General features: G+C 37.0%; 3 protein-coding genes and 2 pseudogenes across 3 annotated transcripts; 2 read left to right on the top strand and 3 right to left on the bottom strand.

Moving 5' to 3' along the window:
- The first annotated feature begins 15,382 nt into the window (after positions 1-15,382).
- LOC106412855 lies at positions 15,383-28,751 on the top strand (annotated as a pseudogene).
- Positions 28,752-32,265: 3,514 nt separating this feature from the next.
- LOC106412854 (glutathione S-transferase T3-like) lies at positions 32,266-32,841 on the bottom strand. The gene has a single exon (XM_013853736.2). The coding sequence runs from the start codon at positions 32,839-32,841 to the stop codon at positions 32,266-32,268; it is 576 nt and encodes a 191-aa protein (XP_013709190.2).
- An 8,158-nt stretch (positions 32,842-40,999) lies between these two features.
- Positions 41,000-42,211, top strand: LOC106413765 (annotated as a pseudogene).
- An 8,946-nt stretch (positions 42,212-51,157) lies between these two features.
- LOC106414673 lies at positions 51,158-54,074 on the bottom strand. The gene has a single exon (XM_048766236.1). It carries the CDS (start codon positions 53,575-53,577, stop codon positions 52,879-52,881), a length of 699 nt encoding a protein of 232 aa, XP_048622193.1. The 5' UTR covers positions 53,578-54,074; the 3' UTR covers positions 51,158-52,878.
- An 11,468-nt stretch (positions 54,075-65,542) lies between these two features.
- On the bottom strand, positions 65,543-66,928 carry BNAC08G10520D (S-protein homolog 2). Its single transcript, XM_013855589.3, has one exon. The coding sequence runs from the start codon at positions 66,550-66,552 to the stop codon at positions 66,058-66,060; it is 495 nt and encodes a 164-aa protein (XP_013711043.1). The 5' UTR covers positions 66,553-66,928; the 3' UTR covers positions 65,543-66,057.
- Positions 66,929-72,089: the final 5,161 nt, after the last annotated feature.

Genomic DNA, 72,089 nt, shown 5'->3' on the forward strand with positions numbered 1-72,089 from the left:
TTCGGTTAGAAGTCCAACTAGAAGAATTGTATAGTTTTGTAGGCTCGAGAAGTAACGGCAATGCGGGTTAGTCTATGTTAATTCCATCTTCATGAGCTAGTTCTCCTCTAGTAAATAACGTTATTGGTTCCACGTATATCCCGGAATGCACAGTTTATGTTTGTGTAACGAAAACTTAGGTGACGATTGTTTCCATTAGTTTTTGGTTTTAGTTTTTGGTTTTTAGATTTTGGTTTTAGATTTTGGTTTTTGGTTTTTAACTTTTAGATTTTGGTTTTGATTTTCAGCTTTTTGGTTTTAGTTTTTAGTTTTTAGATTTTGGTTTTGTTGTATCCTTAGTTTTTTTAAATATAAAATAAGCAATATATTATTTAAAAATAATAAAAAATAGCAATAAATAAGCAATATATTGAAACTATTTACAATTTTATTACATAAAATATTTTTTTTTTGTTTTTTAGAACTTGAACGACTATTTTCAAATTAATATAATATATTTTATTAATAAAATATTTTAAGTTTTATAATTTAGTTGTTGTTTAGTGTGTATAATAATTATTAAAATTATTTAATAATTTAATTTATAGAAATCATTAACTAATTGGTTACGACTAATACTAAAATTATCTATATTTATTTACATATATGAAACACAAATAAATTATTTTACATTGATGTTTAAATGATAAAAAATTGTATGGGAATTTTATCTTTATGAAAATATTATTTCTTTTATTATTAATTAATTAAAATATAGTGTTTTATACAAAATTCGTTTTTATGAGGTTGATTATTTGTGGTTTTTGCTTTAGTTTTTGGTTTTTGCTTTTGTAAAAACCATTTTTCATCCAATCAAGTTTTTGGTTTTAGTTTTTGTTTTTATAAAAACCATTTGAGTTGCCAATCAAGATTTTCAATAAATAGATTCCCTAAAATTTAGTTTTTGTATCATTTATAATATTTATATAAGAAAAACTATTTCTATTCAAGTTTTAAAAATTTAAAATAATTTATATAAGAAAAATTTCTAAGTAGTTTCAAAATTTAATATTTTTATTTTTGTGTAATTTTATATATATTTTATGATTTATATTTTACTATAATATATTTTTTATAAAAATATAATAATTAAAATATGTTATTGTATTTTATTTTAAAATAATAATCACAGTATTTTGATAAATTTTAATCTAAATATTTATTTCTATTTTATTATATTATTTTAAAGTAATGTATTAGTTAATTTTTGAAATTTTTTAAAAAATACAGCAAATCCAAAAACCAAAATCTAAATCTAAAAACCAAAAATCCAAAAACCAAAAACCAAAAGCTGAAAACCAAAAACCAAAATCTAAAAACCAAAAGCTAAAATCTAAAAACCAAAAAATAAAACTAAAAACTACTGAAACAATCATCACCTATATTGAAAACCCACAAAAATTGGTTTTTGGCTTTTTTTTACAAATTGGTTGAAATTTTAAAAAACTAGTTTTTCTAAATTTTAGGAAATCTATTTCTTAAAAAACTTGATTGACAAGTGAAATGGTTTTTACAAAACAAAAACCAAAAACTAAAGCAAAAACCACAAACAATCAACCCAACCTCTTAATGTGTCAAGGTAGAAACCGGTTCTCTAATGGATGATTGTACTCGATTCAGAATCCGGGTTTCGGATTTTATTAATTTACTAATATATAATTTTTTTTTAAAAGAGTGCCCACTGCATGGTTAATGAGAAAGATCTGCAAATGGGAGTGAACGAAAAGAAAACGGTTTATAACTCTAGGCCCAGTGGGTGGGATTTTATCTATAGTTTGAAGTTAGTCTTTAGCATAAAAGATTCACGTTGGGAAGGAGAGCGGTGAAGAGTTCAAAGGTCAGAATCCGACACTTGTGGAGAAGCAGAAGACGTGTCAAGGGAGTGGCAAAGCTCTCTATGTTCTGTTCCAGAAACTTCTCTTTGCTTGCTGTGAAGAGAGAAGTATTGACAAGTTTCCTAAACTTCCGATTTAAAACCAACTAGATCTCGACCCGCGCAACCGTGCAAATTTTTGTTTTCATTTTTTTTATATAAACATTTTGTTTTCAATTCTAAATTGGTATACATTATAATATATATATGTGTCTATCAATTTTTAAAACATAATAAGTTTACGGTATATTTTCGTTCATTGAATAGATTGTTTCAAACTTTCACATGTATTTATATCTTCTTCTATATATATATTTTCGGATTATTATTTCATTATTAAAATCGTAACTATATATATAAAAATTAGTAAAATATTATTTTATTGTCATATTCAAAGATATTGTAACATTTCACAAATTTAGATTTTTTTTAAAAAATTAAACTTTTCGCTTCATAAATTTATATTATCAAGTAAACAATTAAAGATTTAGTTTTTGTTTAATTTTTAAAATGAACTATATAGTTTAAAATTTATTTAAGGTAGTAAAGATTAATCATTGTTAGATAATATGATTTTTGTTATTAAAAAAAAATCTTTATAATTTTAAAAGTTAACATCGACAAATATTTAAATAATTAACATATGGAGGTATATTATTACAACATTAAATTATATCTATTTAATTTATACTATCTAAATCCAATGAATCATTTATTTTTTAAATCTAATTATTAATAGCCCAATAAAAATTTCTTGTAGACCCAAAATTTAAATGATAAGATTAGAGACTAAATGTAACATGAATTTCTAGAAATATGTCCATTAGGTCAATTTTTAAAAAATTCACACATGAATCAAGGTTGTGACTTCTGTTTTAATATATAAGATTGACAATTAGTGGATTGGCCCAAGTCTCTTATATATTACTCAAGTCCCTTTCATATTTCCGATGTGGGATCTTCTCTCCAATACCCTCCCTCGAGATAATGGTGCGTATAACCATTAAACTCGCAGAATCCATCATACCTCCTCCGAAATCACGCTTTATCACTACAAGAAAACATAATCTTAACGAGAGCGGTTTTCCTCGTGAGTTCGTCGTAAAAGAGGCTTTACGACGAATTAGCGAGGAACCACGTTTGCTCGTTACTCATCTGTCGTAACACATATTTCCTCGCTAATTCGTCGTAACTTAGCGAGGAATATAATTCGTCGTAAAGACGAAGTAGATCATTTCGTCGTAAAGACCACTTCAATATTCCACGTAAGGAGGTCGCTATATTTCCTCGTAAATACCTCGAAACGAGTTCCTTGTAAACTACACGTAAATACCTTGAAAGTGTTTCCTCGCAAAATACACGTAATGACCACGAAAGAATTTCCTCGTAAAATACTCATTTATCTTTCCTCGTTATTTCCTCGTAAATGTTTTCTCGTAAAATACTCGTTTATTATTTCTCGTCATTTCCTCGTAAGGTTTCCACGTAAATAGGTCGTACATTAGCTACGAATTTACTTCGTTTTTATTATTTTACAGAATTTAAAAATATAATTAAAAAATAATTAAAATTATTTAATTTATTAATAAAATTAAAATTTAAAATAAAAATAAATCAATATGAAAATATTTTTTATATAAATAAGTTTTGAATTTATAATACAACAACCGGAAAAAAAACTAAGGGTCGTTCATCGCCTGGTAGAATTCATCACTCCTCCTCGTAACATCCGCCTCGTTATGTACGTCGGATGACTCGCCTCGAATGGGATGTTGTTGTCGCATGTTCCTCAACATGGACTCCCATTCCGGATTTGTGGCCGCTATAACGTCCAAGAAGCCCTCGACTCCACCCATACGAGATTTTGTCGCGAACAACTCGTTACGCAGCTGAGCGGACTCTCTACGCAGCTCAGTGACTTCATCATCCCGTCGCTGACCATAAGACGATGTCGCTCTCGGAACATCGTTGACGGAACCAATCTCCAACGTCCGTCCCTTTTTTTAGGGACAACCTTAAAAACAAAAATAAATATTGTTAATAAAAATTTAAAGTTATATTAAATGAATAATAAAAAAATATTTTTTTTTGAAAATTTACCTCCTCGTAAATCTTATCCACTTCAAGAGTGGATAAGGTGACGGGTAATCCGTCGGTAGACTGCTGGGTCAGCTGAGTCTGGCGGTCTTCAACCCGAGCAACCACGTCGTTGTAGATTTGCTCGGACTTGCCATCTACAAATACGCCCGCCTTGTTCTTGTGGGTCCTCTCGTAAAGTTCCATAAGAGACGGGAGATGTCCCGTCTCTTTGGCCTAAAAAACATTTAAGAAAGTTAGAATAAAATATATATATTAAAAAATTTATTTAATAAAATATTTAATTACCATTTCCAAACGGACACCGGCGTGGGGTTTTTGGCCCATAGTGTGAAGCATCGGCCCGTTTCCGTGCTCATCGACCGTGTTACGGGAGTTAGAGCAAGCCTGGGCGATTCTAATGGAATCAGGAAGGCGCCAATAACGGATGAGGCCATCCCACACATCCGTGGTGAGCTCAGCGGGTTTGCCACGCTCATACCCCTTCACGATCCAGTCACCCTTCCAGTTGGAGACCGTGTCCAACAAGCGAACTTTCGCCTTCGCGTTAAACTTCTTCCTCACCCTCTCAGTGATCCCCAAGGCCCAATTATATTTTTGCTGTTGGAAAAAATAAATTAACAATTAGTTTTTTAGAAAGTATATATATAAATCATGAAAAAATTAAAGTATATATAATTAATTAATAGAAACTTACATCGTAAATTTTGAACCACGTTTTTCTGACGTAGTGAGGCGTCTTACTCCAGTTCGGATGTGCCATGGAGAAGTAACCTTTGATCGTGTCGGTTACGTCCGATGCAAGACATCCATCAATCCCCCACCTGGAAAATACAAATTTAAAATATAAATTATTTTTTAATGTTATAAAAGAATTTTAAACGAATTAAAAAAAAATTAATGCAACATACCACAAAGTTCCGTCCGGTCGGTCGGGATCGATGACTGGTAAACCTTCTCTGCCTGGCAGACAGAGAATGTCCTCTACATTGTACTGCGAGTAAGGAGCACTCGGAGGCACTATCAAATCGGGATGAATATCGGAGGCCATCGGAGGAGGCACAGGAGGAGGCATCGTCGGATGAGCCATCGGGGAAGGCACATGAGGAGCCGATGGTGCACTAGAAGAAGTAAACCCAGAGACTCTCTGAGTGTACTGAGTCTCGGGGACAGTCTCCTGACCCGAAGAACCGGGGGCTGAAGAAGAGGCCGGGTCTAAACGACTACCCGGCTCACCGAAGATCTCTCTGTAATGGGCAGTAAGTCTTCCTTTTCGAACCTAAGAAAAAAAATTAAATTTTTAAAATTAACATCAACAGTATATTTCCCAACATTATCCACCTAATGAATACTAAATAACATAAAATCCGTAAACCTATCTAAATTCCCTATACTAACCACCTAATCTAATCCTAAACTAACCAAATTAGAGAGGAATCAGAGAGGCTTACCATTGCTACGAAATGGAGAGGAAGTGGAGAGGAAGTAGAGAGGAAGTAGAGAGGAAAGAAAGAGTGAGCGCTCGGGGGTATATATAAGATTACATATCGTCGCAAATTCGTCGTAAGGTTACGACGAAATAGCGAGCAGTTACAAAGGCCCGTGTTTTTCAATACGAGGAAATTGCGAGGAATCACAAAGGCCCGTGTTTTTATATACGAGGTATTAACGACGATTTTGCTTACGTGGAATTAACGAGCCTTGCTTTCCTATAAATATACCCACAACTCTCATTCTCAAACCACACACAAACTCCCAAATCACACCCTATCTCAAATCACATTCCTCAGCAAAATCCTATTCAAATTATAAATATTTGAAAAAAATAGGAAAAGGAGAAGATATTAGAATTCATGTGGGCGAGACTTACGTATTATAATTGCTGGAAGTCTTGTCACACGTTAATCTGGTATTTTTCTCCTTTTCCTTTTTTTTTTCTAGTTTTTACACTACGAGGTATTTACGACGATTTTTGCTTACGTGGTATTTACGACGATTTCATCCAACGTGGTCTTTACGACGATTTGGGGTTACGTGGAACTAAAGAGTGTTTTGTTTAAATCCTTTTTTGTGGTGTTTACGACGATTTATGATAACGTGGAATTAACGAGTATTATGTTTAAATCCCTAAAATCCAAAAACTCTAAACCCCAAACCCCAAACTCCAAACCCCAAACCCCAAACCTCTAAACCCCAAACCCCAACCCCGCGTTCTTTATTTTGATATTTCGTCTTACGAGTCCTTAACGACGATTTGTGCTTACGTGAAATTAACGAGTGTTATGTTTAAATCCCTAGAATCCGAAACCCCAAACTCCAAACCCCATATTCCTTATTTTCTACTTCATATATTTCAAACCCCATCTTTATTTCCATTCCAAACCACATTTCCCACATTTGCTTATTCATAAAACAAACTCCCACATTACCTTATTCATAAAACAAACCCCACATTATCTTATTCATAAAACAAACTCCCTCATCTTATTCATAAAACAAATACATCAATCGGATACATCGACATTCTCGTCATCACTAGAAACATCATCATTTTCATTAAACTCGTCTTCAACAGCTTCGTCTGTGGCATCATCGGTAAGATCTTCGTACTCGTGATTATGCGGATCAATGAGAAGGATGTCATCAATTTCTTGTTCAGGTTCCTCGACTTCATTTATCTGTTCTTCTTGCAATGGTGGTTCTTCTCCACTGATGATTCGTCCTCGAGGTGTAACTTTGATCACTGCTAACCAATTTATACCTGAATCTCTCATCCGAGGGTATGGAAGAATGCTAACTTGGTCTGCTTGTGAAGCTAAGATGAAAGGCTCGAATTTGTTGTACCTTCGTCCACCGTTGACATCAACTACACCGAATTTGTTAGACCGAACACCTCTGTTGACGACGGGGTCGAACCATTCACATTTGAAGAGGACGCATTTCAGCTTCAGTATCCCTGGAAATTCGACTTCAATAATCTCCGTCAAGATCCCGTAGAAATCTGTTTCCCCTTTCACACATATTCCATAGTTACTGGTCGCCCGCTGTCTACCATACTCATATGTATGAAAAGTATAGCCTCGTGTGAAATACATCTGTGATGTGGTGACCTTTACAAGTGGAGATTGAATTACTTCGTGTAACCACTTAGGATAATCTGCATCGTCGTCGTCATAATCAACATGCAAAAATAAAGAGAATGTTAATGAAATACAGATCATGTATGAAAAAAGAGTTTGAGTTAATACCTGATTCCGCAACCACTTAATGAAGTGTTGATCTTTCCTTTTGTCTACGTCACTTGTGGATATACCAGGAAATGTTTCTTCGACTTGAGAAACAAATGGCTGTAAAATCACATTTTATAGGAATGAATCTCTCGCAATTATACAATTAATTATACTTATATGTGTTTCGAAGTGTCAATATATGTTACCTTTCAAAATAACGCATCAATGGATCTTCGCAATTGAGTAGAATATAGGTGTGTGCACTATGAGCGTGTTGTTCACTCGACCACCAAACCTCTTTAGACTTCCCACCGAGTCGCCCAATCTGGCTAAAGATGTCTGGAACACCAGCAACTGCATATGTTGGCGCAACACCACCATCATCATATCTTCTTGGAGCTCTTCTCCGGGTACGTACTTTTCACGCAAAGTAGTACGATGTGAAGTGAGAAACTTCTTCCGTCAAACTTCCAGCAATTATAGAACCTTCAACTTTGGCGAGGTTCTTTGCTTTTCCCTTCAAATATTTCATGGCTCGCTCATACTGATACATCCATCCGTAATGTACAGGTTCACGAAGCAATGCCTCATATGGGAGGTGGACAGCTAGATGCTCCATGACGTCAAAAAATCCGGGAGGAAATATCTTCTCCAAGTTGCACAATAAGATGGGAATGTTCTCTTGAAGCTGTTCTACAACTTTTTCTTTAAGAGTGCGTGTGCTCAGATCCCTGAAAAATGCTCCAATGCCTTTTATATTCCAAAAAAATTAAACACATTGTTAGTCATATATTATTTTGTAAATTATTGTGATATAATACACTACGTACCTGCAAGTGCTTCATGTACGTTTGTTGGAAGTAGCTCCGCAAATGCATAGGGCAGTAGTCGTTGCATAAAGACATGACAATCATGACTCTTCATCCCGGAGAACTTTTGACCCTTTTCAACACATCTAGAGAGATTCGAAACATACCCATCAGGGAACTTCACTTCTGATGCCACCCAGTTGAACAACACCGACTTTGTTTCTAAAGATAATCTGAATATCGGAACGGGAACTTGTCCATTGCTTTTAATATGTAACTCGCTTCTTGAGAAAATATCCGGCAAGTCCAACCTCGATTTTATGTTATCTTTTGTCTTCCCTGGGACATTCAATATTGTATTCATGATGTTCTCAAAGAAATTCTTCTCTATATGCATCATATCGAGGTTGTGGCGCAGAAGAAGATCCTTCCAATATGGCAACTCCCAAAATATACTCATCTTGTGCCAGTTGTGATGAACACCGTAAGAATCAGGCATATTACGAGGGACATGCCAATTACCACCCCAACGAACTGTTTCGTTAGCTCCGTAGTAGTCGATTTGCGCTTCAATTTTTTCTCCAGTTAGATATGGAGAAGGAGTGTCTCTCACAACCCTTTTGTGCCTAAACAAATTCTTGTTTTTTCGGTAAGGATGGCCAATGGGAAGAAATCGACGGTGACAATCAAACCAACTTGTCTTCCTACCATTCTTCAGTTGAAATGCATCTGTCGTTCCATTACAATATGGACAAGCTAATCTCCCATGTGTAGTCCATCCAGACAACATCTCATAGGCAGGAAAATCACTTATGGTCCACAAAAGCATCACTCGCATTGTAAAATTCGTCTTCGTTGAACAGTCATACGTCCTCACCCCTGTTGACCACAAATCTTTCAACTCTTTTATCAGTGGTTGTAGGAAAACATCCATGGACGTTTTTGGATGGTTCGGACCAGGTATTAATATGGTCAAGAATAGCAACTCCCGTTGCATGCACATCTCCGGTGGCAGGTTGTATGGTGTAAGAAAGACTGGCCACAATGAATATTGTCTCCCTGACATTCCGAACGGACTAAATCCATCTGTGCATAGTCCGAGATACACATTCCGGATATTGCTAGCGAAATCCGGATGTACTTTGTTGAAATGTTTCCAGGCTCTTGCATCTGATGGATGAGTCATCTCACCATCCGTCTGAGTATGCTCGGCATGCCATCTCATCTTTCCAGCAGTCTGCTCTGATTGATACAATCTTTTCAATCTATCTGTAATTGGTAGGTACCACATCCTTTGGTACGGTACCCTATTACGTCCCCGTCCTTGCGGCTTGAATCGTGGCTTCTTGCAGAATCGACATTCTTCTAGCTTCTCATCATCTCCCCAATAGATCATGCAGTTGTCGATGCAAACATCTATCATCTCCGAAGGCAACCCAAGACTATAAACCAGTTTCTGAATCTCATAATAAGAATCAGCAGACACATTGTCTTCTGGCAAATACTCTTTAAACAAGTCCGCCCATTCGTTCATGCAACTTTCAGGTAGATTGTGATCAGTTTTAATATTCATCATTCTAGCAGCTAACGACAATTTAGAGAGACCTTCTCTACAACCACTGTAAAGTGGTTGATTCGCCGCGTTTAACATTTCGTAAAACTTTTTTGCATCTATATTAGGTTCTTCATCTTCATCATGAGTTACGAATGCATCAGCTACCATATCATGAACCCTATCATAATCTACCATCTCCTCCTGATGGTAACTATGTTCATTATGCAAATGATGATCAACCGGTTCTTTTTCCTGAAAATTGCTATTACTACTACTAGCTTCATTCTGATCATAATTAAAACCTTCTCCATGTTGAAACCATATATAGTAATTTGGCGTGAAACTTCTATTTATTAAATGCTTCCAAACATTTTCACGGTTTGCCAGTTTCGAATTGTTGCATTTCCGACAAGGACAGAACATCTTACCAGTTTCTTGGGCGAGCGGTGTTGAATCTGCTTGATGCATAAATGTCTCCAGACCCGCAAGGTATTCTTTCGTCACTCTCCCGTTAGCATCTCTATGCATATACATCCACTTCCGCAACTCGTAAATAGTCCCGGACCCAGCCATTTTTTTTTCTTTCACGTTTTTTGTTGTTGGTGTGTTTAAAATGATGTTCAAACATCCATATTTATAGGAAATTTCGAATCTGGTAGTTGTAATTTTCCTATGAATTTACGACGAAAATTAATTAGGTGGCAAAAAAAACGTGTAACACCTACAAAGTTGATGGATTCAAAATTTCCTCGCTAAATACACGTAAACTATTTCCTCGTAAATAACACGCAAAGTTTACGTCGTATTTACGAGGAAATAGTTTTTCCTCGTAAAATACTCGTCAAATTACATCCACTTTACGACGAAACACTTTTGTCGTTACATTACGAGGAAATAACGATGACTTTAGTTTTCCACGTAAGTTCCTCGTAAAATCGACGTAAATTTCCTCGTTAAACTTCCTCGTTAAGCATGTGTTTTCTTGTAGTGTATTTTCTAGTGATCTCGGCGGAACTGAGTCTTCTATGGGCCATCAGCTAATGGGATGATCGGGCCACTGTCCGGACCGGATTAATGGGTCAGAGGATTGGACCCGCTTTGATACCATGACAAGTTTCTTGTTGTAAAACCATACAAAACTCGTTGTAACATGAAAACCCAAAGATTTTTTTTTTATAAAAAAGTTAAGGAAATCATAAGTAGCAAATCAAAAAGAATGAAGACTAACATGAACCGAAGAAGTAAAACCATAGATGTAGTATTCACTAAGATTTTCTAGCACGTTATCTTCTACTTTTTTTTCAGAAATCATAATGAACAAAAAGATAAAATAAAAAGATAAATCGGCAGCAATAAGAAGCTGAGAATGGAACAAATCCTTTTGTATGTGGCTAATGCTCTGATACCATGACAAGTTTCATGGACTTCCAACTTAAAATCAATTGGTAATTAGTGGATTGGTCAAAGTATCCTATATATTACTCAAGTCTCTTTCATATTTCTGATGTGGGATTTTCTCTCCGGTAAGTATTAACAAATAAGCAAAGAAATATAAGTGATAGAGAGAAGAAACAAAAATGGACAAGAGTTCTTATTAATAGCTTAAGAAAAACTCTTCTCAATAACTTAAGCTCTCACAAAAAATCTCTCACAAATATATTGTTAAGCAACAAGTATGCATCTCCTTATATAGATCCTAAAACTTCCTAAACTCTCTTAACTTAACATATTTCATATTTCCTTTTTCTAAACTTAACTCTAGTAGGATTAGTATTGTTTGGTCTTCAAGTTATCTTCAAGTTTACTTCCAACAATCTCCCCTTTAAACTTGAAGTTCACTTCTTGTACTCCAATGAATTCTCTCATTTCCTTGAATTTGATTCTTCCAAGTGCCTTAGTCAATATGTCAGCCTTTTGTTCTGCTCCAGGTACATGTTGAACCTCCATTTGATCATTCTCGATACATTCTCTTATGAAGTGGTATCGCTTATGTATATGCTTGCTTCTTCCATGGAAAACAGGATTCTTTGTGAGTGCAATTGCCGACTTGTTATCTATGTAGACGGTCGTTTTCATGTATGGCGTCTGAGTAACTTCTTCAAGAAGTTCCTGTAACCATATCGCTTGCTTCGCGGCTTTGGTGGCTGCCATGAACTCCGCTTCGCAGGTGGAGAGAGCGACTGTCTCTTGCTTCATTGAACACCATGATATCGGGCAGTTGTTGTGATAGAAGATGTGGCCAGTGGTGCTTCTCCCATCGTCTTCATCAATGTTGTGCCCACTATCGACATAGCCTATTAGCTCCCTTTTCTCTGTTCTTTTAAACGTAAGTCCATATGAGCATGTCCCTCTTAGATACCGTAGAACTTGTTTGAGTGCCGCGGAATGAGAAACCTTTGGCTGATGCATATATCTACTTAGTACACCCACACAATATGATAAATCTGGTCGTGTGTGTATTAGGTATCGAAGACACCCGATCAGTCTCCTATATTCTGTCTCGTCGACAGTTTCTTCATCTGGTGCCATTGATAGTTTCAACCCTGAATCCATTGGTACATGGACCGCATTGCACTCGCTCATACCTGATTCATCCAGTATCTTCTTTGCATATCTCTTTTTAACAAGAGTTATACCTTCCTTGCTTTGAAGTCTAGTATCATGTCGCTACTAGAGCCAGTGATAAGGAGATCGTCTACGTAAACGGCTACCAATAGAACCTTCTCCTTCTCGTGCTTTCGAAACAAAGAGGGTTCCTTCGAACGCTTCACAAAGTTCAACTCTACAAGCGCTTTATTCAACTTTTCACTCCAGGCTCGTGGTGCTTGTTTCAATCAATACAAAGCCTTGTCGAATTTGTATACCTTGTGCTCACTCCCCTTGACTATGAAGCCTTCCGGTTGCTTCACATAAACATCCTCCTTCAAATCACCATTGAGAAAGGCTGTTTTGACATCTAAATGATGTATTTCCCATCCGTGTGAAGCAGCTAGAGAGATAATGAATCTTATTGTCTCAATGCGTGCTACTGGAGCAAAGACTTCCTCAAAGTCTATCCCATGCCTTTGAATATATCCTTTCGCAACAAATCTTGATTTGTGTTTGTTTATGGCTCCATCGGAGTTGCGTTTGATCTTAAATATCCACTTCAACCCTATTGCATTAGCTCCACTTGGTAAGTCAACGAGATGCCATGTTTTATTTTTTATAATGGAGGATATTTTTTTCTCACACGCATCTCGCCATACTTTGTCTTCTATGGCATCTTTGAAATCATATGGCTCGTCATTGGGTAAAAGCAACAAGCGTTCTCCTTCTACTTCAGCTAGGAATATGTAGTCGTCCAAGTAGCTCGGCGCTTTGATTACTCTCGTTGATCTTTGCAGTGGAACAGTCTCGTGATCGCTTTGATCAATGCCGACATAAGTTTCACCTTCTTCTTGCACAACAGTCTCACTATTGCCATCATGCTCTGTTTCTTCTGCATCATCATCATCTCTAACTCCTCTGTTACCATAGTCACCAAACGTGATCTTCAATGTACCAGTTATATCATCGCGTGTCTCTGAACTTGATGTAGTCAAATCCCAAGGCTTTGATTTGTCAAAGTGTACATCTCTGCTCACAACAATCCTTCGGTTAGAGGGGTCATATAACATATATGCCTTTGATCCTGGCTCGGTTCCTAGATGTATTAGAGCTCTGGATCTTTCATCGAGTTTCTTAGGGAATGGAGAAACGATTTTAGCATAACCAATGCATCCGAAGATACGCAAGTGTTCTAAGTTCGGTTTCCTTCCCTTGAAGACTTCTTATGGAGTCTTAAACTCTAATGCTCGTGATGCGACCCTGTTGATTAGATACGTAGCATGACGTACTTCCTCTCCCCAAAGGTGTTTTGGTAAGGACATATGCTTCAATAGACTTCTCGACATCTCCATAAGTGTCCGGTTTCTTCTCTCAACAACTCCGTTCTGCTGCGGAGAGTATGGCGCTGTCAAGTGTCTCATTATTCCACATCCCTCACAGAATTTATTAAACTCTGTTGATGTGAACTCACCACCCCTATCGGTTCTGAAACATTTAATCTTTGCCTTCGTCTCGAGCTCCACGATTGTCTTGAATTTTTTGAATTTCTCAAACGCTTGTCCTTTGTCTTTCAAAAGAATAGACCACATATATCGTGAGTGATCATCGATGATGACGAAAATATATCTATTTCTCGCGGTTGTAGGTGGTGTAATTGGGCCACAAAGGTCACCATGGACGAGCTCTAACACGTTTTCAGCTCGATACGCAGTGGCTTTTGGAAACGGAAGTCTTGCTTGCTTGCCAAGAAGACATGATGCGCATGTTTCTTTGTCGACTGATATCTTTGGTAACCCTATCACAAGCTCTTTCTTTACCATTATTTTCAATGATTCTGATCCAATATGGCCAAGGCGTGCATGCCATGTTGTTGCATCATCCAGACTACGAGTTTGGAGACATTCAGACTCGACGCACTCTATTATGACTTTGTATAACCGGTTCTTTGATCGTTTGGCCTTAGTAATCAGATTTCCATCCTTATCGTGAAGAGTAAGATAGTCCTCTCTCATCCTTACATCACAACCTGACTCCGTTGCTTGACCAAGACTTATTATGTTGCTCTTTAACTCAGGAATAAAATACACGTCGGTGAGTGTTCTTCGATCACCATTCTTGCAACAGAACACGATTGAACCTTTCCCTTTTATGTCTATGCGTGAGTCATCTCCGAATCTTACTTTGCCTGTGATTTTCTCATTAAGACTCTTGAAGTAGCTTCGATTTCCCGTCATATGGTTGCTTGCTCCATTATCTAAGTACCATATGTTGTCTGGATTTGTGCTCGTCTCAAAGTCTCTAGGTTTTACTTTCCCTTTGTTGAGATAGACTATCTCGTGCATCATTAATGTATCCGCCTCTCTTGTATCATCCTCCCTATTTTCATAGTTTTTTTGTAGTTTCAACAATCTATCCGGACAGCTTGATGCAAAGTGTCCCAGCTTATCACAACGAAAACATATCATCTTTGACATGTCTATGTCTCTATATGATCTACCACGTCCTCATCCTCCCCTGTTATAGGAACGTCCTCCTCGACCTCTGTTTCTATAATCTCCTTGATAATGTGTCGTCTCTCGGTTTGACTGTGGTTGTGGTGTTTCCGTGTTTGCATACATCAACTTGGTTTGGTTTCCTTGTCCTTCTTCTTCTTCTCCACTAACTCGCTCTTCATATGCTTTAAGGTCGCCCTATTATATCTTCGAAGGTGGTGGTCTTGAGATCCAAGACTTGTTCAAGTGAGGCAACTATATGGATGTACTTCTTTCGTGGTAGAGAAGAAAGAAACTTCTTAACCAGTTTAGTCTCATTGATGTTTTCTCTTAATGCGCTGGACTTTGACGCAATCTCCTATAGCTTGTCAACAAAGCTATCTATTGTGTCATCATCTTTCATCTTAAGACGATCAAACTCTGCCATTAGAGTCTGAAGTCTTGCTTCTTTTACTCTATCTGCTCCCATGTGCCTCGCTTTGATTGCTTCCCAAACCTTCTTCGCATCGTCTAGGTCTCCGACTTGAAGTATGAGGGCTTCAGGAATTGATTGAAAGAGCAAAGCGACTGCTATATCGTTTTTCTCTGTTTCATCGGTTCCTTGTTCAACTACTTTCCAAGCCTTATGTACTTTCAACAATGTTTTCATTCGGATAGCCCAGACTGTGTAGTTTGTATTGGTAAGCATCGGACAGTTGATGGATGAAGCTCCTCCTTGCTTTATCTTCATCATCGCACCGGACGCAGTAGCTGTAATCTCTCCCATTCTCGTTCTGGCTCTGATACCAAATATTGTTCAAACCTCAAGTATGAACTTAAAGATCTTTAATAAGAACAACTCAACTTCTTATTAATAGCTTAAGAAAAACTCTTCTCAATAACTTAAGCTCTCACAAAATATCTCTCACAAGTATATTGTTAAGCAACAAGTATGCATCTCCTTATATAGATCCTAAAACTTCCTAAACTCTCTTAACTTAACATATTTCATATTTCCTTTTTCTAAACTTAACTCTAGTAGAATTAGTATTGCTTGGTCTTCAAGTTATTTTCAAGTTTACTTCCAACAAGAGTGGAGGAAAAAAAGTAATGGATGAGATAAGGAGCTTTGAGAAGGCAAGTTTGTTCGATCTTGGCCATCCTCTTCTCAACCGCATCGCTGACTCTTTCGTCAAAGCCGCCGGTGTAAGTTATTTCATCTATGTGTAAATATATATAAATATAAGATGGCATATTTGTATTAACATAGCTTAAACTGGATTTAATTATGAAGGTCGGAGCTTTACAAGCTGTGTCTAGGGAAGCTTAGTTTACGGTGGTTGATGGTAAAATCTCCACATTAAAAATATATAAGTTAATAGAAACTTTATATTTTGATTATGAATACAGGGGCAGGATTTGACGCCAACATGGGTCCACCTTCTGAGAATGCTAGCAGCAAGAAACATAGGTTTCCTAATCTTAGAGGTTCGTTCACGATATTTGTAATGTTTGATTTGTTTAAAATTTGCCGTGTTTATAAACTATGATTACCGTTTGTTGGGGTCAAAACCGGTCACCATAAAATCAATGCCTGAACGTTCCCGGAAAACCGACTCTCGATCGATCCTTGAAAATTCTACATTCCTGGAAAACAGTTACTAAAATAAAAAACAGTTTTTCGCGGATGCGAACCGAGGAACGTCGAAAAGAGGATCAGTCTGGATGAGGTCTCAATCGTAAGCAAGGACCGACCACCTCGTCCTAGGGCGAGGACCGTCTCAACACGGGTCACCTTGCCCATGGACGAGGACGACCCACACCGAGATCACCTCGCCCATGGGCGAGGACGACCCGCGCCGAGGTCACCTCGCCCGTGGACGAGGACAACCCGCACCGAGGTCACCTCGCCCATGGGCGAGGACCGACCTCCTGTCCCGAAACCGTGCATCCTCGTCTAAGTTCCCGTAACACAATCCTCGGGCCCTTGGACACAATACCCATGTCTCGTCTCGCTTAGGATTATCAAAGAAAGACTTCGAAAAAAGTTATAAAAAACTTGGTTGTCGAAACGGATACCTACCTGCCGTATAAAACGGCTATGGTTAGCTTGAACACCAGTTGCCTTAACTATACGGGGAATTGGAATCCTTTCGGAAAAACCAACGGCTGTTTCTTAGGAAAAATCGTAAAAACGTCTAAGTCCCAACACGGCCCAAAAGGGGCCTGAACCGCGGCTAAACGGCCCACTTATGATTTTAGAACATGATTGAGCCTAAGGCTGATCCGAAAGTCTATTTTTTATTCGCAGAAAAAGATAAATGTCAAGTTTCCGAAGATAATCATGAAGGGTGACGAAAAATGGAAAAGCCCATCTCGCGACGAATCCGGCCCAGGAAAAGGTGCAAACCGACTTAGAGAGAGTATATAAGGAGGACTTAAGGCGAGGAGCAAGGGAGAGATTTTCTCAGAGCAAACTTAATACTTAGAACAATTTAGGTATTTTTCCGTTTTTACTATCGAGCTGCGACTCGACTAGGTTAGAACTTAGGTGGAGAGAGTAGCGAACGTACCGACAGCTCTCGTGGCCTAGGATCTTACCTGTTGTTCACGCTCAAACGCGAATTTGGAAATAAGACATCTTTGTTCTTTTTTCGCTCTTTTATGATTTATTACTTTCGATTCTTTCATATTGATTGTGTTGGGCCTAGCAGATAACCGGAACCTTCAGGGAAGGCTAGGTTAGCTTGGCTTTCCTCCGATTAAAAAATCTCGACGGGGTGAAACGGCTATGGTTAGCTTGAACACCAGTTGCCTTAACTATACGGGGAATTGGAATCCTTTCGGAAAAACCAACGGCTGTTTCTTAGGAAAAATCGTAAAAACGTCTAAGTCCCAACACGGCCCAAAAGGGGCCTGAACCGCGGCTAAACGGCCCACTTATGATTTTAGAACATGATTGAGCCTAATGCTGATATGAAAGTCTGTTTTTTATTCGCAGGAAAAGATAAATGTCAAGTTTCCGAAGATAATCATGAAGGGTGACGAAAAATGGAAAAGCCCATCTCGCGACGAATCCGGTCCAGGAAAAGGTGCAAACCGACTTGAGTATATAAGGAGGGCTTAAGGCGAGGAGCAAGGGAGAGATTTTCTCAGAGCAAACTTAATACTTAGAACAATTTAGGCATTTTTCCGTTTTTACTATCGAGCTGCGACTCGACTAGGTTAGAACTTAGGTGGCGAGCTAGCGAACGTACCGACAGCTCTCGTGGCCTAGGATCTTACCTGTTGTTCACGCTCAAACGCGAATTCGGAAATAAGACCGCTTTGTTCTTTTTTCGCTCTTTTACGATTTATTACTTTCGACTCTTTCATATTGATTGTGTTGGGCCTAGTAGATAACTGGAACCTTCAGGGAAGGCTAGGTTAGCTTGGCTTTCCTCCGATTAACAAATCTCGACGGAGTGAATTCCGGTTCCCACAGTTTGGCGCTAGAAGAGGGGGGGGGTACGGATCTATCTCTCACGCAACCGCGCACGCTCAGTCAGGTATGACGATCGACGCTGACAAAGACAAGCAAGCGCACGACGGGACTTCCGTCAATGCCACCGCTGACAGAACTCCAGCTGGAAACGTATCCACAGTCACTACGAACGCCGTGATACTGGACCAGATGAAAGAAATGTTCGCCTCCGCTCATAAAAAGTTGGACAAACAATGAAACCTCGTGGCCTCTCTCGCAAAACAGGTGGAAACCTTAACGGCGAAGGCCAAGAGTAAAAACCCGCGCGGGGCCATAAGACCCCGCAGCGGCAGAAGACTCGATTTCGAGACTCCGAGCGATCGGGCCACACGGGCAGACAAGGATTCTTCAGATCAGAACCCTGACGAAACAGTCCCGCCAGGCACACAACCGACCGCGGAGAACCTTCCACCTCCCGCCGGGAGCAACGAAGGAGGCGATATCGAGCGGATCGATCTGGACATAAGCGACCAGTTCGATCACTCGGACGGAGGTGCCGACATCCATCCGAGAAGAACGCGAAGCCAGTCCGCTCGGCAGGACGCGTCGTTCGAAAGGCCCATGACGGAGGAAGAAGAAAACCTCTATTGGGTAGAGCAGGAAGAACTGGCCGAGAATCAGGCTCGGATCCACCGCAGCCAACACCGACAGGCTCGTAAGGCTGCTAGAAATCCTAATGAGATCCATGATCTCCGCGAGTACATCGCAAAAACCACGGCAGATGTCAAGGCGGTAAAGTCGCAGATTCACCACGCGACAAGCGCTGCACCCGAGATCGACAGACTTCTCGAGGAAGCGCGGAAAACTCCGTTCACTCTCCGGATCACGGAAACTAACATCTCAGATCTTGGGAAGATCAAAGTACCCGTCTACGATGGCACCACTGACCCGAAGGCGCATCGACAGTCTTTCCATATCGCGAAGGGAAGGTGCAAACTCAAGGAACGCAAACGAGACGCTGGCTACTGCCTCCTCTTCATCGAAAACCTCAAAGGGGCTGCGCTCGAATGGTTTTCTCGTCTGAAACGAAACTCCATCGGAAGTTTCCGTCAGCTCGCCTCGGAGTTTCTCAAACAGTATTCCATGTTCATGGACAGGGAAACCTCAGACGTCGACCTTTGGAGTCTATTTGAAAGAGAAGACGAACCGCTCCGCGAATTCATGAACAGGTTCAAGCTGGTAATGGTAAGAGTCACTGGAATCAGCGACAAAGTGGCAGTCGACGCTTTGCGGAATACTCTCTGGTACAGGTCGAAACTCCGGCAATGGATATCCCTTGAAAAATCGAGAACAATCCAGGACGCTCTTCACAAGGCAACGAACTTCATCATGATGGAAGAAGAGATGAAAGTCCTCTCCCAGAAGTACAACCCGCAGAAGACGTCCGCGAGAAGGAAAAACCCTCACAACGACAGGTATGTCCACCACAAGGGAGAAGATCTCCATGGCGAGCATAATTACGCTATCAACTCCGAATAGGGAAAGACTTCCGGAAATACCTGGACCAGGAACCAGTTTAAGGATAATTCCTACTGCGAGTTCCACCAGACCAGAGGTCATTCCACTATGAACTGCAGGGTTCTCGGCAAAAGGCTTGCTGCAAAGCTCCTCGCCGGCGAAATTTCGAAGGTCACATGCATAAAAGACCTCCTCCTGGATTCCGATCGCCCTCCCAAAACTGATAACGAGTCCCCCGAAAATGACACCCGCAAAAATCAGTCGGGCGAGAAACGCAGAAGGAGGCAGGATGACCGAGGAAACGACAGCAACCGTCGAAGGGTGAGCATGATCATCGGGGGATCGTAATTCTATCGCGATTCGATCTCATCGATCAAAGCTTATGGACGGAAGGCTGAGACGAGTTCAAGCTGGCTGGCTAGGTCCCCAACCAACGACGCCCCTAACGATACGATCGTCTTCGAAGAGCGGGAAACCATCAGAATCGACAAACCTCACTGCGACCCATTGGTTATCGATCTGGTAATCCGAAACCTGGAAGTGGGAAGGATCCTTATCGACACGGGAAGCACAGTCAACGTCATCTTCCGCGATACCCTCCGGAGAATGAACATTGAACTCGGAGAAGTCGTCCCATAACCAAAACCTCTTACCGGTTTCTCAGGTGCAACGTCAATGACCCTCAGATCAATCAAACTCCCAGTGATGGCTAAAGAGGTGACGAAAATCGTTGACTTCGCGGTAAAAGCTACAATGTCATCATAAAAACTCCTTGGATCAATGCCATGAAAGCGGTACCGTCGACTTACCACCTTGGCATCAAGTTCCCAACTCCAAACGGAACAACGGTAATCTGGGGATGCCAGAAACAGTCTAGGCTCTGCTTCTTGGCCGAGCATAAACTACGACAAACTCGGAACACCCCCACGGTCAACCCGAAGCGGGCTAAGAAAGCTCAAAACGCTCCCGAGAGCTCCATAAAAAGTGATCCAGAATCACCCGACCAGGCAACGAATCCAGACAGCGACATAGTCCCCGAGTCCATCGCCTTGCCAGCGGACAGCCCGACTCCTGAAACGGTCGTCGATCCAACTGAAGCCCCAACGGCTGAAGTAACCGAAACGATCCCATCCAGCGAGTAGGAACACCCACAGCAACAAGCAGAACTACGAGATGGCTTGATTCTCGAAATAGGTACGTAGGCAGCTTGTCATATCGACAAGTTCAGCTATCCCCCTCGTTAAAAAAGGGAGGGTGGGTACGTATACTTGTATACTCCCACAAAATCAAAAAACGATATTTTCAAAAAAATTTCAATAAATTCTACCTTCTTCCGATCTCACGATTCACTTGCAATAAGTCACAGTAATCTAAGGTTGGCCTAAGAAACGCCCAAGATAAGGGCATACCGTCCAAGCAGTCCTTGGACGAAAGCTAATTCCTACATAATTCACACATACTCATGGTCAAGCAAGACCGGAAAACGCATCTTCTATAAAAACGAAGATCGTAGCCATCTCACAGCAAAATACATATCTTCGAGAAAGCGAGACGTCGCAAATATTTCTAGAAAGATATTATCCAAATACACAGTCCACCTGTGACTCTAAAATACAAAATGCCCGTCGATTGGCCCCGATGGACAAGTCCAAAACGTTCTCTAAAAAGAGAACTCGTAGTCAAAACTTTCATAAAAACTAAAGGTTCTCTTACATCTGACAAAGATACCATAGCGCGCTATACAAGAAAATCTAGAATTTTGGCCAGCACACCAGACGTTCTCTGGAGAGTGCTCGATTCTTCCCACACAAGTCATATAAGCCGGCGCCTAGTCACAGACTTTAATCGGAAAGAATCAGGTAGAAATCGCCAATGGGCAAAACGAAAGCCGATTAGTCGTCGCATAGCCTTAGAGCAGAAAGTAAACCTAGGTCTTGCCTTAAACCCAGTCCTACTGGTCCATTAACATCTCAAGGCATGATATCGAAACTGATACGAGATTTTAAAACATGTCTCATCGTCCACATCTAAAACGCTCACGAAACTTCATAAAACTCCTAAACGTTTTCAAATACCCTCGAAAGAGCAAGCGAACGGAACGACAAATTAAGAGTTAAGATACGAAGTGACTACTCATGTCTTTCCCTCGACACTTGGCAGAAGTATAAAGTAAAACCCATAGAATGCTAAAAGAACATTCGTTATATATAAAAAGACCGCAGAGCGGCTGGGATTCGAAGCCACCAACGGCCAGTCCCGTATACATAGTCGAATGACTTTGCAAGGCCATAGCACACTCAAATAACGAACGGCCACACTCGGCCTAAAACACCACACGAAATCTTGAGATAAAGGCAAAGGGAAAACAATCCTGACGACCTTCAGAGATCAAGGACAAGATACTCGGACATCGAGACTCCAAATGAGTCTGCGGGCTGCTCTACCTCTCCTCCCTCGTCTGCAGCATCGGCTCCCGCTTCGGTCGTGTCCTCCGAAACCTCGATGGGTTCCCAAAGCTCTCGGATCCTCCCCTCGATTGGAGGAACCATCGACTCGGCCTGGGCGCACCCATCCATGAGGCCCGACATCTCAGCAACCTCGGAGAGAAAAGAGAAATCAGCGTTCTGCGACTTCCAAAGGGTACCAACCGAACCGCGGCATTCGCGGAAGCCACCCACGTAGTCTTGAGCGTCCTTAAAGCTCCTGAACTCAACATCAAACAATGTGGCTCTCCTCGCTAACTCAGCAGCAATCGTCCTCCTCCCTTTCCTCTCCGCACAAATGACAGCTCGGGAATGGGACTCAGTTTGTCTGCGCTCTCTTTCCGCAACCTCGTTCTGAAAACGGATGAATTTCCTCTCGATCTCTTCGTCCTTGAAGTGCGAAAGACGCACCTCTCTGAAACTTCCGTCAAGCGTTGAATTAAAGACCCGCATTCCCTATATGAATCAAGGGTCAAACATGGAAGCGAAAAACGAAGACTCGCCAAAAAAAATAATTTTTCAGAGACTAAACCTCGTTGATCAACCGAGAACCTTCCGCGAGCACTTCTCTCCTCGACGCTTCATCCAGTGACGCTGGAGTAGTAAAACCGGGAGGAAGGTTGGCAAAGAAGTCATCCGGAAGGGGAGCCTCGCTGGTTCCACTCCCATCACCCGAGGTGAAACCCGGGTTCCATCCGGGTAGCGGAAGATATTCTGAGACAAAGTTTCTGTCTTAGAGAGTGATTCCCTTGTCCTTTCGGGACCTAACTCTCTCCCTCTGATCGGGAACAGCGTCGGGGTGTGGCTCGTCCATGTCCGATGCACGTAAAGGTTGGGAGATGTCTCGCGATCGGTAGAGCGCCACTGCATTCCAGATCCTGTCTAGGATGAAGGAATCCCAAAAGAACGGACCATTGCGGAGAAGATCGTGCTTAGCAAACAGGTCCCTGGGGGTCGCGGGGAGGATACTGTTCGCTGCAAAAAAAAAAAAAACCTACTCCACCTATGTATAGGAAAAAATGTTACTATTCATTCTCAGACTTCCGGCAAACGATTACGTCTAATTCCATCAAAACAAGTCATACCGCAAGCTCGGACCTCACACACAGGTCCACGGATCCTAGCTAGCTGGGGGGCTAACTGTTGGGGTCAAAACCGGTCACGACGGAATCAATGCCTGAAAGTTTCCGGAAAACCAACTCTCGATCGATCCTTGAAAATTAGACATTCCCAAAAAACGGTTAATCAAGTAAAAGACAGTTTTTTGCGGATGCGAACCGAGTAACGTCGAGAAGAGGATCAGTCTGGATGAGGTCTCGATCGTAAGCAAGAACCGACCACCTCGCCCTAGGGCGTAGGGGTGGGCGTTCGGATACCCGTTCGGGTTCGGGTCGGGTATTTCGGGTTTTTGGGTATTTCGGGTTTTTGGGTATTTCGGTATAGAGATAGGAACCCGTTCGGGTATTTCTGTACTTCGGGTCGGGTTCGGGTATTTTTAGTTCGGGTTCAGTTATTTTGAAACGGGTTCGGATATTTAGATTTTAAATGAAAAAAAATTATTTTTTTCATTTTTTTCATTTTTTAAGTTTCTTGTATTTAAAAATATAGATTTCACTTAACTGATTTTTTTATTTTTTATAGATTGGATGATTAATAGGTTTGAAGATAATATTTGAAAAATAAATAGATAATAATTTGGGTATTGTTTTTAAATTTTGAATGTAACTTTTGTTAATACACGAAACAAAAAGTTTGACATGCATTTTAAATGAATATCAAATCATTTTCTCCATAATTATATATATATATATATATATATATACTTTGATCTTAAAGTACGTGTAGCATCAATATAAATATTTTTAAAAAAATAAGAGATGTAAATTAGATATATAAGGGTAAGTATATATAGGTTCGGTTATCTTCGGATATCCATTCGGGTTCGGATATTACCTGTTCGGGTTCGGATATCCAATCTATCATAACTTAATACCCGTTCGGGTATTTTGCTACTTCGGTTCGGATTTCGGTTCGGGTTTTTTGGGTCGGGTTCGGGTGCAGCTTCGGGTATCGGGTAAAGTGCTCACCCCTACTAGGGCGAGGACCGTCTCAACACGGGGCACCTTGCCCATGGACGAGGACGACCCACACCGAGGTCACCTCGCCCATGGGCGAGGATGACCCGCGCCGAGGTCACCTCGCCCATGGGCGAGGACGACCCGCGCCGAGGTCACCTCGCCCATGGGCGAGGACGACCTGCGCCGGGGTCACCTCTCCCATGGGAGAGGACGACCCGCGCCGAGGTCACCTCGCCCATGGGCGAGGACCGACCTCCTGTTCCGAAACCGTGCATCCTCGTCTAAGTTCCCGTAACACAATCCTCGGGCCCTTGGACACAATACCCATGTCTCGTCTCGCTTAGGATTATCAAAGAAAGACTTCGAGAAAAGTTATAAAAAACTTGGTCGTTGAAACAGATTCCTGCCTGCCGTATAAAACGGCTATGGTTAGCTTGAACACCAGTTGCCTTAACTATACGGGGAATTGGAATCCTTTCGGAAAAACCAACAGCTGTTTCTTAGGAAAAATCGTAAAAAGGTCTAAGTCCCAAAACGGCCCAAAAGGGGCCTGAACCGCGGCTAAACGGCCCACTTACGATTTTAGAACATGATTGAGCCTAAGGCTGATATGACGGTCTATTTTTTATTCGCAGGAAAAGATAAATGTCAAGTTTCTGAACATAATCATGAAGGGTGACGAAAAATGGAAAAACCCATCTCGCGACGAATCCGGCCCAGGAAAAGGTGCAAACCGACCTAGAGAGAGTATATAAGGAGGGCTTAAGGCGAGGAGCAAGGGTAGCTTTTCTCAGAGCAAACTTAATACTTAGAGCAATTTAGGCATTTTTCCGTTTTTACTATCGAGTTGCGACTCGACTAGGTTAGAACTTAGGTGGCTAGACTAGCGAACGTACCGACAGCTCTCGTAGCCTAGGATCTTACCTGTTGTTCACGCTCAAACGCGAATTCAGAAATAAGACCTCTTTGTTCTCTTTTCGCTCTTTTACGATTTATTAGTTTCGACTCTTTCATATTGTTTGTGTTGTGCGTGACCCATCAGATAACCGGGACCTTCAGGGAAGGCTAGGTTATCTTGGCTTTCTTCCGATTAACAAATTTCGATGATGTGAATTCCGGTTTCCACACCGTTATGTTGATAGAATTTGTTGTTGCATTTTCAGGGGAAAGCAGCAAATCACTGGATGCATTGGTGAGTTTAATTACAAAATGAACACTAATGTTTCGTATATTTATTTGTCCAATATCCGTCCGCACGTGTATGCGTGTTAATGTGTCTGTGTGTTGAGCGAATGCAAGAGACAAAGTATGATCCTAAGCTTGTATTTTAGACTTAATTAACTAAGGTTTGGTCTTGCAATAACGTCTAAATTGGTTGGTCTTTAGGTGAAGAACACAGGAAAAGAATCTCTCCAGTGGGGTGAGTTATTACATATACTAGGGGCATTGCCTCCGTACAAGCGCGGGGTTGTAGACATATTTCTTGTTTCATCTCAATATTTGTGAGGGTTATTGTAACTGTGAATTTTGCGTTTTGGGTTGATCTTTGTTTTTTAAGTTTTTTTATTGTTATAGGGTTAGAGTTGTGATGATGTACTATGTATGCACTGTTCTCCACTCATAAAGGACTAAACTGTGTTAGTAATGTGATTGATATAGTTCATGTTGTTGCTTGCTGTGTCACTGAGACTTATTGTTTGTTTGTCTTTTTTATTTGTTACTTGTACTGTTGAGATTACATAAATTATATTAAGGTTGTTGAGAGTACCTTTTGTTTCTGAATATTTTTTCTCCAGTTTAGTTGTGTAAGTTTTGTGTATTAAGTAATAATTTTTTTTATTCTTATTATGTTGGTTATATTTTTTACTTTTAAACTTGTTGTTTTTACCGGACCTTTAAAACAAATATATGATCACTTGTAGAAATAACTATAAAATGAGTTACAATTAGTATTTGGGTCTTAATGGGTTTTAAACGAATATATGTATTTCTCATAAGAAGACAATAGCGTTGGCATGTTGACATTGAGCATATAAGCTATTTTTATAAGACAAGAGGAGTGAGCAGGTGGAGATGTTGTTGCCACCCTTGTGTCTGTTGGGATTGTCTCTTGTATCTCCTGGTGTGGCTGTGTTTGTTTCTCTTTTATTTGATGGGTTATATGTAAACAAAAATCATTGTTAGTTTATCAGAGTTTGTAACTTACTCTGCTTTTTTGTTTAGATAATTTCACTGATCTTGGTTGTCGTCTTCGTCTTCTTCGTAAGCATCTGTGAAAGTAAGTTTGTAAATTGTTAAATATTTGGTCGTGTAGTTTATATTTGTTTAGCTGGCTCAATGTATGTGTCGTTGAGTTTTAGTTGAGTTGATTGGTTTGGTATATTTGTTTAGAAGTTTATTTGTAAGATTAGACAAAAAGAGAAGTGATCATTAATGAATCGTCTTTTTTAGGATTCTAGTTTTTGGTGTTTTGATTATTTGGGTTATTGTGGTTTCTTTTAAACAGTAAAATAAAGATTTGTGTAAAATTAGATTGATAAGTAAGGGAGATAAATAGATGACCACAAATCTTGGGTATGAAATATTTTTGATTATTGATGTTAGCACAATATAGACAGTAATATAAAGAGAATTGTGTGTTGATTGTTTCTTACGGATCAATGAGGAGACGGATAACGAGTCGAGTTGTTTCTTTGGTGAGGTCAGAGCCCTGGATAGAACAGATTTGCCCAAACACATCTGCGAGTTTAAATATCAGTTATGATATAAAAACATAATATAAACCCGTATGCAATATGATAATATGCCTGGGAGTTCTAGGTTTGTGTTTGCAATAACTTGGAGATTGTCGAACAGGCTAATCTTGACTGGAGATTGATCTCAGGAGCACCCGTGGTGACTTCATCAATAATGGTTGGTGAGATGAAACGAATGAGGAATGGATGATCAGTTATCTTGTACATGCTTGAGCATCTAGCAACCTCAAAACTATCGACTTTCACAATGGAACCGGCTTTCAAAGATTACATGTAATGATTAGCACTCCGGCGGGAATAAACCCATGAATCACGAAATCTGTAAATAATATTATACAACAAAGAATCAGGAAATCAATTAAAAATAATTATGTTAAATAAGTGTGATAGATCGAAGATTAAGTTACCTTTTCATCAAGGAAGAGAACCGTGATTCCCACAAACTCCCTGTCTTTCTTGAAGTTCAGGGAATCCCAGAAGCGAGGAAGCCAGAGGCTATGCTCTGACTACTACGACCAAGACGAAGAGATTCGAAGGTTGAGTGACGGACGCCGAGATGCCGGTTTGACGAATTGGAGAGGCAGAGAGAAACATTTTCTAGAAGTTGGTTAAATCTAAGAGGAATCAATGAGTTTGTTGGAGATGCAGATTTGGTTCATCAAAGATGAGAATCATATATATAGGGTTTATATAGAGGCTACAAATCAGGAACATTTATGATCAAGCGATTTAAGATGTGGACATGAAGAGTTTACCGGTGAAAAAATAGATTACGAATAGACACATGACGCAACTCTGTAACTCAGACTTGTTTGAGACATTGATGAAAAGAACTCAAACTCATGTTAAACGACAACAATTTACAATATGAGAAAACTATAATTGTTGCAAACTTGAGCTTTTTTTATATAACGTGATGAATCTCATTTAAAAATGAAACTCATAACGCATTTGTAGGCCCGACCCTCAGAGGAAGCCGAAGAAGCAAGAGCTTCCGACCTTCATAAATATATATTAGGTTCGACCATCAATGTACAAAGTATCATTTAGTTTAGTGGTATAAATGTTGGTGTTTATATCTCAATAACCTAAGTTTGAGCCATAGACTTGACATTTTTCACACTTTTTAAAAGTGAGGCACACAAAACGCTGACGTGGCGCACTTATGAGTGAACAAAAACTTATATATTATAATATAGATTTATGTTAAATTAACCGTTTAGCCTTTAATAGAGATTATTTGTTTAAGACACCGGATATTGATTGATTTGATATGGTAAGACAGGGCTTGCAGCTGGATTATACTCGGGTATAACTTATGGTATGAAAGAGGCTCGTGGGGGAGCTCATGATTGGGTGTCTAATCACCATTGTCTTTAAAAAATATAATTTTGCTGCCATCATTGTCTTGGTAATGTGACGTCTTTTAATTAATCTGTAACCATATATATATATATATATTGCAAAGGAATAGCTCGGTGGCTGGAGCATTAACAGGAGCGGCGATGGCTATGACGACCTCGGAGAGTACAAGCCATGAGCAAGTGGTTCAGTCTGCTCTTACCGGAGCAGCCATTTCTACAGCTGCTAATCTCCTTTCCAGCGTTTTCTAGATGATCTCATCAGAAGTCTTGTTATTTGTGTTAGTTTTAGCATAAACATGTCTTTCTATAAAACTTTTCTACGGATCTGTCAAGACTAGGCTCCCTGAAGCCAGATATCAGATTTTCTTCCGTTTGAATTTTTTGTTGCTTGAACTGCTTAAAGAAAATTAGTACATCTTTTTGGCATATAAGAGAATAAACGTTATCCTTTTTGGATAAAAATGCGGGTCCTGTGGGCCCAGACAAGAAAAAAAAATGTCATATAACTTTCACCCGTGAGGTTGCGTCAGACATTTCTTTGGAATTATATGCTCGTTTTTCTACAAACTACAATATCAAATAGGGCACGAAATAAAGTTTGACGATGTCCGATGTATTTTGTTATTTTCACCATTAAAATAAAGTAATTCTATAATAGTGGTGAAATATGTTCTAATGTATCAATCTTTAAATATATAGTTAAAAATAGAAGAATGCTATTTCTTATTCTATAAATAGATAGAAGAAAAAATAGAAATCTCTATCATAGAGGAAGAAATAGAAGTGGATTAAAGCAATTTCATCTTTAAATATTATTATAAATGTGAAAATAACAATGGATTAGAGATACTATTGAATGTTAAAATTCATTTCTTTTTTTAGTCAAAAAAAGAAAAAAAAATAAAATGAATTTTCTAGTTCTCATTGATTAGAGACATCTTTATACATTAATTTAAATGAACAAGCTCTCAAAAATATCATGATTCTACCTTTTTCTAATCAAGATCACAAACATTTTAAAAACGTTTACAGATAGAGTGCTCAACGGTTAATGAGTTTGTCAGACCAATGCAAAATATATTTAGACGTCCACTAGTTTGAATTTAAAATGTCTTTTAGTTTAAATCAAAAGGTCACTAAGAGCATCTTTATCCCTATCACCCCTGATAGATTTCTTAATGAATTTTTAATTAGTAAAAGTAATATAAGAACATTAGTTAAGAAACTCCAATTTTCAGTGGTCCAATGGGAGTTTCTTAACTAAGGTTCTTAAAAAAAATTTATTAAACTATTTTTTTGAAGATAAAATTTATTTATTTAATAAAACATATTAAAAGATAACATTTTAAACATAGATTTTAAAATTAAAACATAAAAACAAGGATTAATAAAATAAACGAGAAAAATTTGAAAGAAACATCTGAGCTCAGTTGTTGTCTTCATCACGTCCAAATTTACGTCATATATGTTCAACCAAATCAGCTTTCAGTTGTTGATGCATTTGTCTATCACGAATTCTAGTTCGAACACCCATCATATTGACGATATTTGAAAGGATATCTGTAGAATACGTGAGATCGACATGTGAAGTTCCGGTGTCTTTTCCTTGTTGGAACTCTGAAACATCAAAATGAGTGTATCCATCTCGTTCGTCTTCTACTATCATATTATGGAGTATGATACATGCTCTCATAATCTTCCCTATTTTGGCTTTATCCCAAAAAAGTGTTGGATTTTTAACAATGGCAAATCGAGCTTGCAAGACTCCAAAAGCACGCTCGACATCTTTTCAGACAGCTTCTTGATGTTGAGCAAATAAAGCCGCCTTCGGACCTTGTGGTATTGGAATAGATTGGATAAAAATTGTCCATTTCAGATAAATACCATCGGTGAGATAGTAAGCCAAATGATACTCTCTTCCATTGACAGAGAAAGTAACTTACGGAGCTTGACCTTTTATTATGTCATCAAAAACAGGTGAGAGATCAAGAACATTGATATCATTTAAGGTACCTGGAGGTCCAAAAAACGCATTTCATATCCATAAATCATACGAAGCAACCGCCTTTAAAACGTTTGTGGGTTTAGCCGAACCACGTGAATATTGACCTTTCCAAGCGGCGGGACAATTCTTCCACTCCTATTGTATACAATCAATGCTTCCTATCATCACGGGAAATTCACATTGCTCACCAATATAAAGTAGACGTTGAAGATCAGCTGGTGTTGGTCTTCTTAGGTACTCATCGCCGAATAAATTTATTATTCCTTCTACAAAGTGTTCCACACATAACCGAGTAGTAGTTGAACCGAGTCGGAGATATTCGTCAACATCATCAGCCGCAGAACCATATGCCAAGACACGAATGGATGCTGTACACTTTTGAAGTGCAGAGAGACTAAGCCTTCCGAGAGCATCTTTCTTTTGTCGAAAGAATTCAACTTCATTGGAGAGTCGATCAACAATACGCATGAAAAATGACTTGTTCATTCTAAATCGTCGTCGGAAGAGATTTTCAGGATATGTTGGAGTTTTACTGAAATAATCATTCTATAAACGTAGATCGCATTCTTCACGATTTCTTTCGATATGAACTCGTTTTTTTCTTCTTTTTCTTTCAACTTCTTGATCACCATAAATAATGGTTAAATTCTCGAATGTTTGATCAAAATGTTGATCAAAATATTGATCAAAACTTTCATCATCTACTCCCTCAAAAGTGTTATGAGAAGAAGATGTCATATATGTGATCAAAATTTAGAAAGTGTTTTGATTATTTTTTGTGAATAATTTTTGTGATCAAGGAAAAGGAGAGAATGAAACAATGAGAGAGTGAGATAATGAAATAATTTGTAAAAAGTGTTTTATGATCAAGGAGATGACCAAGGAGACTTCGTCATGATGAGAAGACTTTGTTATTTGTGTGTTACGAAGGAGGTGATCAAGGCGACTTTGTGATGATGAGAAAGAGAGAATGAGTCTTGTGATCACGTCTTTGTCGATTGTAAGGTGAGAAGGGGAGAAGAAGCATTTGTGATTAACTTGGTGAATAAGACTTTATATAGACAAGGAGAGACTTTACAAAATTTAGAAAGTGTTTTGATTCTTTACAAAATCATTGTTTCACTTGACAACCCTTGCGACACAAACAGAAACTTTACAACAGCATTTGTGACATATACATCTTGTGACACATACGGACAACTCGTTGTGACACATACATACAACTCTTGTGACTTCCATCTCGTGTATTCTCTTGCACGTATACATCTTGTGACTTGCATCTCGTGACTACTCTTGATCTCGTGACTACTCTTGTTTGGCTTCTCGTGACATCTTGTCAATTTCCTTTGTCTCTCTGCACACGTAAACAAGTAAAGTCTGAAACATACAATATGTTTTAATAAAATACATGAAGCTTTAACAAGAACATAGAAACTCTTTTCAACAAACAATATCTTACATAGACCGAAGACACATAACCGAAGAACATAGACGAAAGAAACAAATAGAGTTCAAACAACTAAAGACTGAAGACACATTACCGAACATGAAACAAAACATGAAACAGAACATGAAACAGAACATGAAACACATAGACACTAATTACCCAACATCTCTGTAATTAGTTTCTCCTTTAGAGCATCTTCAAACTGAGATAGGAGCTCTTTTTTTAAAATGAGACTCTTGAGCAGACCCATCTTTTTTAGTCTTTCTTTAGCAGCCAAGTCTTTCTCTTTGATAGACCACATGCCCTCAAACTCCGACACACCCAGTTGATCAACTATAGTTCTCTTACCGCCTGCTCCTTTCGCTGCCTTAACACCAGGAGGACGTTTGGTTGGGTGATCACCATTCATAGTTGCTTGAGAGCTTGCCTCTTCCCCTCCATCCTCACACTTTCTCTTCTTAGCGCTTGATGATTGTGGTCCATCAATCTTAATTACTACTCGCAAGAGCACACCATTTCTGGTCGTTTTTGAGTTCCTCCCAAGCATGGTGAAGATTAAATTTAATCTTATGATCGTTGTAGAAGATTTTGTGTGCCATTTTAACAACATCACTCTCACTCTGAACACTAGTTTTATGTCTTGTTGCAGCGGCATAGGCTCCAGAAAACTTGCAAACGAGGTCGTTCATCTTCTGCCACCTTTGCTTACACGGAATAGCCTCTCGTGCTCCACCTCTTTCCACTTTTGGACTAGATGCAAAATTATCTGCAATGCGCTTCCAAAAAGCACATTCTTTATGTTCATTGCCTACTACCGGATCCTTGCTGGTTTTTAACCATGCGCTAATGAGCACCACATCATCAGAGGGAGACCATTTCTTTCTTTCTTTGCGCTGTGTAGGTGAGTCTTCATAGAAGCTTGATGTTTCAGTACCTTGAGTACTAAACACATGCACTTGTGAACCGCAATCATAAGGAAACAGTTCGGGAAAGTGACAATCTTGTTGACTGTTCAAAAGGTTAACGAAATTGGAGGTCCGACTATATGGATTCGTAGAATCCATATCCCAATATGTCAGAGAAATGGAGAAGTGAGAAAGAAGTCAGAGAAGTGAGAAAGAAGAAGCAATGTGTAATGTGTTACATCGTTTTATAGATGAAAAGAGAAGAAGATTTTGTGAGATAGATTTGTGCTGAGTAGACATGTATCTAACTTATTTATTACTTAACTACTACCAGAAGCATTCATCACATCAAGCATTCATCACAACAAGCATTCACTAACCATATCCTAAATCTAACAAGCATTCATCACAAGCATTGTTTAACCTAACTACTATCCAGCCAAAGCAATTACGAAAATATCTAGAAAATAATTTCAAGTTTTGCACAGTTACCTCAACGACAGTCTCAAGTTGTGTTTCCTTGTCGAAGTACTGGATGTGTAAGCATGTTCACAACGCCCTCAACCCTGTCATAATTAGCAACACAATGAACTTAGATCGCTTTCTAACTTCAACACACACACTTATATTATTCATATCCAGTTATAAAACACTAATTAAGATTAATGAAATTGAAAGCAGAAGGTGAGAAAGTTAATTACTTGGGAAGTGATCTCCAAATTGTAGAGATCGTGAGCCAGAGCTGAAAGACCGACGGAGGCGATGCCGAGACACTCGTCGTCCGAATGGGTTTGCATCATTCTTCTGCCGGAGAAGACGAGAAGCGACGGAGGAGACGCCGTGAGGAGCAAGACAGTCGTCATCCTTGGAGGGTTTCGCTCCTTCTTCTGACGGAGAGGACGAGAGAAGACGGAGGATTGAAAGAGAGAAGACGGATGATCAGTGGTGGGTTTCGATGCTTCTACTGACGGAGAAGACGAGAGATGACGGAGGAGACACACGGAGGAGCGAGAAAGTCGTCGTCCTTGGTGGTGGGTTTCGATCCTTCCTCTGTCATGGAGAAGAAGAGAAGACGAGAACGAAGACAGAGGATCGGTGGTGGGTTTCGATCGGTGGCGGGTTTCGATCCTTCCCCTGTCACGGAGAAGACGACAAGAGGAGAACGAAGACGGGGGATCGGTGGTGGAGGAGCGGTGGTGGGTTTCGATCGAGATCAGTTTCGAGCCTTCCTCTGTCACGGAGAAGACGACAAGACGAGAACGAAGCCGGAGGATCGGTGGTGGGTTTCGATCGAGATCAGTTTCGATCAAGATCAGTTTCGCTCCTTCGTCTCGTCTGTGACGGAGAACACGAGAAGACGAGAAGACAAAAAAGAAAAGAAAGACATAAAAGAAAATAGAAAAAGAAATACTTACCCTACCTTGCCGACACGTGTGTCAAACAACACTCTTAAAACCGGTCACAAAATACCCCATTTAAGGATCGGTGACAACTCTCTTTTCTTTTGTTTTGATTTAATTAAATCTCTTATTATTCTTAAAAACCCCCATTAAGGATCAAGGATAAGGATGGTCTAACCTTTCGTTCAAAATGTCCTTGAACTTTAGTCTCAAGAAACATGCTGTAGCTCTCAATTTAGGTTTTTAATTGAGAGCTAGTCAGGTAGGTAGTTGAAAGTTAAGAAGCAAAATCATAAAACAAGAGAAGAAATTTTATGTGCTGTGACCAAATTATTTTCTTTTAATAAAAAAATATCAGGAAGTTCTAGACCGGTCCAAAAATACAATATTAGTTTTTTCAAATAGTATTCGCTCATATAAATTTTAGGTTTTATTTTGGATGATTTTCCAAAAAAGTTATAAAAACAATTGTATAATTCTAAAAATATTATAGTGTGTAATCGGATAAGATAGAATCATTTGTCCAAAAATGTGTATGAGATCGTTACATCGCGGCAAATAACATGTCCTTAAGAATGTGAAAATTTGTATAATTTAGGTATATAGCTAGAATGGTCTACTTTTGAACAAAAAAAAAAAAAAGCTAGAATGGTCTACTAAAATATATAGGGGATTTAGTGCCTGTACCTGTCTGATTATCAGGTTGTTAGTACATTTTTCAAACTATATAAAATTTATGGTAGTGTAAACAGTATCAGATTCTGAAAATTTGGTAATATGTTTGAAACTTGTTTGTAAGACTACAGTGTCCAAAATTTGATGTGTGGTATTTATTGATGGACTGTATTCTTGGAAACTTCATTAGGAAACTAATTGAGACTCATAATTACTATGAATTGTGAGAAGTAGAAAAAAAAATTGTAGGAGAAGTTCACAGCCATTTCCAACAATTAGTCTGAACTGTACACCTTAGAGCATCATTACCCCTAAGAGAGACATAGGAGTTCTTAATCATTTTTTAATACTTTTAAGTTGGAAAAGTGAGTTTAAGAGACTTAGTTAAGAGACGAGAATATTTGTGTGGTCCAATGCAAGTCTCTTATTTAAAGATTCTTAAAAAAAGATATTAAACATTATTTTATTAAACTTAAAATTTATTGATAAAATTATTAAACATAGGTTTTTAAATAAAAACATAAAAACAAAAATTAGTAAAAAAAAGAGAATAATTTGAAAGAAATATCCGAGTTCAGTTTTTGTCTTCATCACGTCCAAATTTACGCCATATATGTTCAACCAAATCATCTTTCAGTTGTTGATGTATTTGTCTATCACGAATTCTTGTTCGAACACCCATCATATTGACAATTAAAAAGAGAAGATGAGTAAAGAGAGAATATGGCTTTGGTGGTGTGAAAAAAGATTACTTTGTTGAGGGAAGATGAGTAAAGAGAGAAGATGAGTAAAGAAAGAAAGCAAGAGTGTGTGTGGTTGTTTTTTTTAAAGCCGAGAGTGTTTGTTATATAGACACAAGCATACAAGTTTATTCTTTACAAGTCCGCGACACAAAAGACACAAAAGATAACAACAGTGCTTGTCCCTGACATGAGAATAGAAGAGTACAAGACATGTGAAGACAATGAGTGTGTCTTTTACAATGAGTATCAGTTGATCAGGATGAATATCAGTTGGATTGCTCTGTTCTTCTTTCAGATACTATTGCCAATCAATCAGGCCAGATCGTATCATAGTGAAAAAACTTGCAGCTAGACAACATTAGTTTAAGTCCAACTCAAATATATTTCAAGACTTGTACATAATTGCAGGTATTAACCAAAGTTAGATCATGTTTTATTTTGGTATTGGTTTACATTGTTTACAAGAAATATGGTCTCGGTTCAAATGCATTGTCATTTAAGAACACTAAAGCCGTAGACAAGGCCATGAACTGATCATAAAACTAGATTAACATTGTACTGCAGAGCCAAGTTCTTGATTTTACTCTGTATTTTTCAAATATAAAGAAAAGAAACTTAAAGAACGACAAACAAAAGGATCTATAACCCTATATTAAACATCTGCCACCACCACCCATCTTAGCACCCTATATTAATTAGTCTACTCATAATTAACATACGTAACTAGCAAATGCAGCAGCAAGTGAACATGTTGGTTTATGATAAGAATAAAATGGCATAATCACCCTTGCATGGACAAACAACTAAAGACAGAGTCATGGAGCTTATAATTTACCATGTGAAGGAACTTGTTCTGATCAACAACACGAGTGTTCTCGAGCTTGATATTGAGGTACTGATCAACTGAATGAAGAGTCCCTCTACAACAGAACACACTCCAACCAATGAAGCGCAAGACTTCTCCAGCACGACATTCTCACCTTCCGTCACTTCGACCTCACCACCAAGCTCGAAAGTCTCGTCCTTTGAGTTTAAGAGCACGGCCACAGAAGCTCGGGTCTCTTCGTTGTTTAGACCTTGAGAGAGACCAAAGGAGCTTCTTTTGATCAGTGCGAGGGGTTTAATGATGAATCTCTCGATCGCGGAAGAGTCGATATGTTCTTCAACACCAACACCAGCTTGGTTATCAACTTGGAGATGCTCTGTTTCGGACAAACACTTGCTTGCATCCTCGACATGTTCTTCAAGACAAACTTGGCTCTCAACTTGAAGATCGCATGTTTCGGACAAACACTCGCTTGAATGCCCTTGACGTCACCATCAATAAACCCTAATTCGTTAGCATCATCATCCGATTGATAAACATCCAACTGATCGAAACCCAAACCCACCGGATTCGGAGGCTCCGACCCGTAATCGACGAGAAGAATCACCAGATCCTGTGCTTTGCTCAGTTGTACGCTGATCGGCAGAGAAATGATCAGAGATCCCAATCAAGTATCTCCTCTCCTTCCATGGTGATAATCGAAAGAGAAATTCAGATTATGGTGAATCTTTCCATCGCGATTTGACCAGAGAGAAGCGACAAGAGACATATCTTGTGTATCCATACGTCGCTTATGGTAATTGCCATTTTTCATTTTTTTTAATTCCTAATTAAACTAAAAACCCCTTCTAAAATACCCCGATAATGATGGTCTTAGAACAACGATAAATAAGTTCCAAAAACGTGAAAAATGAAGTACATTAGACCATCCTTATCGCTGGCGCTTAAGGAGAGTGCTTAACATAATTGCAATTAAAAGAAAATCAAAAATAGAAGAAAGCAGAAGCGTCGGCCCCTAATTAAGCCCGAGAATCAACGTATTTTCTTGGACAGGTGTCAGCAAATGAGAGGGTTGAGGTTTGGTTACGGGTTGAACGCGATCAAAGTTGGCTTTTGGTCTCTCTCTCTCTCTCTTTCTCTCTCTCTCGAATCCTCTCATCTACGAAAGGCGAATTGTATCCATCGCGGTGGCTCTGGTCTCGGCGGCGAGGTGTCCGTCGGTGGCTCGCGTCGGGACCTCTCTCTCAGTGGATCTCCTCGGCGGTGACATCTCTCTCTCTCCGTGGCTCTTGTCTAATCGAAAGGTAAACGGTTTTGTGTTCTTCGGTTATGCAAGTCTTACGATTTATGCATGTTCCTGTTCTGATCGGTAGTTTTTATATCTTATTTGTTGGTTCTGATCGGTGGCGATGGAGCTCTCCACGACGGCGATGGAGCTCTCCACGACGGCGACAGAGCTCTCTCTCGGTGGAGTCGAAGCTCTCTCTCTCTCTCGGTGGCGACGAATCTCTCTCTCGGTGGCGACAGAGCTCAAACGGCGGCTCTTGTCGAATCGAAAGGTAAAGTTTATGTTTTGGTATTTGTTTGATTTGGTATCTTCTGTCTTAAGATTGATGGAGCAAATATGAATTGTTTGTAAGTTGGATGTTCTGTGATTTGGATGTTCTGTGATTTGATAAAATCGTTTTTGATATGTTCTCAATTTGCTTTTGTTTGTATGTTTCAATGCTTCAAATCGTTTATTTCCTCTGTTTCTCAAATATATTAATCATGTGATTTGTTTCTGAGTGTTTCAAATATAAAGCAATGGTTGTTCCTCTGTTTCAAATCGTTTCTTTCCTCTGTTGAGTTGTTTGTTGTCTATTTCATATTACTCTTGTCGCTGTTTCATGTTCTTCATGAATGTCTGCTTTGCTACTTTTAGGACATTTGTGGTTGAGTTCATTTAAAGCTTTATGGTTGAGTCGTTTGTAATAAATGGTTAGTGTTAGATTATTGTTGAATGAGTTAACAAATAGATGTTTAAGTGTGGTTATTGTGGTAGCTATATGTCTAGTCGAATAGACTGGGTGTGATGAATGCGGTTATGAATGGTTTTGGTTTGATACTTGCTGGTAGCTATATGTCTTTCGTTTCTGTCATTTATTTAAAATGCTCTTTCGTTTATGGTTGTGGTTGTATGAGTGATATGAATGCGGTTATGAATGCTCTTTCATTTCTCTCATTTCTCTCCTCTATTAAACTCGCCTTCTTCCATCTCTCTTTTCTATCATCTCTCTTTTCCATCACTTGAGACATATTCAAATATGGATTTTAATCCATATTTGAATTTAAATTTTGTTGATCTTCTTCAAAGTCAACAAGATAGTGACATAGGTTTAGAATCTTCTCCCATTCCTTTATATGGCACGCAAGCCACTGAAGGTTCTAACTTCGAGCAAGAGACTCCACTGGAGCGTAAAGAACGGAGGGCTTGGACGCCAACAGATGATGTTTAAATATGGCATCTCCCAAATCACCGTTTTTTCTTACCAAACCCAAATTCAAATCGCTTTGATTTTTAAATATGGCATCTTCTTCTCAAAACAACTTCGAAGAATCAGTTGATGACCAATATTTTGATCAGTACTTTGATCAATATATGGATCAAACCTTACAGAATTTAACCATTGGTCATCGAGAAGAACCAAAGAAATAAAGAAAGAAGCGAGCTTATATCGAGAGAAACCGTGAAGAAGGGCACATTCAATTATGGAATGATTATTTCAGTGAAACTCCAACGTATCCTGCACAATTCTTTCGACGACGTTTTAGAATGAACAAGCCGTTGTTCATGCACATTGTTGATCGACTATCCAACAAAGTTCAATACTTTCGGGATAAGAAAGATGGTCTCGGAAGGAAAAGTCTCTCTCCCCTTCAAAAGTGTACTGCAGCCATTCGTGTCTTGGCATATGGTTCTGCGGCTGATGCGGTCGACGAATACCTCCGGCTCGGTGAAACAACAACTCGGTTATGTGTACAAAATTTTGTGGAAGGAATAATATATTTATTTGGCGATGAGTACCTAAGAAGACCAATACCAGCTGACCTTCAACGTCTACTTGATATTGGAGAGTATCGTGGATTTCCCGGGATGATAGGAAGCATCGATTGTATGCATTGGGAGTGGAAAAATTGTCCCACCGCTTGGAAAGGGCAATATTCTCGTGGTTCGGGTAAACCAACGATCGTTTTAGAGGCGGTTGCTTCGTATGATCTCTGGATATGGCATGCGTTTTTTGGACCTCCAGGTTCCTTAAATGATATCAATGTTCTTGATCGTTCACCTGTTTTTGATGACATAATAAATGGTCAAGCTCCGCAAGTTACCTTCGCTGTTAATGGAAGAGAGTATCCTATGGCTTAATATCTCACTGATGGTATTTATCCGAAATGGGCAACTTTTATCCAATCTATTCCACTACCACAAGGACCGAAAACGGTTTTATTTGCTCAACATCAAGAAGCTGCCCGAAAAGATGTCGAGCGTGCTTTTGGAGTCTTGCAAGCTCGCTTTGCCATTGTTAAAAATCCGGCGCTTTTTGGGATAAAGTCAAAATCGGAAAGATTATGAGAGCATGTATCATACTCCACAATATGATAGTAGAAGACGAACGAGATGGATACACCCACTTTGATGTTACAGGTTTCCAACAAGGAGAAGACACCGGAACTTCACATGTCGATCTAACATATTCACCAGATATCCCTACAAATATCGCAAATATGATGGGTGCTCGAACAAGAATTCGTGATAGACAAATGCATCAACAACTCAAAGATGATTTGGTTGAAGATATATGGAATAAATTTGGACGTAACGAAGACAACAACTGATCTCGGATGTTTCTTTCAAATAATTCTCGTTTATTTTATGAATCTTTGTTTTGTTACTTTTTTTTTAAATCTATATTTAAATGTTATCTTGTAATATATTTTATGTATTAAATAAATTTGAAGTTAAAAAAAATTATTAAAAAATTTTAAGATCCCTATTATAAGCAACTTGCAATGGAAGAGAATAATTATCAAGTTGCTTAGCTAAGTTGCTTACCAAAAAAAATGCTTAAATACTAATAATATATACTTAAGCAACCCATTACCAGTTGTTAGGATAACGGTGCTCTTAGTCCCGCAGGCGTTTTAAGATTTACACAAGTCTCAGTCAATTATGAGACATTCCTTCCGAGAAACTTGAACCATCCAATTTAAGATTAAGCCAAGGTTGATGGATTGTGAATTGTACAAAAAAGCAAAACCTATAAAGCATTTAGTACTAATAAAGATTTAAAATGGTTAATCTACCGAGAGCCTGAACACCACTAGCTGCCGTCGTACGAAAAAAAAAACGAATTTGTACGAATCGAACACCTAAACGTGTAATAACTTTATTGAAGACAAGATAAAAAGTAAAAACAGATTGGGTAATAACGAGAATTTTGTTTTCTGTCCGTTTCCAATAAATTCTAAGATATCCCATTTATTGCGACAGGATTATTTCGTGTTGAGAAAATCGTGGATGAATGTCTTCTTTTGGTAATATTTCTATGGCGTAACGCAGTGTATTGAATCGAATAAAGGAACATGCATTAAAATACGCCGCCTACTAACCTAACGCATAACATCTCTTTCGTCAACAACGCATAACAACAAAACACAAGTAGAGTTTAGGTCGTCATTCATTTCTTTTAACCTTTTTCATAAAGTATTAGTAGTGTTAATTAAGATTAGTCAACATTAATGATTGATAAAATGGAGGGAGTGGAGATCACATGGAGGAAGATAATATAAAAATCGATTCCATTATACCTTTCCTTGGTCCAAAAGTATTCCTCTTTATCTCTTTTGACGTCTCACCTTCTTCCACCTCCACTCGCCACATGTAATCTAATTACATTTAACCCTTAATCATACGCTAATCTCCTTTGTTGTTTCGTATATTTCTATTTTGTGTCTCCAGATACTGTAAGCAGAGGAATTAACATGGAGTCGATGAATCAGCCGACGAGCATTGGTTATGATCAATCACGGCGTAAGCGGAAGAAGAAACAGCCGTCACCACCACCGTCTCAATCCTCGGTGCAGCTATGGAGATCAGAGAAGCAACAACAGATCTACTCCACCAACATCATTCAATCTCTAAGAGAACTCCGGATTAGCGCCGCCGCCGCGGATCAATCTCCTTCGTTACCTCCTCGCGGCGGAGGTATAACCGTACGCGACGCTGCTTACAGGTCTCTGGCGGTTACGGCGAGAGGCAGAACGCTATGGAGCCGAGCTATTTTATCTAAGGCGGTTAAAGTGACTCTCAAGTTCAGGAAACAGAACCGGCCGAAATATTCGAATCATCCTCCGACGATAACCGGGAATAACCGGTTAAGGAAGAAGAGATCAACGGTTTTGAGGCTGAAGGCGAAGGGTTTGCCAGCTGTGCAGAGGAAAGTGAAATTGCTGAGCCGGTTAATTCCTGGTTGCCGGAAACAACCGTTACCGGTGGTTCTAGAAGAAACCACCGATTATATTGTTGCCATGGAGATGCAGATTCGTGCTTTGAATGCAATTATCTCCGCCGTTGGCTCTGGCTCTAGCGGCAGAGACAGGTCATGATGGCGAAGAGACACACATGCTCGGTTAGTATGGCCCATCTGTCTTTTCGTATTTTTCCTTTTTTTTCCAAAGAATTAAAATTTTTTACATGTTCATGATTTCCTTATGCTATTTTAATATTATGGTTATTATTCAGCCCCTCTCTCATTTAAATGTATGTCCATCTTTTTACTGGATCCTTGAAAAATGTACCGAAATTTATGCGTGGTTTTCTTGAGTTAAGCTTTGATTTGTTATGTGTGAAGTATATTGATAATGTTGCTGATATTGAAACCGAAGTCTTTATTTTTTTGTTATGTAAATTATGTTACATGCTTGCGTTGTAGTTATAATGATATACTATTTACCTTTCATAATACATGAAGTGAAAGTAATTGAGGATAACGGAAAGGAGATTTCATCATTTCAAACTTATCTATTCTTTGGTTTCATAATGTAGTTGCGAATTCTTTTGATAGAACTGTAAAATCATTTAATAAGAACTGTTCTATTCTGGTTTATTCGGGTCCGAACAGTAGAGATTGCTTTCTTTTGCCATAATTGCTTTTCATTACGTCTCAACTTTTTTTGTCTAAAAATACGATTTGGTTGCAAGCATTCAAGAAATATGTTCCATAATAAATCCAAGTAAACACAACCGTGTTTCAAAAAAAAAAACACAACCGTGAGGTGAACATGATATGACCAGAATGAATCTTGTTTCTTTGGATTACAGTCTCCAAAGAATCTAACATATGCAGGATGTATGCTTCTAATGGTATGCAGATCAAATCCAAAACACATATCATGCTGAACAAATACAGATTTAACTAGTTAATGTAATTTATCGAATTAGTGTATTTAACCAAATGTTAAAAATAATTTGTAAACTAAATATCTAAAACAAAAATACAAATTCTTATCATTTATTTTTTTATTTTATAAATACAAAGAAAGTTTAAACATTGTATAAAAGGTAAACACAATTACAACAAAAATACCGTAAAACAAAAAAAATATATTATCATTCTAATAAATATATTGAAACTTAAAAATTATATAAAATTCATTAAGAAGACAAAGAGTATTCCTTTTCCATTTGATTATTTTATAGTCCAAATTAAAATCCAATTAAGATCCAAAGACATTAATTAGGGCTAGACATAAAATCTTTAACCTGAATTTTGAACCGAACTCGAACCGAAATACTGACTCGTACCAAGTCCAAAATGTAAAAAATATATGAATGGGTTTTATAGGGTGTTATAAAACATATATGAACCGAAAGTGTTATTAACCGAACTCACACAAGTGAAAAATCTGAAAAATATCTGAAAAAACCAGATCTGAATGTTCAAATTTAGATAAAATATAAATATTTGAAAAATAAATATTTACTTAAAATATTAAATTTCATATTTATTTTGATATGATATCTATCAATAAATATTTAAAATGTAAATAAGTATCTTAAATACTTCATTCTATGTAAATAACTATATATTTTTATGTTTTTCTTTTAAATTTATATTTTATTTTGGATATATCCGAACGATATATGATTAATTTATATGGAAATATTAGTTACTTTTTGTAAATATTATACATTATTTACTGTTCATATTAAAAGAATCAAAATAACATGTATAATTTACAAATTGCAACAAATAATTTGTAAAAAAATTATGAATATGCAAACTAAATATATATAATTTTCTATTAGCATATTTATAGAAGATAATATAAATAATAGTATCTATTTTATATATCATTGCTATAAATTAACTCAGCTAAAAATAAATTGTTATATAAATAAGAAGTAAAAATATTAAATCATACATTTGAAATTTTTTTTGATTAGTTTAAAAGTTAGTGAAATGAGTTAAATGAGTTTTTAATAAGTAACTAATAAAAAAACATGCTTGTACGTTATTGGTCCTCACATCCCACCTGCATCCGAACCTTGCCCATTTTCTTCTTGTCCACGCAGTTCAAGAATTAACACATTCATGTATCTGCATGCAGTTTTTCAATTATTTTATAATTTTATTTTGTTCTGCATTTTAAATGTTGAATGGATAACAAGTGCAGTACAAACTGCAAATTAAGTAATCTGCATTTATTCTGTATTTTGTTTTGCATTTCATTCATAGCCGTAGTTTATATTTGTGTAAGATGAATCTGAACTAATCAATGTCAGATCTTGGGTTAATATCTGATGTGGCCAAACCCTTGTTTCTTTGCAAAGGGAGAAGGGGACAGACTGGACAGTGGAAGAAGAATAGATGGTTCTATGTTTTTAATATTCAATCCAATAACTCCATTTAGCTTAGTAATATCATTTTTTGTGGTGTTAGATGAAATATGGTTTTGTTACTGCTTTCAAAAGTCAAAACAAACACTAGAATTCCAAACCGATTTTTTTATGAAGCCGACTTGCTATTAGGCAAGGACATCTCAATTTTGTTTATAAGTCACTCTGAAATAGAGTAACTCTATTCTAAATTTAGATTTGCTCCAGTTCACTTTATAATAAAGTTATTCTATAAAAAAGTGGAATATAGAGTAATGTTCAGTTCAAAAAAAAGAAGAGTAATGTTACTTTTTAACTCCAAATATAGAGTAAAAAACAACATTACTCTATATTCCACTATATTATTGAGTAACTCTATTAGGGTATTTCAAATGGTACATAATAATTTTTTCTATATTTCATTCCAAAATAGAAAAATTCTATTATAGAGTTGGATTTGCTCCAATGGTTCACTATATAATAGAGTGCCTCTATAATAGAGTGAAATATAGAACATTGTTGTTTTTTTAACTCTAAATAGAGTAAAAAAACAACATTATTCTATATTAAAAAAACAATATTACTCTATATTCCACTTTATTATAGAGTAACTCTATTATAGAGTGAACCATTAAACCAAATCCAACTCTATAATAGAGTTACTCTATTTTAGAGTGAAATATAGAAAAAATTATTGTGTACCATTGGAGATGGTCTTATAGAGTGAACATTTGGAGAAAATCCAACTCTATAATAGAGTTACTCTATAATAGAGTTACTCTATAATAGAACTCTATGATAGAGTTACTCTATTTTAAAGTGAAGTATAAAGAAAATTATTATGTACCATTAGAGATAGTCTAAGTAAACTATTTGGTTTCTATAGCAACAGATTTGTTTTCCTTTACTTTTTTGTTGTTGGCTATATATTTATTAGTCTCATGGACCACAGTGGATCAGATAACATATACATGGGTTTAAAAGCCCAAACTTTAAAATTACAGGTACATGCAGGTGAATCAGATCACCATTACGTATAGCTAACCCTTCAACTCAGCTCAACACGTCGAACATGCGGGATTCTGCAGAGAGAACGAAGAGGTCGCCGTCATTCACCATGACCTCCACCGGCCGCCGTGAATTTTCCTTGTTTCCACCGAATTTTCAGAACCTCATTTTCAACACGGTTCTATGAATCTGGATCCGACCGTAGCAATTCATCTGAGATTTTCTTCCTCTCTATTCCTATACCTTCAACAAACGGCCAAGACAAACGTGTCCCCGCCTCCGACGAAACTCTTGTATCGGAGATCAATTTTGCACCCACTTAGGACTTACGCTTTGACAGGACACGGTATTACTCTACTGAAGCACATAAGATCAAGTCGAGTACAAGAGAGTAAGGGATTTACATAAAGCACAGAGACTGCTACTAAGATCCGAGTAAAGATCAGAAGATTTTTTTTATTTGTGTTCAAACCATATCAGAGGAAGATAAAATTGACAAACAATTCTGATTTGGTTGAACTAAACACTACAAAATCGTTTATGACGAAAACAAAAGTTTATATCATTTGATCGAAAGTTATCTAACATAAAAAAACAGAGCAAATCTTATCTTCTTTCTAAAAGATTAGAGCCTGGTAAGAAACACATGAAGAGAGAAATTTTCTCTCTCTAGAGAGAAGAGAGAGAGGCACTCTGTTTGCCTTTACTTTTCAATGGGTATTTTTTTCACGAGTAATTTTATTTTTCCATTCCAAAGAGAAGACGCTCTTTAATACAACTATTGGAGGTGGTAACTAAAATCCACACCGGGGCAACTTACTGCAACAATACAAAGGACTAACGCAGAAATTGAAACTAGAAAATCGACTACCAAATACTTAAGAACAATAAACACTCAATTTTGTTACGAAAGAGGAGATATGGAAGAAGACGCATTATATGTTAGAAGATTTTCGTAAAGACTTCCTCGAAGTCTTTCAAAGTCTGACTCAAATATGAAAAACCTTCATATCAAAAAATGTTCAAATGACTTTAAAACATAGAAAATGAGTGAAAGATTAGATAAATCTAACTTTATAGAACACACAAAAATACATATCCAAAATTTATTGATCTAACTTTAAATGAGTGGAAGATGAGAACCATGTATTAAAAGACATGCAAAACAAGATAAATTAGTAAGAAAGACATGAGACAAAGATGAGAAATTAAATAAAGTTTGGTATTTCAAGTTCAAAAAGATTAGAGAGAGGTTGGAGAGTTTTAGAGTGACAAACATTACGTTTTGTTGCAGCCATTTGAGAGGAAAATAGATAATATGTAAATTTTATTTATATAGTGAGACAAAAGTTTCTAACTATGTTAAATATTTTTAATTCGTAAGACTTTCATGGAAGTCTTCTAACATAAAAACACACAACAAGACTTCCTCAAAATCTTCTAATCTCGATAAAATAAGTCTTCTTACCAAACCCTAAAAAAGACTACATAGAAGTTTTCTAGTGCATTATTTGTTAGAAGACTTAACTAAAAATTAAAATTTTTGCGGGAAACTAAAATAATTTTAGCGGGAATTATAAACTTCTATATTTTCAACTTGAAATACTTCCTAAAAGTTTTCTAACCGATAAAATACTATTCGTCATAAGATTTTTTCGAAGTCGTCTAGATCCTAAATATAAATTGTAAACTCAAATAATTAATTAAACTTAAATTCCACTTAAAAATGTTTAATATATACAAAACTAAAAACATATAGATTAAAATTTGATTTTACAAAAAAAAAATGTTTTGTTATTATTTTAAAATATATATATATATGTTTTAAAAATATTTATAAAATATTTTGCTCCAGGCATGGCGCTGATTATTACATATTATATACATATATATAAAGTCACTCTTGCAAAACAAAAAAAGCCCAAACACATGGGGTTTTAGTGCATCTGAACATGGTAAAAGGGTCATAAATTTGTCGGCCATAAATTTCGCGTGGAAATTGAACATATCAAGTTATGCTCTTTGCTTGGGGAAATGGTTTATTCTCCTATGAACTAGTTGTTCCTGGTTTTTTCACGCATAAACTTTTAAGCCATACCAAAAACCACATGAACAACTCTATCTTATGGAATTACATACACAAACTATCGATTTTAAACTAATTCCCCTAAAACCGTAAACGGTATTATTTAAACGTTAACTTGATTTATGACAAGTGGAGAGTCAGTTGAATTTTTTTATAACATTTTATCTTTATTAATATCAAAAGAGGTTTAACATAATACAAGAATAGAAACATACAACAAATACATTTTTAAGTTGAACATGATAATAGAAATATAATAACACGATGCTTCATAACTCTTTTGCAAGATAGACTGATTCGCTAACTTTATATATTTTTGTTCTCAGTCTTAAATGATCTTGTGTTCGGCTATCATGTATTGTGATCCATCGCCTTTTGTCATTTAATAGATCAGTGGGTGCGATCCATCTGTTACATCGGTGCCCATTCCATACACTCCTGCACCAGGAGATAACATGATTTGTTGTAGTCGCTATACATATCATACATAATTCCTCTAATTGACATTGATAAAAAAAATACTATGCCATTTTATTCTTTTTCTTCTTTTTAGTCAATTGTTCTTCTTCTTCAAAAATACTATGCATATCGAAAAAATATATGACACTAATTATAAAAACAATTATCAATATATAAAAATATTTGAACCAATATATATAAATGTTTGATCGAAAAGTTTATTATAGAAGTCTCGATGTATATTGGTTCAAATATTTATATATATTGATAATTGTTTTTATAATTAGTGTCATATATTCTTAGATGTGCCATAATATAAATAGTTGTATTCAAAAGAGCTGGACCGAATCGGGTTATATGGTTATTTTTGGTACAAATATCCGAAACCGTTTCAGATACATTTGTTATTTAGATATTTTTAGATTCCTATACATCAGAACCAAACTCATCCAGACCCAGAAAAACCAAACTCAAAGCTCATACAAAATTTTATAATATTCAAATGGGACCTAATTTCGAAACAAAAAAACCGATAGCCGAAATGAACAAACCGTACCTAAATGGATAGTCAATGTTCATGCCTAACTGATATTATAAACTAATAAAAAGAACTCTTTCTATAAGTTTGGCTAAATTAAGTGAAAAGAAATAGTTTTTTATTTAGTAAAATAATTATGTGGAGTGAAAAATTAAGTGACAATAAATGTTATACATTTTTATTACTAGGGACATTACCCCGCGCAAGCGCGGGGTTGTAGACAGAGTTCTTGTTTCATCTCAACATTTGCAAGGTTTATTATAGTTGTGAGTTTTGCGTTTTGTGTCGATTATTGTTTTTCAAGTTGTTTTATTGTTATAGGGTTAGAGTTGTGATGATGAACTGTGTATGCATTGTTCTCCACTTATGAAAGACTAAACTATGTTAGTAATGTGATTGATATAGTTCATGGTGTTGCTTTTGTGTCACTGAGATTGTTTATTTGTCTTTTTAATTTGTTTCTTGTACTGTTGAGACATAAATTATATTAAGGTTGTTGAGAGTACCTTTTGTTTCTGTTTTTTTTTTCTCCAATTTAGTTGTGTAAGTTGTGTGTATTATGTAATTATTTTTATTATCCTTATTATGTTTTTTATATGTTTTTTTTTATTTTTAAACTTGTTGTTTTTACCGGACCTTTAAAACAAATACATGAAGACTTGCAGATATAACTATAAAATGAGTGACAATTCTGAGTATTTGAGCCTTAATGGGTTTTAAACGAATTTATGTATTTCTCATAAGAAGACGATAGCATTGGCATGTTGACATTGGACATGCAAGCTATTTTTCATAAGACAAGAGGAGTGAGCAGGTTGAGATGTTGTTGTCGCCTTTGTGTCTGTCGGGATTGTCTCTTGTATCTCATGGTGTGGCTGTGTTTGTTTCTCTTTTATTTGATGGGTAATATGTACACAAAAATTATTGTTAGTTGTATTTATCAGAGTTCGTAACTTACTCTGTTTTTTGTTTAGGTAATTTCACTGATCTTGGTTGTCGTCTTCGTCTTCTTCGTAAACATCTGCGAAAGTAAGTTTGTAAATTGTTAAATAGCTCGATGTGTAGTTTGTATTTGTTTTGCTGACTCGATGTATGCGTCGTTGAGTTTTAGTTGAGGTGATTGGTTTGGTATATTTGTTTGAAGTTTATTTGTAAGATTAGACAAAAAAGAGAGGTGATCATTAATGATTCGTCTTTTTGAGATTCTAGTTTTTGGTGTTTTGATTGTTTGGCTTGTTGTGTTCTGTTAAGCCGTAAAATAAAGGTTTGTGTAAAATTAGTTTGATAAGTAAGGGATATAAATAGACGACCACAGATCTTGGGTAGGAAATTTTTTGATTATTGATGTTAGCACAATATAGACAGTAATATAAAGAGAATTGTGTGTTGGTTGTTTCTTACGGATCAATGAGGAGACAGATAACGACTCGAGTTGTTTCTTTGGTGAGGTCAGAGCCCTGGATAGAACAGATTTGCCCAAACACATCTGCGAGTTTAAATATCAGTTATGATATAAAAACATAATATAAACTCGTATGCAATATGATAATATGCCTGGGAGTTCTAGGTTTGTGTTTGCAATAACTTGGAGATTGTCGAACAGACTAATCTTGACTGGAGATTGATCTCAGGAGCACCCGTGGTGACTTCATCAATAATGGTTGGTGAGATGAAACGAATGAGGAATGGATGATCAGTTATCTTGTACATGCTTGAGCATCTAGCAACCTCAAAACTATCGACTTTCACAATGGAACCGGCTTTCAAAGATTACATGTAATGATTAGCACTCCGGCGGGAATAAACCCATGAATCACGAAATCTGTAAATAATATTATACAACAAAGAATCAGGAAATCAATTAAAAATAATTATGTTAAATAAGTGTGATAGATTGAAGATTTACTTGTCTTTTAATCAAGGAAGAGAACTGTGATTCCCATAAACTCACTGTCTTTCTTGAAGTTCAGGGAATCTCAGAAGGGGAGAAGGCCAGAGGCTATGCTCTGATTACTACGACGAAGACAGAGAAACTCGAAGGTTGAGTGACGGACGCCGGGGACGCCGGTTTGAGGAACTAGAGAGGCAGAGAGAGACATTTTCTAGAAGATGGTTAAAGCTAAGTGGAATCAATGAGTTTTATGGAGATGCAGATTGGGTTCATCAAAGATAAGAATCATATATATAGGGGGCTAAAAATCAGGAATGTTTATGATCAATCGATTTAAGATGGCGAGATGAAAAGTTCACCGGTGAAAAAATAGATTACGAACAGACACACGACGCAACTCTGTAACTCAGACTTGTCTGAGACAAAAATGAAAAGAACCATAACTCATGTTAAATGACGACAGTTTACAATATGGTTCTTCATATAACGTGATGAATCTCATTTAAAAATGAAATCCATAATACACTTGCAGTCTCGGCTCTCAGAGGAAGCCGAAGAAGCAACGGCTTCTGACCTTCATAAATATATATTAGGTTCGACCATCAATGTACAAAGTTTCCTTTAGCTTAGTAGTATAAATGTTTGTGTTTATATCTCAATAACCCGGGTTCAAGCCATGGGCTTGACACTTTTTCACACTTTTAAAAGTGGGGCCCATAAAACGCTGACGTGGCACGCTGAGGAGTGAGCAAAAACTCAACTATCATAATATAGATTTTGATTTAAGTTATTATTTTATTCACAAAATATGTCCTATTACATTTTTATTATTTTGATTTAAGTTATTGTCTTGCTAAATCAAATGTATCTTTTTTTTTTTGGTAAACATGTTAAGCTTGTATTACCATTTTCAAATTTGTGACAGAAGTTACAATGACAAACTAGTAGCAGAAACAACAACAGAAAGAAACTACATATAACAACAACGAAAAAACAATAAGAAAAACACGATTTAGGCTTAGAAAACAAGAGTTAGAGGAAAGACCACTCGGGAAGCACTTAAAAGGATTGGTCGGAGAGCGCAACACGCATGATCAGGAGTTTCAAGTGAAAACACTAGTAAACATATGAGAACGAGCTGATATATAATGGCTTGCCCAGGCACTCGCCTCCAAAAAAATAGCCTCACTACAAAGCCCTACCACCTGCAGATGCAAAGACACCATCGGAACAAGGAGGTCACAGTAGACGACAATGGGACTGCACCGAGGCGGCAAACTGACGAACCAGAGCCTGTCGAAGCTGCAGCCACCAAACACCGCAAACAGCCACCTCTACTCACCCACCTGAAGATCAGAGGCACCACACTACTCCAATAACCCTAAGACCCCCACTGGATCCACCAATACCCAGACTTCAGCCTGAAACCGCTCTTATTTGGAAAGACTAATGGATGATAACCCACCAAATCCACCAGACTCTGCACGGGGAAAAGGACGCTAACACCAAAGGGCAAGAAACCGCAGAACTACACCCTATCTTCAGAGGCGCTAGCAACACTCGCTGCCACCGGGATTGCAGACCAAGGACGACTACAACAACCTAGACCAACAATAACCCGCGCGAGCGACTGACCCCGAGAACCGGAGCCTGACCCCGAGAACCGGAGCCTGACCCTTCACCACATAAAGAAGCTCCAGCCACCCGCATCATCAGAACGCCACCTCTGATTTAGCGAAGAAAGAGAGCCCAGTCTTACCTCGAGATCCAGGCAGCAAAGCCTTCTAGCCACAAGGAGCTGCTGCAGCAATCTTCATGGAGAAACTGCCGGCAGAGAATCATCACCACCACCAGAGCACCCGATTGAGATCCAAAATCGACTCCATGACCAGCCACCTCTCACTGGTGATGAGAGACAGATGGATTTGGAGAGAGATCGCAAAGACGAGCAACCCCAACCGAGAACGAGGGTTCTTGTATCGACCACAGCTAACTAACGCCGAAGGAAGCGTCGGAGACCCAGAACACCACCACCGGAGCACCATCGCCCACCCTTGCTAGCAGATCTGGCCAGATCTAATGCAATGTCTCGAATTCACCCTCGGAAGAGCCACCAAACCTCACTCTCACAGCCGCGCCTCACCACCGCTCCAGAAACCTCACCACCGGACAGTGACGCCGGAGAGGGGAGGGAGACCACAATGGAGAGTATATCGGCGGAGCTAGAGAGAGGAAGAATGAGGCGAGACAGGGGAGAAGAGGGAAACAGAGAGAGGAGGAGAGACAGCCGGCAGCGGCGGCGGTAGAGAAACCACCGGAGGCCACCACCGGCTGAGAACGGCAGTAAATTAGGGTTTTGAAACTTCTGGTAGAGAGAAGGGAGAGGGAAGGGAGAGAGAGAGGCCCAATATCAAATCAAATGTATCTTAACATACCACTTTCTGATTTCATATAATTTTTACCAAAAACCGATATCAACCACTAATACAATTTACAAATAACTAAAATACATAAAAACCATAAATTTAAAAATCTATAAAGTTAGCTAATATATGTTCAATCAGTTTATTATTATTTTAAGAAAAAAAACTTTCAATGAGACACGATAAACGAAATTTATTAAAGAAAGAACAATGACAAGCTTCATCATCATCTTATGGAATAAATAATAGCATTATTAGCGGCTTTCTTCATACGTGACTCGAGCTTCATCGCCGCAATCTCGTCTTGAGCCTTCATCAACGACTTCATCCTTGAAGCCGCGGAGCTGGATTCTCGATTCTCCTCCTCTTCCTTCTCATAATCTTCATCAAGGGCGCAAGAATGCACATGCGTACCGTAATCACATTCTTTGCAGTAATAAGTCCAAAGATTCTCCGATACCTCTTCTTCACAAACATCACATACGTACATCTTGCCATCTTCGCATGGAATCTTGTAAAGTAGAGTGAGTGGGTGTTTGTGGTCTTCACGATCCACGGTCTCAGGGATGAAAGCACATCCGACATGAACGTCGTATTTACACACAGAACAATTGTAAGTGAATCCTGATCCGTACTCACCGCAAGCGTCACACTCGTAAGACTGATGATCATAAGATGGGGAATAAAACAGGGTTATGGGATGGTCAGGATGAGACTTGTGATTGATTTCACGAGGTAGGTCAAAACATGACTTGTGCAAGAAGTAATCACAGTCCTTCGTACACTTGAAAGCTTGTCCGGTTAGGTCGAGCTCGCATCCTGAACAGATAATCTCATCTTCATTTTGGGCCTTAAAGACGCGCAATGGATGGTTGTGACTCGGGTGCCTAACTGATGGGCGGTTAACAGGTTTTTTGGAAGCCATATGTGGTTTGGTTGTTTAAGTGGAAGAAAAGAGTTTATGAACTATAAATAGAAAAATCTGGAGGAGTTGTGGTTTCTAGTTTTGGCTGAATTATATCAAGTTGGTTTTTATTATTTACCCTGTTGTAGCTTAACTTATCATTATTGATTCCACTATTGATAGTATAACATATAGAAGGCGTTTGACATGAAAGATGCTAAGTTTGCAGGCCAAACTATATTAAGATATATGATATAAATATCAAATTTGGGAGATTGTTAGGAAGTAGTGCCAAACCACTAGATGTCGTGGGCAGAGCTGTGCTTACTGTGTATCTGAATAGGCATAGTTGCCATAGGCCCCAAATTGAGGGTGTACACGGAGTGATTATCCGTAAGCCATTCCACTCGGTACGAGCAATCGATTTTTTGATTCGATTTTATCCGTAATTTTTAAGATATCTGGTGTTTTGGATATCCAGAAAATCCGTATTTTTACCAGATCTCTGATTTGATCCATAAAAAGAAGAAAATTTTGATATAAAATAATAATATTTCATTACAAATTGAAGAAAATACATACTTTTAAAAAATTAATAACTAAATAATTAATTTAGTGGATAAACATATTATAAAACTCATATAAAGATATAAAATTATATATGTATATATATATGTATATATAAAACTTTATATACATATATTTATAAAATAATATATATATAACTTTACATACATATATTTATATAACGGATCGGATCAGATATCCAATTTAAAATAATAGTATTTGTGTTTGCTCTGTCGTTAACTGATATTTAATTTTAATATTTTCTTTGATTTGCAAAGTTACGGATATGTGAATTTTCGGATTAAAATGAATAACAGATCGAATCAAAATTTATGGATATTTTGTCCAACTCTACCCAAATATACTTAAAATTTATGAGTCCCCAAATTTACCAAAGTGCAATAGCCCCACGTTCGAACATTTGTTGTGTTTTCTTTTTGTGAAAAATACATATAGAAAAAAATGTTCCAAAAAAAAGAAAACAGAAAACATAAATCTTAATTACATTTTACATCTGCTTTCATGGAATTATCTTCATGGATGTTATCTGAGACTCTTCGTTTCTCCACCCAGATCATCCAGATGGATAATCTAAATGAACTTTTGTTCGTTTGTTCATCTCTATTTACATCTAGATGGTTTTAGTAAAAAATGACTTATATATCCTTGTTTTGGTTCAATAATATTTTTATCTTTGTTTAACTATAATATTTTTTTGTTAATTATCTAAAATATAATTATTTTAAAATATGAGTGGCGGGAAATATAATCTTGCGGTTTTGGCAGAAAAATATTTTTTGTGATTTTAGCGGGAAAAAAATGTTTTTGCGATGGTAGCGGAAATTTGATTTTTTGCGGTTTTGGCGAAAAGTACATTTTTACCGTTTTGGAGTGAAAAAATGTTTTTTTTTTTTGCAGTTTTGGGAGGTAAATGCATTTTTGCGGTTTTGGCGAAAATATGTTTTTTGCGGTTTTGACAGGAAAATGTATTTTGTGATTTTGGAGGGAAAATGTATTTTTGTGGTTTTGGCGAAAAACTATAAGTTTTAAGTTTTTTTAAAAAATATATCATAATTATTTGTTTGTATAAATTTGAATATAAACATATATTAGAATGAGGGTAAATTCGTCATTTGTTATTTTGGACATATTCATCTCCATCCAGATGCACCAATTAAACTCGTTTGGATAAGTTTCATTTTAGCCTAAATTTTTAAAACTCATCTAGATGAATCATTTGGATGATGTTCTGGATCATTCGGACGATGTCCATTTTAACACCAAACGAACGTCAATCTATCGTTATTCAGATGGTCGATCCTTATTCGTCCAACACATTGATTTCTTTCTCCCATTGTAAGAAAATAAAATAAAATACTGTAACTTGCAAAATTTCTCTAAACCTTTTATTTGTGCCATGCATTGTGTATGGATTTGATTGTTTTAGTGAAAGAAGAATTTAGGAACTATAAATAGCAAATTATGTAGATGACTTTTAATTTCTAGTTTTGGCTACATATATTACTCGTATTGAGATGGTAACTTATTAGCAAGACTTTTTTTTTAATCAAAAATAGTTCAGAGACTGTTTCGGATGCAGTAACAAGCAACATACCATTTTTGGGGTCTAAAAGTTAAGATTCATACAAATTTTCTGTTTACATAGGGTTGGCAAACGACTTATTACACAGGTTAGAGAGAGAGAGAGAGAGAGAGAGAGAGAGAGAGAGAGAGAGAGAGAGAATCAGGTTACTGGATTAAGTATGCATGACTCGCTGGAAAGGAGATTAACTACAGAACTATCTAGGGATCTAGTGATGTAGATTTCTCTCAATTGTGCCCAAATCTTAAGACACTTGGAATTACTCATCTACGTTTACACTGTTTCCTTTGAGAAACAAGGGATTTGACTGTAATCATACATTTATTAGATTACATTATTGACTAATTATTAGAAACAAGGGTTTTGACTGTAATCATACATTTATTAGATTATCTAGGTGATGTTCGTTTGTCCATCTGTTTTTGTCATCCCGATCATCCATTTAAATGATCCATTTAGATGATCCATCTCAATGTTATTCGGATTCGGACTGTTCGTTATTCCATCCAAATAGTTCATTTAGATGGATCATCTAAATGAACTTATGTTCGTTTGTTCTTCTCTATTTTCGCCTAGATGAGTTTAATAAGAAAATGACTTATATATCCTTGTTTTGATTTAGTCATATTTTATCTTTATTAAACTATATTAATTTCCGTTAATTAATCAAAATATAATTATTTTAAAATATGGTTTGGTGAGAAATATAATTTTGCAGTTTTAGAAAAAACATATTTTTTGTTCTGGCGGGAAAATAAATTTTGCGGTTCTGGTGGAAAGACGCGTTTTTGTGGTTTTGGTGGAAATACCTTTTTGCGGTTTCAGCGAAAAAAATTGTTTTACGGTTATGGAGGGAAATGCATTTTGGGCGTGAAAATGGGTTTTTGGCGAAAAATGCATTTTTCCGGTTTTGGCGAAAAAAATTAGTTTTGCAGTTTTGGCGGGAAAGTAAGTTTTTGTGGTTTTGACAAGAAAATACATTTTTGTGTTTTTGGCGAAAAATGTTTCTAAACTTAAATAAAAATATTTTATTAAAATAAGAGTAAATTCATCATTTTTATTTGGAAATGTTCATCTCCATCTAGATGCACCAATTAAATTAATCTCAAGTAGCCATCTGGATGAGTCTCATTTTAGGCTAAAATTTTAAAACTCATCTCGATGGATCATTCAGATGATTTGTTATTTTAAGTTTAAACGAAAAACAATCTCATCTCCATCCAAATTGATCATCTGGATGGTGAAACGAACATGTCCCTATTCATTAGAAACAATACGAAAAAGCTAATTGAGCGATTTGCTTAAAATGACCTAAAATTTGATTTCAAATGCAAAACTATATACAAATTCAATAAAATGAAAAAGTAATCCAAAAGGGTAGTGACTCGTGTTTTGTTGATCATAACGATGGACCGTTTGCGACAGGAATGTTGTTTCTTGTGTCGGCATAAGATAGCTCTGTAGAAAGACAATCAATATGAAAGTGTTGTGTAACGTTTTTTTGACTAAAACGTTTTTGTATATACCACGAAAATGGATATACAAAAACGTTTTTTTGACTAAAACGTTTTTGTATATACCGCGAAAATGGATATACAAAAACGTTTTTTTGACTAAATAGTGAAGTTGTTCGTAGCTGTTGAATGAGTTATATATATACAGTAATGTATCGAACACAGTGTCTTTGATTCCAATTCATACTTCTTTCCGTAAATATTTTTATCCGAGTATCCTTTTCCTCTCTTAAATTCATGTATATGGTCAAAAATCATGTATATGGTCAAACTTTTAAGTTAAGGAACGTAAATTATATTGACATTTTAGGTTGACTCATTTGGGTCATGTTCGTATTTTCATTGGATACTTAATTTACAGAATATTTAATGAGAGCTTTACATTCTGACCTACTTTGAGCTTCAACTATTATCTTTTGACATACTTTAGCCATGAGGTGTACTTTATGTCTTTGTTAGGGCTGATTTATGACAAAAATAACCTCACTATGGGAAGGAGAACCGCGAACTCATTGGATTAATTGTTAATATTTTTAATCTAATGATGGGGTTAAAGATAGTACACTTTCAAAAAAGGGGACGTTAACGTAAATTAAATAATAAGTTTCTTCTTTTTTGGTGGATGACGGAACATGGGTTGATGTTTGTTGGTTCTGTGGTCAGGGTTGTTGTCGATGGAAGGGTCTGTATGCATGTTGTTAGCGTCTGAGGTTTTGTGGTTAGAGACCGATGATTTGTGGTCAGAATTAGAGGGTATGGGTGGAGAGTCTGAAATTAGGTGGTCAGTGTCAAAGTTCAAGGTTATATGGTCAGGAGAAGTTGTGATGTGAGCAAGGTTAGAGGCGTTGTGGTTAGGCGAGACAGGGATTTGTTGGTTCTTGTAGTCAGGGTTGTTGTGGATGGAAGGTTCAGTGTGCATGTAGTTAGGATCAGAGGTTTTGTGGTTAGAGGCTAAGGAATTGTGATCAGGGTTAGAGGATCTGTGGGAAGAGGCAAGTTATGTGGTCAGGGTTAAAAGTAGGGGTGTCAATTTCGGGCTGGCCCGGCCCGGCCCAAACCTGCTAAGCCCGTAAATATTTGAGTCTGGTCCGGTCCAGCCCGGAAATATTTTGGTCCTAGAGTTCAAAGCCCGGCCCGACTCTTATAGGGCTATAGGTTTTTTCGGGTTTTTTTGAGCTTTTCGAAAAATAATTTGTTATTGTTACTTCCATGTTTTAATACATGTGAATTTTAATTAAAAAAAAACAGTTTCATTTTTAAAAAAAAATATAAAGTGAGTTTAAACTTTTTTTCTTTATCAAAATTTTTGTACTTTTTCGTATACTTTAAAAACATATTATAAACAAACTAAATTTAATAAGATTTAAATAATCAAATATAATTAAAACTAAACATATAATAGCACAAAATATGTGATAAACATGGTCAAACGTTTTATGCTTTGTATTTTGAAATAAAAAAAACATAGTATACATGAAAGAAGAAGGTACATTTGTAAAATTTAAAATGTTACACTTGTAATGATCAACCAATAAAGCGCATTAACAACTTTTATATTTACTTTATAAGAGTTTGGATAAAATATTAAAATAATATGTTAATATTAATAATGATTTTGATTGCAAGAACGTTAATATTTAAGATAAAGTATAAAATTTCGGATTTTTGGACTGGCACTAGCCTAAACGGGCCTAGGCCCAAAAACCCAAAGCCTAAATGGCTTAGCCGGAAAAACCTAATTTTTTTGGATTTATAAAATTAAACCCAAACAAAGTAATTTTTAGGGTTAGGCGGATTGGACGCTTCGGCCCTAATTGACATGTCTAGTCAAAAGGGATATGAGCAGGGTTAAAGGTGTTGTGGTTAGGCGAGATGGTCATGTGGTTAGAGCCAACGTGGTCAGTGGCATGGTGGTTTTACGTACTCCTCCGGCGAAGCCATCACCTCCACGAGAACCTTTTTCCTCACCACCTCCACCAATTGAAAATCCACATCACTTGAGAACTCTCCACCTCCACAGCATGATCAATCTGCAATTTCACCACCATCATTTCTGCCACCGGAAATATCTCCTCCTTCTCCCCATCACATGACCCACCATTAAACCCACCACCACCATCATCTGAGATTTCTCTCCCTCCACATCCATAACATGATTATTTTCCATTTCACAACATCTCACTTCCACTATAGGGAAATTTTCATCCACTACTGTAATAAAAAAAAAATTGATTTTTTTATCAAAGAAGAAGCAACGAAGAGGCAAAGAAGAGTCGTGAAATTAAAGGGATGCTTTGTGCTTAGGTCTCAGAGTGCAAGTCTAAAGGTCTTTTAGGCATTTTACAAGAGAAAAGTATGTCACATGCACAAAGTAAGTCAAAGTGTAAAATGAAAGTCATAAAAGTAACTCTAAGCGTAATTTTTTCAACTTTAATGCTGAAAATCATGAAAATTATTACGATAATCATCGTATATTATACTTTGTGATAAATATGATTAGTTAGAGATAATGTTTATCGGTTTGATAAGCCGACTTATGTGATGTATATATACTTTGCCTTGAGCACATTAATAAAACAAGTCTTATAGTTAAGTTCGATATCCTCTTCTACATGGTATCAGAGCTTACGTTCATTCAATAAAATTTCTTGTTTCGTGTTGGTTTTTTTGTTCAAAGTTCGTCAGTGACGATGTCAGGAGATGATCCTAAAGATGATTTAACTTCAGGATCAAGTGTAAAAACCAGCAAGAAGGCAGAAGTTTCTCCTTTAACGCCATATAGTCTTCACAGTTCTGATAACCCTGGTGCGATGATAACTCCGGTCATGTTGAACGGATAAAACTATAATCTTTGGGCAAACGAGATGTTGAATGCACTCCAGGCCAAGCGTAAGGTGGGGTTTGTTAATGGAACGGTGAAGAAGTCTTCAAGTGAAAGTTCTGACTATGAAAATTGGGTGGCAGTTAACTCAATGGTTATAGGTTGGATACGTACGTCAATAGATGTTAAATTAAAGTCTTCGGTTACTTTTGTTTCTGAAGCAAGTCAGTTGTGGTCTGGACTCAAACAACGTTTCTCCGTGGGGAACAAGGTTCAGATTCATCAGATAAAGGCGCAACAAGCAGCTTGCAGACAAGAAGGACAATCTGTTCTAGAGTATTATGGACGGTTGTGTACTTTGTGGGAGGAGCTAGCTGTCTACAGACCATTGCCGATGTGTACTTGTGGTGGTGCAGAAGAAATCAGACAGGAACGTGATGATGACAAAGTACATCAGTTTATCATGGGGCTAGATGATTCGCGTTTTGGAGCTCTGTGTACTACTCTCATTGGTCTGGATCCACTGCCTTCAATTGGTGAAGTTTACTCAAAAGTTATAAGAGAGGAGCAAAGGCTGAACGGTGCTCGTGTTCAGGAGCAGCAACAAGATGCGTTAGGCTTTGTCACACGCCATTCTACTACATCTGATGAGGCTCAGAATAGCTCTCGGTCAGACTCTTCGATTTTGCGTAACAAAGACAGAACATGCTCTCATTGTGGACGTTCAGGTCATGAAAAGAAAGAGTGCTGGCAGTTGGTTGGTTTTCCAGACTGGTGGGTTGATCGTTCTGAACGTGGTGGTGCGAGTAGAGGACGAGGAAGGAGCGGACGCGGTTCTAACAGTGCTGGACGCGGTAGAGGTCTTGCTTCTGTAGCTCACGCTACAAGCTCCAATGCATCAGCGTTTCCTGAGTTTACACAGGAGCAATGGAAGGTTCTTCCTCAGATGATTCACGAGAAATCTAGTGCTGACAAGTTGTCTGGTAAGGCCAAGTTTTGTGATGTTATTCTTGACACCGGGGCCTCCCATCACATGACTGGGGATCTCTCGTGTCTGAAGGATGTAGTGTCTATTCCTCCGTGCTATGTTGGATTTGCGGATGGCAATAAAACTTTCGCAATGAGCATGGGAACCTTTCCATTATCCAAGAAAATTTCTTTGAACAGAGTCCTCTATGTTCCCGCTCTAAATTGCACGCTTATTTCTGTTTCGAAAATCTTGAAACAAACTGGTTGTCTTGCTACCTTTTCTGATACTGTTTGTGTGTTGCATGACCGTTTCTCGAGGACTCTGATTGGAACGGTGAGGAGCGTGATGGGGTTTACTTTCTGACGGATGTGGCTACTGCGAAGGTTCACACTGTTGACGTCTCTACTGATCAGACTGTGTGGCATCAGCGGTTAGGGCATCCAAGTTTTTCTGTGCTTTCTACTTTACCTATGTTATCATCGTCTGTTAGCTCTAGTCCTTGTGACGTTTGTTTTCGAGCTAAACAGACTAGAAAAGTGTTTCCAGACAGCTTTAATAAATCAGAAGAGTGTTTTTCATTAATTCATGTTGATGTTTGGGGCCCTTACCGTGTACCCTCTACTTGCGGAGCAGTTTATTTTTTGACAATTGTTGATGACTTCTCTCGTGCTGTTTGGACTCACCTCATGCTTGCAAAGTCTGAAGTTCGTGTGATCCTTCCAAACTTTCTTACATACGCTGAAAAACAGTTTGGGAAAACTGTAAAAACAATCAGAAGTGACAATGGGACAGAGTTCATGTGTCTCTCATCTCTGTTTCGAGAAAAAGGAATCATTCATCAAACATCCTGTGTTGGCACACCGCAGCAAAATGGAAGGGTTGAGCGTAAGCATAGGCACATACTTAACGTGTCTAGGGCGTTACTTTTTCAAGCAAGCTTGCCAATAAAATTTTGGGGAGAGGCGATTTTAGCGGCGGCATATTTGATCAACCGGACGCCTACTGCCTTACATAAAGGACACTCACCATATGAGGTTCTTCATGGGCGTAAACCTGATTACGATATGCTTCGTGTCTTTGGTTCTGCATGTTATGCGCATCGTGTTGCAAGAAACAAAGACAAGTTCAGTGAGCGAAGCAGGCTCTGTGTCTTTCTTGGTTACCCCTTTGGCAAGAAAGGATACAAAGTGTATGATATAGAACGTGATGAGTTCATCGTGTCTCGTGATGTTATCTTTCGAGAGGATGTGTTTCCTTTTTCACAACAAAGTTCATCACCACCTCCTTCAGTGACTCCTGTTGTTACGTATGATGAAGATTGGCAGTTTGAAATGCCTTCAGAAGTGAGGGGGAGCGATCTGAATATCGCTACTGAAGCTGGCGAAACAAGAGTTGTTCCAGTACCTACTGAAGTTGTTTCGATTGGTGACACTGGAGCTGTCGATACTGGAGTTATTGACACTAGTACTGATAATACTCCAGCTCAGGATGTTGTGGTGGCAGAGATAGAACGTGTTGAACCAGAGGGGATCTCAGAACAAGTTGGTAGTGTTCCTGCTTCAGAAGCTAAAATTGTTCAGGCACAGTCAGTTGAACAACTTGGTAGAGGACACCGTAAATCGGTACCGTCGGTTCGTTTAAGGGATTTTGTTACATACAATACGACGGCGTCACAGTCACAAACCCATCACGCTCCCTCCGTCTCTCTTTCACAGTCCTCTACGGTCCAAGGTAATACAATTTATCCCTTGACAAATTATATCTGTGATTCTAAATTCTCACCACAACACCAAGTTTTTCTAGCTGCAATTACAGCTGGAGTTGAGCCAAAGCATTTTAAAGAAGCTGTTGGTCAAAAAGTCTGGGATGACTCGATGACAGTGGAAATTGTAGCTCTTGAAGATCAGCACACTTGGGACATTGTTGATCTTCCCCCAGGAAAAATAGCTATTGGAAGTCAGTGGGTTTACAAAATCAAATATGACGCTGATGGAACAGTACGGCGTCACAAATCTTGTGTTGTGGCTATGGGAAATAAGCAGATTGAAGGAGAAGACTATAAAGAAACTTTTGCTCCTGTCATTAAAATGACTACAGTTCGTTTGCTGCTTCGTCTTGTGGCTGCCAACAACTGGGAAATGTATCAGATGGATGTTAACAACGCTTTTCTTCATGGTGATCTCGAAGAAGAAGTGTACATGAAGATTCCACCTGGTTACCGTCATACTCATCCCAACAAGGTGTGTCGTCTCCGCAAATCCTTGTATGGACTCAAGCAAGCTCCTCGATGTTGGTTCAAGAAGCTTTCTGATTCTCTGTTACGGTTTGGGTTTTTTTCAGTCTTATGACGATTACTCTCTTTTCTCTTATACACGAAAGGGGATTGAGCTACGTGTTCTTGTTTATGTGGATGATTTACTTATTTGTGGTAACCACAGTCATATGCTCCAGAAGTTCAAAGAGTATCTTGGGAAGTGTTTTTCCATGAAAGACTTGGGGAAGTTAAAATATTTTCTTGGCTTTGAAGTAAGCAGAGGTCCGGAAGGTATTTTTGTGTCTCAACGCAAGTATGCGCTAGACATTGTTACTGATACAGGCAATCTTGGTTGTCAGCCTGCAGCTACTCCACTCGAGCAAAACCACAAGCTTGCCATTAGTACGAGCCCCGTCTTAACAGATCCAAAGAAATATCGCAGGCTCATGGGACATTTGATTTATCTGGTTCACACTCGACCAGAGTTGAGCTACTCAGTTCACGTGTTGTCGCAGTTTATGAAAAAGCCTCGCCAGGATCATTGGCAAGCTGCTCTTCGTGTTGTTCGGTTTCTTAAAGGTTCACTTGGACAGGGAATTATGCTTAGTTCATCGGCTGACTTGTCTCTGACAGTGTTTTGTGACTCTGACTGGTCGTCATGTCCTCTCACCAGGCGGTCTCTTAGTGCGTTTGTGGTTATGCTTGGTGATTCTCCGATCTCGTGGAAGACTAAGAAGCAGAAAACGGTGTCTCATTCTTCCGCTGAGGCCGAATACAGGTCTATGGCAGCTGCGTTGCGTGAAGTCAAGTGGCTTCGGAAGTTGTTAAAGGGGTTGGATGTCGAACAAAAGTCTACTCGCTTCTTCTGTGACAGTAAAGCTGCCATACACATAGCTTCTAATGCTGTCTTTCATGAGCGTACCAAACACATTGAAAATGATTGTCATGCTGTTCGGGATGCGGTTCAAGCTGGTCTGATTAAGCTTCACCACATTCGGACTCAAGATCAAGTTGCTGATATACTCACAAAGGCGTTGGGGCGTGCACAATTTCGTAACTTGTTGTCCAAGTTGGGTATTCATGATCCTCATGCTCCAACGTGAGGGGGAGTATTACGATAATCATCGTATATTATACTTTGTGATAAATATGATTAGTTAGAGATAATGTTTATCGGTTTGATAAGCCGACTTATGTGATGTATATATACTTTGCCTTGAGCACATTAATAAAACAAGTCTTATAGTTAAGTTCGATATCTTCTTCTACAAAAATCATGAAAATCATGAAAATCATTCTCGTAAAACTATACCAGATTGAGTCAATTAATGAGACTAATATTAATTAAGATTGGAGGTTTCCATGTCTTCTGAGACAGTAATCTCATCCAACTTTAACGGATTGGAGTTACAATTTATAAAACAAGATATTACTGAAGGTGTAAATTAAGATAGTGATACACGAAATTCATCTGAAGAGTAATGCAATCAAAGTTTGATCACTCTTATTGCCAAGATACAAGAGAAAAATTAGTCTTTTAGTGTTTATATGTGTTTTTCAAAGATCTTTGATGATCTTTGAACAATGAATCTTTTTTTTTTTCTAACACTTAATTTCTGATTTTATTATGTATTATTAGTCAATGTCCATAAATCCTTATATAGAGAGCTCTAGCTAGTAAGTTCTTATATCAAGAAAAAAAAAACTCAAATCCCTTTTCTCTTTGCTGCTCAATAGTTGCTATCAATGCAATGGCGATGCAAACTTTCATAAGAGGAGTCTCGTTCCCATAAGGGCAAGCATAGTATCATCAGGTAGGTAACTCACATAACCCATGTGAGTTTTTGTAAAAAAAAATACATGTACTTTTTAAAGAGAATTTGATGAATTTAACTTATTATTGATCCTTGTAGAATACATGTATTATCGATTTGATCCCTCTAAAAAAATTTCTCCCTCCGCCATGGTTTCCGTATGTATGTTCAAAGAGTCAAGACCACCGGGTGCTCTGGTCGGGTTTGGTTCATTGGAATGTGCTTCAATCCATCTTAAAGAGAAGCCTAATTATTGGATCTTGGAAAACACACGGGGATCATATACTACTGAGATCCTGACTATCTCTTGTACCTAGTCATACTAGATGTTAGCATGTAAACAGTTATCAACTCTTTTTTTAACACTGAATTGTTCATTGTATAAACCCATAAGGGATGGTCTGAGAGTACATCAAACATAAAAGAGAAGGCAAATAGAGAGGATACCAGTAGGTACCAAAGATAGAATGTTAAAGGCCAAAGAAAAAGAAAACTTCAGCCCGGAAAGAACAGGTGATCAGGGTAGAACCCCTACAGCTTGAGTAGCTTGATCACATAGCTCGAGACTCATGGAGAGTTGCATGGGAGAGCCAACCTGGACCACCGATGGCTATATAGGACTGAGTACGGTTTTCAGCAATGACACTACTCGCTATGGCTTGAGCTACTCTGTTTTTTGGCTCATTAGCGTGTAATATAGTCCAAGAACCCAACTGGGGGAGAAGTAGTGAGATACGATCAAGTAACGATCGGTTCTCCGGAAAACGATGAGGTTCTAGGAGAGCTTCTCGCAGATCAGTAGAAGAGGTCTCCAAAATGACATTCGTTTTTCAAACAGTTATCAACTTATGAAAATTGAAATAAAAGAAATAATGGAATGTTTTATTTTAAGTTATGTTTGAAGCTCGTGAGCCATAGAAAAGACAAACACATTACATCCATATTGGCTATGTATTTGTCAATACAATGTCTTATTTTTATTCCATGGAAAACAAATATCGAACTGCTTAGTTCCACCGTTAAACCTACAAGGTCCGGTTGGTCTTATCTTCCACACGCAATTTTGGCACCAGTCATCGCCAGCAGTATCTCGGTGGTCTCTAAATATGTCGAAATAATAGCTTCCATTGGGAAACGCAAAAGAACAGAAAAACAATGTCCTTCCGAAGAACTGACGCTTGAAACTAAAAGACCATGACCCGCCAGGTTGCAAACTACGGTCACCAAAATCATCGTTCTTCGATTTACAATGAAAAGGCAATGATACTGTACCACCAATATCGTTGATGATTTCTACAGTAATTTTTCCGAAAGGATTAAACACATCGTTTGTTGATAGTAATGATGGACCGTTAGCAACAGGAATGTTGTTTCTTGTGTCGGCATGAGATAGATCTGTAGCTATGAAGACAATCAATATGAATAGTGATGGGTAACGTTTTGGAATATCCATTTTTGTGGTATATGAGACAGTGATATTGTTTATAGTTGTTGAATGAGAGATATATATATATATATTTTTGTTGTTGTTTATAGTAGTGTATCCAGTTGTTCAAAAAAAAAAGTAGTGTATCCATATTTTGTTGTTTATAGTAGTGTAATGCAGTGTCAACGTTTCTTTTTTTTTTTACTATATATACAGTATATTGTATATATTACTTCCTTCCCTAAATATTTTATCCCTAATAATTCATGTATATGGTCAAACTTTCAAGTCAAGAACGTTAACTATAGTGACATTTTAGGTTGACTCATTTGGGTCATTTTCATATTTTTATTTGATACTTAATTTACAGAAACTTATATGCTGAGAATTATGAAAATCAATCCCGTAAAAATATGCCATATTGAATTCAGTGAATCTAATTAGAAATAAAGATTGATTGTTTCCATATGTCTCACCCAACTTTAACTGATTGGGGTCACAACTTCTAAAATAAACAAAGACTAGACTCCGATGAATTTTCAGTTTTTAATTATTTATTTTATTAAATGATGTATTTGTAATATTTGTTCATATTATATTTATTAAGTAAATATTTTTTTTTGCATCATAAACTATCTATTTCTTTACGAATGTGTGATATCATATAAAAAATATAAAAAATGAGTATATAGAATTAATTAGATAATTGTAAAAACAGAAAAAAAAATTTCATGTGCGATATCATATAAATAATAATCCGCCCAATTAACAAAAATCATGATTTTTATATGTGCAATTTTTTTTTATTTTGACCATTTCCTTAAAACTATATTAAATTTTACATATTTTAATTAGAATATTTTTAATATCTTTACCTTTTTATTTGAAATGCAACTCAATATTTTTTTAAAAATTATAACAAAATATTTAAAAAATATTTTTAGAATTTGTTTGAAAAATACGAAAATTACATTTTAAATTAAAATTATTCTAAAATATGATAAGTTTTGATGTAAACGAATACTCAAATTATGTCAAAAATAATTATATTCAATGATAATAACAATTTAAATTGATTATTTTTAAGAAAATAGATTTACAAAAATATTGTTTGAAAGAAAATTCATTTATCTTTCAAATATAAAATGAAAATATTATATTAATTAATAAAAAATATAAATAAAAACCATAAATTTAGCAAATGACAACTGAGTTATATTATGCTAAAATTTTCTTTCTAACAATTTAGCAAATGACAAATGAGTTATGAGAAAATAATACCATATAATTTTTAAAAGCATAGCCATTCTTAAATATTTTTTGAATAAATAATTATTTTTAAATTTAATCAACTGAAAATAATATCCGTACAATTGTATGAGTCAAATTCTACTTTTATTGATGCATGTTATATATTAGTGCTGCATGTTTTAGGTAATATTTTAATGATGCACGTTTTTTAAAATCTCTATTATTAAAATTATGCACGTAAGGATAACTAATGAGTTTTCTTGGTTGATTAAATGATATTATGTCCAAATTTATTTAAGGATATTTCATTAAGGTAACTGAAAAAGACAAACAATAAAATAGGAAGTTTAAATTCATTTAAGCATATTTTATTAATTTAACTGAAAAGATAAGTAATAAATTATGTAGTTTTATTCGTTTTAGGATATTTCATAAATGCAACTGAAAAAGATAAGCAAAAAAATAGGAAGTTTAATTAATGAAATAACAACATTTTTAAATGGGTACTTCTCTTTTAATAATATAGATATTATCGAAGTTGTCAATTAAGATAGTTGTACAAATAATTATTTTAAGATCCACATAATGTCTATTACTTATGTTATAAAAAAGGCTATAGCTTGGAAGATGGCTTTTTGGCAGGGCGTCTTTTCACATGTGCCAAATTAAAACATGTGTTTTTGAAAAATTAACTCAAAACATGAAGTAAACCACAAAACTAATCTATATTTTTTTGAAATTTTATTTTGCCCTAGTCACCCCACAAGTTCACATTATTTACGAAAATGCTATTAGTTTTTTTTTTCTTTTCGAAATGATATTTTTACTCTCTCAACCTTATCATCTTCGTGTATTTACAAGATTGTCATTGCCATCAATACATCAACCACCATGAACAACCAATTTGAAACTCTTAATGCACCTCAAATCGATTTACACTTCGTCTTTCTCAATTTTTATCAACTAAAAACAACATTTCTTTCACTTTCTCTCCATATTCATCCAAAAAAATCCCAAGATTTTGATTCTAAAATTTTTATGGTTCATAGAGCCATTGAAGCTTGTGATTCTTGGTGTGTCTTTTGTTTGAGATTCTAGGTGCTTTGAAAAGACTTATATGTGCTAAACAAGTTATTTCACTGGTTGAAACTATGAAATTGAGATTTTTTCCAGATATGTTCGTCCAGACGACTTACAGGTAAGTCTTCTGGCTGTAGACGACTTACCTGGAAGTCGTCTGGTCAATGCAGAAGTTAATTTTGCAATTGACTTTTAATTTCTTTTTTCTAGACGACTTACAGGTTAGTCGTCCACCTTTGTTTGATAAAAAAAAAATCGAGACGACTTACATGTAAGTCGTCTCGGAAAAACAAGTTAGTTTTGCATTTGACCGGAATGTGTTAGAAATTTGACTTTTCCTGGACGACTTACAAGTTAGTCGTCCAGTAGAAAGTTGAAAAAATTAATATTTTTTTTCTTCTAGACGATTACATGTAAGTCGTCTCAGGTTAATTTTGCAATTGAAATATTAAACAAAAAATATTTTTTTTCTAGACGACTTACACGGAAGTCGTCCGTCAGACGACTTACATGTAAGTCATCCATGATTTTATTCAGAGATTCTGGTCAAACCTTGCTTATCTTGGACGACTTACAAGTTAGTCGTCTAGGAAAAAACCTCGAGACGACTAACGTGTAAGTCGCCAAGAAAAAACAAATTTTGTTTAATAATTCAATTGCAAAACTAACCTGAGACGACTTACAAGTTAGTCGTCTAGAAAAAACAAAAATATTAATTTTTTTTATTTTCTACTGGACGACTAACTTGTAAGTCGTCCAGGAAAAGTCAAATTTCTGACACATTTCGGTCAAATGCAAAACTAACCCGTTTTCCCTAAACTACTTACATGTAAGTCATCTCGATTTTTGTCTTATCAAACAAAGGTGGACGACTAACCTGTAAGTCGTCTAGGTTAAAAATCAATTGCAAAACTAACCTAAATGGACGACTTCCTAGAAGTCGTCCAGACGACCTCCGTGGAAGTCGTCTGCGTCAATAATTAATAAACTTTCATTTTCTCTAAACATATAAAGACTTTTTAATATTTTTTTGTTAATTCATTTATATTAGTCAATATTAGGGCTACTGAATAAAATTTATAACTTAATTGGTGATATTTATGAGGTTACCAACATTCACGTTAATTAAAGTTTCTAACTGATCCGAGAAGACTTTCGGGGAAGTCTTCTACGCTAGTTTTTAAGTCTTCTACGCTAGGTTTTGAATAACTTGTATATTTAAGAGTGATAAGTAACTTCAAGATATGTAAAACTCATATTTTCAAAATATGTTTTCTCCCTTAGTTTTACTAAATTTGACTAAGTTTTTCAACACAAATTTGTAAAAAATGTGATATGCTTTGACTAGTTACTATTGTTTGTTTCTATCTCTTAAGTATTATTGTTATAGACACCAACGATGATTATTGTTATGAGTTGGAAGATGGGTTAAAATGCTTCTTAAAATGTTGTATCAATATGAGGCTACCAACATTCTTGTTTATTAAGATGAGAAGAAGGTCATTGGAGTTTATTATTGCATATGAGAAATCCAAAGATAAGAAAAAGGCTATTGAAGTATATTATTTCATTGATTTGTAAATGTGTAAACACATTGTTAACACATATATTACATCTTGGGAAACATTATTACTGATTTTACAAAAAATTCACAACTAAAAGAGTAGACATGCAAATCACAAAACGAACCACAAACAAAACTATCATAGATCATTCCTCTAAAAAGACAAGCTTGGACTCCACTTGATATGGAAGAAGACCTCGTCAGAAGGCTTCCAGGACGTCCAGACGACTTCCAGACTTCGTCTGGAAGACTTCCTGGAAGTCGTCTAGCGCATTATATTTTAGACGACTAAAAAGTAATTCGTCCCATAAGTTTTCCAGATCTGAAAAACCTGCATATCAATTCCGGATCTGAAAAAAAAAATCTGCATATCAAAAAACGTTGAAATGGCTTAAAAACAGAGAAAATGAGTGGAAGATTAGATAAATCTACCTTTATAGAACACACAAAAATACATATCTAAAATTAACAGATCTACCTTTAAATGAGTGGAAGATGAGAACCATCTGATTAAAAACCTGCAAAAAAAGATAGATTGGTGAGAAATACATGAGACAAAACTGAAAAATTCATATAAAGTTTGGTATTTTCAAGTCAAAGAGATTAGAGTGGGTTTGGAGAGTTTTAGTTTGGGAAAAAGTATTAACTTTATACAACAGAAAGTTACCAAATGAAAAAAAAATCAGACATAAAAACTTACCAAAACGCTCAGATCTGTTATGAAAGGGAGAGACATGGGAGAAGACTTCGTCAGACGACTTCCAGGAAGTCCAGACGACTTGAAAGTCGTCTGGAAGACTTCCTGAAAGTCGTCTAGCGCATTATATTTTAGACGACTAACAGGTAAGTCATCCCAGACGTCTTCCAGATCTGAAAAACCTGCATATCCAAATCCAGATATGAAAAACCTGCATATCCAAAAACGTTCAAATGACTTTAAAACAGAGAAAATGAGTGGAAGATTAGATAAATCTACTTTTATAGAACACACAAAATTACATATCTAAAATTGATAGATCTACCTTTAAATGAGTGGAAGATGAGAACATGTGATGAAAAACTTGTAAAAACAAGATAAATTAGTGAGAAAGACATGAGACAAAAATAATAATTGATATAAAGCTTAGTGTTTATAAGTTCAAAGAGATTAGAGAGAGATTGAAGAGTTTTAGAATGATGAACATTACATTTTTGTTGCAGCCATTTAAGAGAAGGAGAGAAAATGTGTAAATTTTTCTTTTTAGAGGGAGACAAAAAATCCAATTAGGTTAAATATTTTTGATTCAGACGACTTCCTAGCTGACTTACTTGTAAGTCACCCAGAAGACTTTAATATTTTTAACGGAAAACTAAAATATTTTTAGCGGGAAACTAAAACAGAAGACTTCCTAGATGACTTACAAGTAAGTCGTCTGGTTTAAATTATTTAAGCGGGAAAATAATTTTTAAAAAAATTTAGGCGGGAATATTTGGACGACTTACATGTAAGTCGTCTGATTTAAATTATTCACCAGACGACTTACAAGTTAGTCGTCTAGACCCTAAACATAACCACTAAACTTAATTAACTAACTAAATACTTCATAAAATCAAATTAAACTTCAAAAGTGTTTACTATACACAAAAATAAACACTTATAGGTAAAAATTTAATTTTTCAAAACAATATT

This window comes from Brassica napus, chromosome C8, assembly GCF_020379485.1.
Source record: "Brassica napus cultivar Da-Ae chromosome C8, Da-Ae, whole genome shotgun sequence".
NCBI lineage: Eukaryota > Viridiplantae > Streptophyta > Magnoliopsida > Brassicales > Brassicaceae > Brassica > Brassica napus.

Excerpts from the sequence above, each read along its gene's own strand:
- LOC106412854 (XM_013853736.2), bottom strand. The coding sequence starts at position 32,841 with ATGGATTCTACGAATCCATATAGTCGGACCTCCAATTTCGTTAACCTT.
- LOC106414673 (XM_048766236.1), bottom strand. The coding sequence starts at position 53,577 with ATGGCTTCCAAAAAACCTGTTAACCGCCCATCAGTTAGGCACCCGAGT.
- BNAC08G10520D (XM_013855589.3), bottom strand. The coding sequence starts at position 66,552 with ATGGATATTCCAAAACGTTACCCATCACTATTCATATTGATTGTCTTC.